General features: G+C 48.5%; 1 protein-coding gene across 1 annotated transcript; it reads right to left on the reverse strand.

Annotated features, from left to right (window-relative positions):
* Nucleotides 1–18,500: 18,500 nt before the first annotated feature.
* LOC137313326 (NACHT, LRR and PYD domains-containing protein 3-like) lies at nt 18,501–60,194 on the reverse strand. Its single transcript, XM_067979439.1, has 13 exons — nt 59,915–60,194; nt 48,625–48,720; nt 46,019–46,185; nt 45,531–45,702; nt 45,360–45,425; nt 38,901–40,638; nt 37,269–37,355; nt 36,942–37,112; nt 36,608–36,778; nt 36,281–36,451; nt 34,433–34,603; nt 34,125–34,289; nt 18,501–33,954 (listed from the first exon to the last, which is right to left on the reverse strand). The coding sequence occupies exons 1-13, from the start codon at nt 60,111–60,113 to the stop codon at nt 33,867–33,869; spliced, it is 3,462 nt and encodes a 1,153-aa protein (XP_067835540.1). The 5' UTR covers nt 60,114–60,194; the 3' UTR covers nt 18,501–33,866.
* Between the last annotated feature and the right edge of the window lie 11,895 nt (nt 60,195–72,089).

Genomic DNA, 72,089 nt, shown 5'->3' on the forward strand with positions numbered 1-72,089 from the left:
ATGAAGCTGAGTTCGGATCGGTCAATGCCCTGTGGGTGGCGGAGAGGGCCCCGGGGCTGAGTGGCCGGGTCCTGCTCCTACTTCTTGTGTTCTTTAGATTTGTGGTTGGGATCAGATCAGCCATGATCTTATTGAATGGCGGAGCAGGCTCGAGGGGCCGATTGGCCTACTCCTGCTCCTATTTTTTATGTTCTTATGTTCTTATGACCTGAGCTGTTCCAGTACAACTGCAACACTGTCATCTACCCGACTAAAAAGTGGAAAATTGTCCAGGTATGTCCTGTCCACAAAAAGCGGGACAAATCCAATCCGGCCAATTACCGTGCCATCAGCCTGCTCTCAATCATCGCCAAAATGATGGTCAGTTTGAGTTCACCAGGACCACTCGGCTCCAGACCTCATTACAGCCTTGTTCCAAACATGGAAAAGAGAACTGAATTCCAGAGGTGAGGTGAGAGTGACTGCCCTTGACATCAAGGCAGCATTTGTCCGAGTGTGGTATTAATGATCCCGTGTAAAACTGTCGTCAATTGGAATCAGGGGGTAAACTCTCCAGGGGCAGGAGCCATAGCTGGCGCAAAGGAATATCGTAGTGGTTGTTGGAGGCCAATCATCTCAGCCCCAGGACATCGCAGGGCAGTGAGCTAGCTCCAACTATCTTCAGCTGCTAAATTGGTGACCTTCCCTCCATGATAAGGTCACAAGTGATAACACGGTGTTTATTTCCTTCTGCAATTCCTCAGATAATGCCGCAGAATACATGGCCTCTGACCTGCGCTTGTCGCCACACCATTTATGTGGCTGTTCCATTTACGTTTCTGGTCAATGGTGACCCCCAGGATGTTGATGGTCGTGGACTCGGCGATGGTCATGCCGCTTGATGTCAAGGTGAGGTGGTTCGTGTTGGAGATGGTCATTGCCTGGCTCTTGTTTGGCACGAATGTTACTTGCTACATAACAGCCAAGCCTGGATATTGTCCAGGTTCTGCTGCATGCGGGCACGGACTGCTTCATTATTTTATTCTAAAGGCATGCTTACTGTTTTATGGTATATAATTTGACCATCAGTTGGGTGCTGGACACGTGACTGGAGCTCACAAGGACACATAAACATGATCAAAAGCTACAGCTTCCCCGTTAAATATCTGATCAGAGTCGAGATGTTCAGGATGTTGTGCAAATATTACATTGAATATAACCAGGCCATTTCTGATAGGTATCTCGTTCTCAACTCCTCAACTCAAGGAGCATGTGTTCAAATGTTTCACTTCTTAATTTCCTGGAATTTTACGTTCACTGGATTTTCACAGATCAACAGCAGTTCAGTTGAGATCCCGCTCCCCGATGGGAGGAGGGACTTGCTCCAAAATGGCAGGTGGAGCGGCTGAGTCCAGAAAGCTGCGACCTTTTTGAGGCATCATTCTTATTACCTGAGGTAAGGGTCCTGTAGTTTGAAAGCATTCTCTTCCAAACTGATCAAAACTGGAGGTGAAGAACTGTCAACAATAATGACCTCAAAAGAAGAACAGACTGCAGCGTTCACAAACCGTGCATATTACTGGGGGTTTAATCACCCAATGACCAGTCACTGTCATTGTCCTTCTCACGATATAGCCGCCCTGCTCCATTACATTTCATCGCTCTCCCTCACACATGCAAAGTGCTATCGCTTGGAAATTTTAACTTACCCAGCAGGATGGCAAGAATCCCCACGATCCCAGTGTCCGACCCCAATTCAATCAGCTTCTTCCCAGAAAAACTGATATTCTCTTTCTCAAAGAACCGGCAGAGAACGAGGCCCTGAAACAAAATATGGCATTAACGTTAGAATTCGTTCACATGCAACTTTCTGAATCCAAGTTCACGCTCCAAGGGAAGTTGCAAGGGAGGGTGCAAGGGAGGGAGCAAGGGAAAGTCCAAGGGAGGATGGAAGGAAGGGTGCAAGGGTCGGAGCAAGGGAGGGTGCAAGGATAGGTGCAAGGGAAGGTGCAAGGTAAGGAAAAAGGGAGGGTGCAAGGGAGGGAGCATGGGAGGGTGCAGGGATCAGTGCAAGGGATGGTGCAAGGTAGGGAGCGAGGGAGGGTGCAAGGGAGGGATCAAGCTTGGATGCAAGGGTGGGAGCATGGGAGGGTGCAGAGATCAGTGCAAGGGATGGTGCAAGGTAGGAACAAGGGAGGGTGCAAGGGAGGGTACAAGGGAGGGAGCAAGCTTTGATGCAAGGGTGGGCGCATGGGAGGGTGCAGGGATAAGTGCAAAGGAAGGTGCAAGGGAGGGAGCAAGGGAGGGTGCAAGCCTGTAAGTAATTTCAAGGAAGATATAAATCTAGTTCTTGGTTCCAAGGAAGATATGAAAATCTGAACATCGTGTTGTGATGGTTAGAACCCAATATATGGTGTCAATGATGGTGTATACACCGGGTATGGTGTCAAAGATGGTGGATACACCACGCATGGTGCTAATGATTGTGTATACTCAAGGGCAATTAGGGATGGGCTATAAATACTGACCTTGTCAGTGACGCCCACATCCCATGAACAAATAAAAAAAAACTCGCGCACGGTGCTAACAATGGTCGATATACCGCAGTAGGATATCAAGGATGGTGGATACCCAGTGTAGGGTATCAAGGATGGTGGATACCCAGTGTAGGATATCAAGGATGGTGGATACCCAGTGTAGGGGATCAAGGATGATGGTTACCCATTGTAGGGGATCAAGGATGGTGGATACCCACTGTAGGATATCAAGGATGGTGGATAGCCAGTGTAGGATATCAAGGATGGTGGATACCCAGTGTAGGGGATCAAGGATGGTGAATACCCAGTGTAGTGGATAAAGGATGGTGGATACCCAGTGTATGGTGTCAATGAGGGTATAAACATAATACATGGTGCTGGTGGAGTATTAACCCCATATTGATTCCAATGAGGATACATCAATCAGTACTTTGTGCCAGCTGGGGTATAAACCGAGTACATGGTGATAAGGATGGCATAAACCCAGGGTATGGTGACTTGGAGAGTATAAACCCAAGACATGATACAAGGAGTTAATAAACCCATTACATTGTGTCAGGGAGGAGGCAAACCCGGTAAATGTGGCCTGGAGCGTAAGAACAATTTTTGGTGCGATGGATGGTATGAAGACAGAACATGGATCCATGGATGGTATGAAGACAGAACATGGTGCCATGGATGGTATATATTAGGTGTAGAGTAGTTATGGAAAGAGACAGGGATCAATCAAAGGTGAAGGTGCTGAGGGGTAATTTCAGTGAGTTGGAAAGGGATCCGGCCCAGGTTGACTGCAAACAAAGACTGGCTGTTAAACAGTAAATAAGCAATGCGAGGCCTTCAAGGAGAAGCTAGTTCGGGCACAAACTAAACACATTCCAATGAGGGGGATAGGAAGGGCATCCAAAGCTGGAGCTCACTGGATAACTAAAAATATAGAGATTAAAACGAAACAGAGAAAGGAGGTTTATGACCAATGTCAGGACCATAATACATTCGAAAATGAAGCAGAATACATGAAGGGCAGAGGATAAATGAAAAAGGAAATAATAGGGGCGAAGAGAGTGTACGAGAAAATAATGGCAGATAACATAAAAGAGAACAGTAAAGTCTTTTCTAAACAGACAAATAGCAAAAGGATAGTCAAAGGAAGGATGGGGCCAATTAGCGACAAAAGAACGAACCGATTGTGGAGTCATGGCTGGGGTACTAAATGAATACTTTGCATCTATATTCACAAAAGAAGAGGATGCTGTCAATGTCCCAGTAAAGGAAGAGATAGTGGAGGATGTACTAAAAAGTTTGGCAGTACTCAAAGTAGAAAATCCACGCGGTCAAGGTTGGATGCATTCTGGGTTGTTGTGGGAAGTAAGGGTGGAAATATCAGAGGTTATAACCACAATCTTTCAATCCTCCTTGGATATGTGGATGGTGCCAGAGGACTGGCCAGTTGCAAATGTTAAACTCCTGTTCAAAAAAGGGGAGAAGCATAAAGCTGGTAACGACAGGCCAGTCAGCCTAACGTCGGTGGTGGGGAAACTTTTAGAGGCAGTAATCTGGGACAAAATTAATCGTCACTTGGAAAAACATGTTTTAATAAACGACAGTCAGCTCGGATTTCTTAAAGGCAAATCATGTTTGATAAACTTGATTGAGTTATTTGATGAAGTAATAAATAGGGTTGATGGTGTTCGTGCAGTTATGTTTGTTTACATGAATTTTCAAAGTACCACGTTATAGATGAGTTGGCAACATTGATGCCCTTGGGATTAACGGGACAGTGGCAGCGTGGATATGAAATTGGCTAAGAGACAGAAAGCAGAGAGTAGTTGTGAACGGTTATTTTTCAGGCTGGAGGGAATTATACAGTGGTGTTCCCCAGGGGTCTGTATTAGGACCATTGATCTTTTTGATATATATTAATGACCTGGACCTGGGCATAGGGGGTATAATTTCAAAATTTGCAGATGGCACAAAACTCGGAAATGTAGTAAACAATGTGGAGGATAAGAACAGATAAATACAAGATGAAATTTAACACAGAGAACTGTGAAATGATACATTTTGATAGGAAGAATAAGACGAGGAAATCTAAACAAAATGGTACCATTTTGGAGGGGGTGCAGGAACAGAGAGAACTCGGGGTGTACGTACACAAATCTTTGAAGGTGGCAAGGCAAGTTGAAAAGGCTGTTAAAAAAGCATACGGGACCCTTGATTTATCAAAATAGGCACAGAATACAAAAGGAAGGAAGTGACGCTAAACTTTTATAAATCACTGGTGAGGCCCCAGCTGGAGTATTGAGTCTAATCCTGGGCTGCACTTTAGGAAGAATGTCAAGGCTTTAGGGGCAGTGCAGTGTAGATTTACTAGAATGGTACCAGGGATACTTCAGTGAAGCGGGGAGACTGGAGAAGCTGGGGTTGTTCTGTTAGACCAGAGAAGGTTAAGATGAGATTTAAAAGATGTGTTCAAATTCACAAACGCTTATGATAGAGTAAAAGAGTAAAAAGGGGTTCATGGGGTTGGAGGTAATATATTAGCATGGTTAGAGTGTTGGTTCACGGACAGAAAACAGAGAGTCGTGATAAACGGGTCATATTCAGGTTGGCAGGTTGTAACTAGTGGGGTACTGCAAAGATCCCTGCTTGGGCCTCAGCTTTTTACAGTCCATATTAAAACTTAGATGAAGGAACCGAGTGTAATGTATCCAGGTTTGCTGACAATACAAAGTTAGGTGGGAAAATAAGATGTGAGGACGACACAAAGTGTCTGCTAAGGGATATAAACAGGTTAAATGAGTGAGCAAGTAGATGATTAATTGGAGACATGACATGTGTTGAGTGGAGAAGGCTTGGAAGGAACAGGTGACTTTAGACCTATGGTTACCAAAGCTCTCAACAACCAAGGGTTTTCCATGGCTCATGTCTGGGTCTGATGGAGACTAATTGATGGGGATTGATTGCTATTATTAGTCTAAAACTCTGTTCTTAACGTGTTATGTGACTACCAGGAAGGTAGACGGCGAGCAAGATGTACATTAATCTTTATTCTAGCAATTCCGATGTTCTTATTTATGTTCGTCTGCAGAACCAATGCCTCGAGTCGCGCTTGTCCAACATGGCGGGGTGGGGGTGGAGGGGTGGGGCGGTTGCTGTAGTGGAAGGAAGAGGCTCTGGGTTTGGTTTCCCTCTATCAGATCCAAGCATTTACACCAAACATTGGACTTAAAGCTTCCCAGATTGTTGCTGGTATCACAACTTTATTGCTGGAGTCCCCAGTGATTCTCAAAGTGTGCCCGCAAAACTGATAGCGACATTCTAGTTTGTTGCTGTCCTCCTTGGAGTCGGAGCTGCTGAAATGCTTCTTTTCCTGCTGTGTTTTCATTATCATCTCTCAGCTCACTCTGCACTGCTTTGATCCTGGTTACCCTCTGCAATCTCCAGGTCGGTTTAGTCCAGGGATCTGGATGTGAGCCTGTCTCAGTTTCAGCTTTAGGTGCGTGCAGTCCGCTTGTCCTACAGTGGATGAAACAATACAAACTCTGATCGGGAAACACCATAAACTTTAGTTAATTAGTCTCCCTTCTCTAACCTCTTCCCCAACACGTTTGGTAATGACACATTAACACAATATTCAAGATTTTTTGCAAAATCCTCATTACGAAAGTGAACAAATAAAGTCAGTTTGCAGACAGCCGAAACTGTGGGCGTTTATCTTAAGGCAGGGACGGTGTTTGCCTTGCACTGCGACTGTTTTTGTAAGATTACTCCCTTCGATCCAGAGCTGCTCAGCTTACAATCCTAGCAGAAGAACTTTTGCTGCGAACTTTGGTATCATCTAATCAACCTGGGCCGGGTCGGTGAGCAGCCTTTCTCTGCCGCCCACTCCTCACCTGTTTCATGTTCTTCACCTGTCTCACCAGCTGCACTGATCTGGAACTGCCTTTTCCCACTGTGCTCCATGCGGCTCACTGCCAGGGGGACTATGTAATAGGCCGCGGACTCTCGGCGATTTGTTGTGCAGTGTCTTTTTTCATTTCATATCTGACTCGAGTTACAACGAATCGGTGGGGAACAGTCCAGATTTCAAACACGTCTTCCCCACCAAATGATACCGGCAGGACCTGAGCGATCACTAATTACCGTCACTCGATCTGCTCAGGGCTCTGTTTAATTGCACGGCCCAAACGCTGCACTGTTTGAAGGTCAGCAACATTTCAAATTACCATCACAACAGAGCACCTAAAACGGATGCATTTGGCCCGGACAGTTTAATTTTTGTTTATCTAAAAAATAAAAATGGAAATCAACTTATTTGCCAACAAGCAACTGCAAATATTCAAATATCCGCCTTGGGTTACTTTCTACCAGCCGGAAAAATGTTTCTAAACGATGCCCGATCGGAGTGCTTGTAAATCCCTGATTCAACAAAGCACCACCTGGAGGATGGGGAAATGCTTCTTTGTGCTTCGGGAGCCAAGCTTTGGTCACCCTCATTTATGTAGTAAGAAGATCCCTAAATATGAGTTAATTCAGCAATTGAAAAAGATTCATTCTTGGATTGAGAAGTGTCAATGCACAGACTGAAGGAACAGAGTAACAAGAGTAGGTCGTTTAGCCCCTCGAGCCTGTTCTTCCATTCAATTATATCATGGCTGATCTGTGACCTAACTCCATATATCCGCCTTAGCCCCATATTCCTTAACACACATAGTTAACAAAAATCAATCAATCTTAGAATTAAAATTAACAATTGAGCTTCCATTTACTGCCTTTCCAGAAGTGTTCCAAACTTCGACAGCCCTTTGTGTGTAGAATTGTTTCTAACTTCACTCCTGAAAGTCCTGGCTCTAATTTTGGGACTAGCTTAGTGGTATAAACTGGGCGACATGGACATGTTGGGCCGAAGGGCCTGTTTCCATGTTGTAACTTCTATGATTCTATGATAGTAACCAACGCAGCAGAAATTGTTTCTCTATATCTACCCGATCAGTTCCCATTAATATCTTAAAAACTTCGATTACATCACCCCTTAATCTCCAGGGAATACAGCCCTAGCTTGTGTAATCTCTTCTCGTAATATAACACTTGGAATCCAGATATAATTCTCGTAAATCAAAAGGAAAATACTGCGAATGCTGGAAATCTGAAATTGAAACAGAGAATGCTAGAAATCCTCAGCAAGTCAGGCCGCATCTGTGGAGAAAGAAACAGAATTAACATTTCAATTCGAAGACCTTTCGTCAGAAATCATTCTAGCAAATCTGCATTGCACTCCCTTCAAGTCCAATGTATACTTCCTAAGGTGCGGTTCCCAGAAGTGAACACAGTACTCCATGTGTGGTCAAACCAAGGCTTTGTATAGCTATAGCATAATTTATATTCCCTTGTATTCTAGTCCTCTAGATATAAAGGCCAGCATTCCTTTAGACAGTTTAGTTATTTTCTGTACCTGCCCATGCAATTTAAATGATCTATGTACATGGAACCCTAAGACTCTTTGGACCTCCACTGTTTCGAGCTTTTCACCATTTGGAAAGTACACTGATCTACCCTGTTTATGTCCAAAGTGGATGACATCACACATGCCTACAGTGAAATCCATTTGCCATAGTTTTGCTCATTCACTTAGTCTAATACTATCTTTCTGGAATGTTATGCTTCCATCTACACTGCTTAAAATGCAGCCTATCTTTTTGTCATTGGCAAACTTGGATATATGGCTCTCTATCTGTTATCTAAGTCATCAATAAATGCAGTGAATAGTTGAGGCCCCAACACAGATCCCTGTGGGACACCACTTGTCACATCCTGCCAATTTGAGCCATGACCCCTTCTCTCTGTTTCGTGCCGCTTAGCCAATTTCCTAACCAGGACAATAATTTGCCTTCAATTCCATGAGCTTCAACTTTAGATAATGTATCTTATGAGCGACGTTATCGAGTGCCTTCTGGAAGACCATATAATCAACATCCATAGATATTCCCTGCCCTCTACTTAAGTCACCTCTTCAAAAATTTCAAACAGGTTCGTCAGGCATGACCTACCCTTTACAAATCCTGCTGGCTCTCTCTGATCAACTGTAAATTTTCAATGTGTTCAGCCACTCTATCGTTAATTATAGCCTCTAGTGATTTCCCGACAACAGATGTTAGGCTAACTGATCTATAACTCCCTGGTTTCCCTCTCACCTTACTTAAATAGCGGAGTGGCATGTACAATTTTCCAATCTGAGGAACAATTCCTGAATCTAGAGAATTTTGGGAGAGAATAGTTCGAGCTTCTGCAATGTTCTCACCTACTTTCTTTAAAACACTGGGGAAGGAACCATCTGATTCTGAGGAATTGTCACTCTTTAGTGCCATTATCATCTTCATTATTATTAATTTGCTTGCGTTAATTATGGTGAGTCCCGTCCCTGATTCAAAATTAGTTTCCTTAGAGCGTCCGGCATGTTACCCTCTTTCTGATGCAAAGTAATGATTCAACATGCCCACCATTTCCTTATTTTCAATTACTGTATCATTATTATCAGTTTTTAAGTGGCCCAAGTTGCTCTAGATCACCCTCTTTTTCCTCGTATAATTGTAAAAAAAATTGTGTTCATTTTGATATCTGTTGCAAGTTTCTTTTCATACTCCCTTTTTGTAGCTCTTTATTGCCTGTTTTGTCACCCTTTACTGTTCTTTCTATCTCTCTCCAGGATCGGTGCTCTATTTGCGTTTTTGTATGCTTTATCTTCTAGTTTTATGTTGTCCCTTACCTCTTTTGTCGTCGATGGCTTCTTATCTTTTTGGCAAGTAGAGCTCTCCCCCTTCGAGGTATAAACTGGTTCTGTCTCAAGTTCAGATCTTTTTTGAACACCTCCCACTGATCTTCTGTCGTTTTTCCCATTAATGGATTTTCCCAGTTTACTGTGGACACTCTCTGCCTCATCTCGGTGAAGTTGGCCTTACCTAAATTTACAATCTTAGTAGCTGTTACGGGTTTCTCCCTTTCAAGCACAAAGTTGAACTCGATCATATTATGATCGGTATTCGATAGATGTTCTCGCATTATTAGGCTGTTAACTAAACTTAGCTCATTACTCATTGATAAATCTAAAATGGCCTGCCCCATTGTTAGTTCTGGGACATATTGTTGCAGAAGCTGTCCCGAACACACTCAAGAAATTCGCTACCGGGAAGAAGCAGAGAGAGGGAGAGATAGAGGTGAGAGTAATAAAGGAGGGAGGCAACGTGAGAGACAACTGGAGGATAGGGGAGGAAAGAGGGAGAATGAAAGCTGAGAACCGGGGAATTAAGAAGCGAAAGAGATTGAGAGAAGAGAACCAGGAGGATGAGAGAGAGCGCGAGAATGAGAGAGGGGAATCGGGCATATAAAAGGAAGGTAGAGAATGAGAGAGGGAAACCAGTCGGATAAAGGGGAGAAAGGGAAAAACAGAAGAGAACTAGGTGGATAAAAGGGAGAGAGAGAATAGGAGAGGAGAACGGGAGGATAATGGGAAGAGAAGGAATGAGAGAGTGGAAACAGAGTGATATAGGGGAGAAGGGGAAGACGAGAGGGGAACTATGTGGATAAATGGGAGAGAGAATGAGAGAGAGAATGAGAGAGGGGAACTAGGCATCTAAAAGGGAGAATGGGAGAGGAGGCCGAGGAGGATAAAGGGGAGAGAGAATAAGAGGAGAATTGAGGGATAAAGGAGAAAGAGAATGATAGGAAAACCGAGGGATAAAGGGGAGTGAGAAAGAATAAGACGAGAACCGAGGGATAAAGGGGAGTGAGAATGATCGGAAAACCGAGGGATAAAGGGGAGAGAGAGAATGAGAGGAGAATCGAGGGATAAAGTAGACAGGTAGATAATAGGAGAGGAGACCCACGGTCATACAATCATAAAGAGGTAATGAAAATGAATTAACCTATAGTTTCCTCGGCGCTGCTCCCACTCCACCACCGTAACTTCAGCGTAAGTGTGGCGGAAACCCCATTTACCTGTGTAAATAATAGGTGCACTTTTGACAAAGTTATAGCGACGGAGCTGAAGCAGCTCTGAGGGTGTGGTTCAAACTCAGATTTGCCATTTGTAACATGCAGATTCTGTAACTGAACAAGAAATTGGTTTAAAATTAAACAGAACTTTGCCTTCAAATTCTGTATTGGAATACTTCATATTTCTAAAGAAAACTGCTTCATGACGAACAGAAAATTCAACCTCGGGCTTTACAGAGCCAATGTAGCAGCTCTAAGTCGAGCAATGCAGATAACGGAAGCAATAAAGGCGATTGCTGCCTACAAAGTTTACAAATGGAGTGAGAAAACTACTTTACACATTCTCAGTGCCCCTCAGTGATATGAAACACTTTTCATTAAAGATTACCTGAGACTGTCAACACATTCTCGCCAGTTGCTCCCACTGTGCATAGCCTCCCGTTTTAACTGGTCACAGTCTCGTCAGATTGCAACACTCTCACATGTTGCCCTCCTGTTGTGACAGTGGGATGAGATTTATCAGCTGGTCTTCCGGGTTAGGACGATTCCTTAGGGTGGTGACCTCCACTCACTTGGTATCTTGCACTGGGACATCCAATACTTCCTGTGACATATTGGGTTGAGAAGGCTCAGTGGTGGTGCTCTGTTCTATTGATAGTACCTTCCTGTATCTCTGCTCATTTCGGGGAGTTGTTATCAGCTCTGACCTCTGCTTATTATGTATAAAAAAAACCATCAGTGATCATCCCTGGTAATCCCATCTTTGCGACCCCTCTGTAGTCCATTAACATCCGTGTCTCCTTCATTACCTCACCACTTCACTCGAACTTTTCTTGAAGGAGATAGCCGGGTAATTTGAGTGGGAGTCTGTTTCATTCAGCCTTTGCTTTTCAGTAACAATCAGTTCAGCTCCTGTGTTCCTGCTCACCATAACTTAAAGTCCTAAACTCTGGAAACACCCTTGGAGTTCGCCTCAACCTTGCCCATTTCGTCATTGGAAATATCAGTGGCCAGAACTGGAGAGAATGTTCCAAATGCGTCGTCACTAGAGATCTATCTAAGGTTCGAATGACGTGCGTCAACGCATGTCCTTGAGATACACCCCGCACTTGAGTAACATTGTCTCTGGTGTAGCACTGCCTCAGTCAGGGGTCAGAGTGTCCTGTGGATGTATCGGCTGTTGCTCAACAGTAACTGGGCTTCCCAACCCTGTGTGCCAGAGGCAAATGCTGCAGGGAGCAGAAGGGAAAATGGGATCCTAAAGAGGATGCCTTCAGCTCAGGCTACCCAGGGACCGGGGCTACAGTGAAACTATACATGCACAGTGGCTACAGAGAACTGCATAGAGAGAGGGGTTGCAGTGGAACTACATAAGGAGAGGGGCCACAGTGGAACTATATAGGGAGAGAGGGTACATAAGAACTACATAGGGAGAGGGGCTACAGTGGAACTACACAGGGAGAGGGGCTGCAGTGGGAATACTTTTGGAGAGGGGTTAGGGTGGAACTGCATCTGAAGAGGGGCTAAATTGGGAATACATATGGCGAGCAGCCACAGTGGAACAACACAGAGAAAGGGGGTACAGTGGAACTACATATGAAGAGAGGCAATAGTGGAACGATATAAGGGGAGGGGCTACACCTGTTACTACATAGGGAGAGGGGTTAAAGTGGAAATACATAGCGAGAGGGGCAACAGTGAGACTTGTTTTATTCGTTCAAGGGATGTGGGCGTCGCTGGCTAGAGCAGAATTTATTGCCCACCCCTAAATGCCCTTGAGAAGTTGGTGGTGAGCCGCCTTCTTGAAGCGCTGCAGTCCGTGTGGTGGAGTTCCAGGATTTTGACCCAGCGACGATGAAGGAATGGCGATATATTTCCAAGTCGGAATGGTGCGTTACTCGGAGGAGAACCTGCAGTCGTGTTGTTCCCATGTGCCTGCTGCCCTTGTCCTTCTAGGTGGTAGAGGTCGCGGGTTTGGGAGGTGCTGTCGAAGAAGCCTTGGCGAGTTGCTGCAGTGCATCCTGAGGATGGTACACACTGCAGCCACTGTGCGCCGATGGTGAAGGGAGTGAATGTTTAGGGTGGTGGATGAGGTGCCAATCAAGCGGGCTGCTTTGTCCTGGATTGTGTCGAGCTTCTTGAGTGTTATTGGAGCTGCACTCATCCAGGCAAGTGGAGAGTATTCCATCACACTCCTGACTTGTGCCTTGGAGATGGTGGAAAAGCTTTGGGGAGTCAGGAGGTGAGGTATTCACCGCAGAATACCCAGCCTCTGACCTGCTCTTGTGGCCACAATATTTATGTGGCTGGTCCAGTTAAGTTTTTGATCAATGGTGACCGCCAGGATGTTGATGGTGGGGGATTCGGCGATGGTAATGCAGTTTAATGTCAATGGGATATGGTTAGATTCTCTCTTGTTGGAGATAGCCATTGCCTGGCACTTGTCTTGTTTCAATGTTACTTGCCACTTATGAGCCCAAGCCTGAATGTTGTCCAGGTCTTGCTGCATGCGGGCTCGGACTGCTTCATTATTTGAGGGGTTGCGAATGGAACTGAACACTCTGCAGTCATCAGCAAACATCTCCATTCCTGAACTTATGATGGAGGAAAGTTCATTGATGAAGCAGCTGAAGATGGTTGGGCCTAGGGCACTGCCCTGAGGAACTCCTGCAGCAATGTCCTGTGGCTGAGATGACTGGCCTCCAACAGCCACGACCATCTTCCTTTGTGTTCGGTATGACTCCAGCCATTGGGGAGTTTTCCCCCTGATACCCATTGACTTCAATTTTACTCGGGCTCCTTGGTGCCACACTCGGTCAAATGCTGCTTTATGTCAATGACAGTTACTCTCACCTCACCTCTGGAATTCAGTTCTTTTGTACGTGTTTGGACCAAGGCTGGAATGAGGTCTGGAGCCTAGTGCTCCTGGCGGAACCCAAACTGAGCATCGGTGAGCAGGCTATTGGTGAGTAAGTGCCGCTTGATAGCAATTTCGTCGACAACTTCCATCACTTAGCTGATGATTGAGAGTAGACTGATGGGGCGGTACTTGGCTGATTTGATTTGTCCTGCTTTTTGTGGACAGGACATACCTTGGCAACTTTCCACATTGTTGGGTAGATGCCAGTGTTGTAGCTATACTGGAAGAGTTTTGCTAGAGGCGCGGCTAATTCTGGAGCACAAGACTTCAGCACTCAGTCGGGATGTTGTCAGGGGCCATAGCCTTTTCTTTATCCAGTGCACTCAGCTGTTTCTTAATGTCACGTGGAGTGAATCGAACTGGCTGAAGACTGGCTTCTGTGATGGTGGTGATATCGGGAGGAGGACGAGATGGATCATCCACTCCGCACTTCTGGCTGAAGATGTTTGCAAACACCTCAGCATTGTCTGATGCACTCACGTGCTGGACTCTGCCATCATTGAGGATGGGGATGTTTACAGAAGCTTTGATGCCGTTAGTTGTTTAATTGTCCACCACCATTCACGACTGGATGTGGCAGGACTGCAGAGCTTTGATCTGAGCCGTTGGTTTTGGAATCGCTTAGCTCTGTCTGAAGCATGTTGCTTCCGGTGTTTAGCATGCATGTAGTCCTGTGTTTTAGCTTCACCAGATTGTTACCTCATTTTTAGGTACGCCTGGTGCTGCTCCTGGCATGCTATTCTCCACTCCTTATTGAACCAGGGTTGATTCCCTTGCTTGTTGGTAATGGTAGAGTGAGGAATACGCCGGGCCATGAGGTTACAGATTGTGCTGGAGTACAAATCTTCTGCGGCTGATGGCCCACAGCGCCTCATGGATGCCCAGTTTTGAGCTGCTAGATCTGTTCCGAATCTATCCCATTTAGCACGGCGATAGTGCCACACAACTCGTTGGATGTTGTCTTCAGTGTGAAGACGGGATTTCGTCTCCACGAGGACTCTGCGGTGGTCACTCCTACCAATACTGTCATGGACAGATGCATCTGCGACTGGTCGATTGGTGAGGACGAGGTCAAGTAAGTTTTTCCCTCGTGTTGGTTCGCTCACCACCTGCCGCAGGCCCAGTTTGGCAGCTATGTCCTTGAGGAGTCGGCCAGCTCAGTCAGTCGTGGTGCTACCGAGCCACTCTTGGTAATGGACATTGAAGTCCCCCACCCAGAGTACATTCTGTGCCCTTGCTACCCTCAGTGCTTCCTCCAAGTGGTGCTCAATATGGAGGAAGACTGATTCATCTGCTGAGGGAGGACGGTAGGTGCTAATTAGCAGGAGGTTTCTTTGCCCATATTTGACTTGATGCCATGAGATTTCATGGGGTCCAGAGTCAATGCTGAGGACCCCCAGGGCCACTCCCTCTTGACTGTATATCACTGTACCGCCACCTCTGGTGGGTCTGTCCTGCCGGTGGGACAGGACATACCCAGGGATGGTGATTGAAGAGGTCAGGGACGTTGGCTGAAAGGTATGATTCTGTGAGCATGGCTATGTCAGGCTGTTGCTTATCTCGTCTGTGGAACAGCTCTCCCAATTTTGGCACAAGTCCCCAGATGTTAGTAAGGAGGACTTTGCAGGGTCGACTGTGCTTGGTTTGCCTTTGTCCTGTCCGATGGCCTTGTGGTCTGATGCCGGGTGGTCCATCCGGTTTTATTCTTATTATGACCTTTTTTTTAGTGAGATTTTACAACTGAGTGGCTTGCTCGGCTATTTCCTTCTGGGATCCCTATGTTTACTCTGGGATCGCTCTGCGGTTGCTCGGTGCACTCGCAATCCCTGGGTGTACTCTGGGATCAGTCTAGCGTGACTGGGTGAATTCCGGGATCACTCTGATGTGACTGGGTTCACTCTGGGATGCTGCGAGCACTTTGGGATCGCGTTAGGGTGACTGGATGCACTCTGGGATCCCTGGGTGCACCCTGGATCATTCTGTGGTGACTAGGTGCACTCTTTGGTCACTGTCCGTTCACTGTGCCGTTCTGGGTTCACTGTCGTATCACTGTCGACGCTCTGCGTGGTAATTTCCACCATATTGTCCAAGATTGCCACTGTTCTTGCCACCATTTTTTCCAAGATGGCTGCCGTACTCAGCCATTTTGTCCAAGATGGCCGGCATATTGCGGCAATTTTGTCCAAAATGTTCGCCGTTCTTGTCACCATCATGTCCCAAAGGGCCGCCGTACTTGCAGCCACCCTGTGATCACTGTGTGGTGACTTGGTGCATTCTGGGATCCCTGGGTGCACTGTGAGATCAAACTGGGGTGACTGGGTGCAGTCAGGGATCGCTCTGGGATCACTCGGTGCAACTCTTGGTTCAGTCTGGGTTGACTGGGTGTACTTCGGGATTCCTCGGAGCACTCGGGTATCACTTTAGAGTGAATTCATGCATTCTGGGATCACAGGGTGCACTCTGGGATCACTCTGGTGAGACTGGTTGCACTCTTGGATACCTTGGTGCACTCTGGATCACTCTGGGATCAATGAGTGCGAATCTGGATTAAATGTGGGGTCACTTGGACGTTCTGGGGTCACTGTGGGATCCCTGGGGACAGTCTGCGTGGCATTTGCCGCCATTTTGTCCAAGATGGCCTCCGTACTTACGGCCATTTTGTCCACGATGGTCGCTGTACTTGATGCCATCTTTTCCAAGATGGCTGCCGTACTTGCCCACATGCCGGCCATGTGTAATATTCTGTGATCCCTGCGTGCACTCTGGGATCACTGTGGGTTGACTGGATTTAACCTGGGATCCCCGGACGCAATCTGGTATCAGTCTGAGATCCCTGGGTGCACTCTGGGATCCCTGGCTGCATTCTGGGATCACTGGGTGCGACTCTGGATTACCTCTGTGGTCACTGGGACATTGTGAGTTCACTGTGAGATCACTGAGGACAGTCTGCGCGGTACTTGACACCATTTCGAACAAGAAGGTTGCCGTATTTGCGGCACTTTTGGCCAAGATGGCATCCGTACTTGCAGATATTGTGTCCAAGATGGCAGCCCTATTAGCCCCATGTTGGCTGTGTGTCAATACTCTGGGAAATCTCTGAGCTGACTGGATGCACTCTGGGATCACAGGGTGCACTCCGGGATCACTCAGAAGTGATTGGGTGCACTCTGGGTTCATTGGGACATTATGGGTTCACTGGGGACACTCTGTGCAGTACTTTCCGCTATTTAGTCCAAGATGACTGCTGTACTTGCCGTCACTTTGCCCAAGATGGCCGACTATTTGCCGCCATTTTGTCCAAGATGGTGGCCGCACTTACCGCTATTTTGACAAGATGGTCGCCCTACTTGCTGCCATGCTGGCCCTTGCGTACCACACATATACATAATATATGTATTATATATATTATACATAATATATGTATTATATATATTACACATACAAGCTGTTGTTCTAGTGGTGGTCTAAACATAAAGACTGCCACTTGGGATCTCTCTGGGATGACTGGCTACACTTCTGGGCCATTGTGGGGTCACTGGGGACACTCTGCGTGGCATTTTCCGCCATTTTGTCGAAGATGGCCGCCATACTTGCCGCCATTTTCCCAACTGGCTGCCGTATTGCCGCCACATGCTGTCCGTTTGCAGATACACAAACACAAAAAAAAACAAGTTGTTGTTGTTGCAGTAGTATTTGTGATATTGGACTAAATATAAAGACTGCCACTCTGGGATCCGCGGGTGCACTCTGCGTTTATTCTGTGGTGACTGGGTGCACTGAGGGGTCACTGTGATGCCACTGAGACATTGCGCGTTCACTGTGTTATGACGGAACAATCCGCGCGGTATTTTCCGCTATTGTGTGCAAATACGCAAAAATATCTTGTATAAATTGAAGTTGATGTGTCATAGAAGATGTTGTGGCGGTTGTCTAAATATAAAGACTGTCACTCTGGGATCCTTCTGGGCTGCCCATTGCCTCCCCGAGAGGGGAACGGCCCGGGCCTCCTCCTCCAGAGCGATACCGTTGAAGCCTCCTCCAGAAGGGACCAATCGAGGCCTCCTCCACAGGCTGCACGCAAACAGGGTCCATGTGAGTTCGGTCTGTTTATTGCCCTGGGGTTTAATTTCCTCTCTGGGCCCTGGTTTGGGGCCTCGGTTTAACATGTTCCAGTTCGATTGTGACCGTTGCGATTTAACCAGGTTAAAGCCTGGGTTTAAAGTAGCACGGCCTGCAATGTTATACAAACACGTTAACCCAGTGTGAGACAAACAGGGGCCGAGAGGAGATTAACGTCTGAAACATGAACCCCTGTACGGGCTTCGAGGGTTTGTTATAATTTCAAAATGATGCTTGTGTTTCGGGGAGATGGGACAACTTTGAGGGGACAGAGCGGCCATTTGAAGGGTTTTGATGGAGTAAATAAGGAGAAACTCTTTCCAGTGGCAGGGGTCTCAGGAACCAGAGGACACAGATTTAAATAATTGTCAAAAGCATCAGAGGTGACATGAGGAAGGATTATTTTTATTATGCAGCGAGTTGTAATGATCTGCAATTCACTGCCTGAAAGGGAGGTGGAAGCAGATTCAATAGTAACTTTCAAAAGGGAATTAGATAATTACTAGAAAAGGAAAAATATGTTGGCCACGGGGAAAGATCAGGGCAATGGGACTATCTGGTTAGCTTTTCAAAAGAGCCGACACCGGCACGATGGGCCGAATGGCTTCCTTTTGTGATGGACCATTCTGTGATTTGTGAGGCGGTTTCACGTTGGCCATTGTGGGACAGGTGCATGGCGGCCATTTTGCGTTGCATGTCGGGAGGCCAGATTGTGGGGTCCCAGCTGAGCTCTTTTGCTCACAGTCTCTCACCGTTTTGTGTGAACTGAACTTCCAGCCGACCGGGTAAGACCCCTCCCCCCGACACACCCACACCCACACACACAGTTCACTGGATCAAACAGTCAGGTCTGCGATGCCGCTTGGAGGAAGAGGGATGTAATTTCAAGGATCCTTTATTCAATATTTTAAAACACTAACACCATTTAAAAAGAAATAACGAGACCAGGCCTGAGCTGAAGTAAGCGGTGGAGTTTTATTAACACAACACACAGACAACAACTTACATTTATATTGCACCTTTATAGTCGGGGCGCTTCACAGGAGCGAATCCTGTTACACCGAGCCACACAGGAGGAATTAGGACAAGTGACCAAAAGCTTGGGCAAAGAGGCAGGTTTTAAGGAGCGTCTTAAAGGAGGAGAGAGAGGCGGAGAGGTTTAAGAAGGGTATTCCAGAGCTAAGGGTCCAGGCAGAAAAAGACACGGCCACCAATGATGGAGCAATGGCAGTGGGGGTTGTGTGAGAGGAAAGAATTGGAGGAGGGAAGAGATTTTGGAGGGTTGTACGGATACTTGTCACAGAGTCTGATTCCTCACTGGGAGGGACACACACTGCACAGAGGGACATTTGTTATCCTGATTACTTCTTGTCAAAACAGTGAGCCAGTGTTCCACCGCAGCCCAGACTGAGCCCTACCCTGGGCCCTTCCTGTCTGCACATTGACCCAGTGTCCCACTGCAGCCCAGACTCAGCCCCACTCTGGGCCCTTCCTGTCTGTACATTGACCCAGTGTCCCACTGCAGCCCAGACTGAGCCCCACCCTGGGCCCTTCCTGTCTGTACATTGAACCAGTGTCCCACTGCAGCCCAGACTGAGACCCACCCTGGGTCCTTCCTGTCTGTACATTGAACCAGTGTCCCACTGCAGCCCAGACTGAGCCCCACCCTGGGCCCTTCCTGTCTGTACATTGACCCAGTGTCCCACTGCAGCCCAGACTGAGCCCCACCCTGGGCCCTTCCTGTCTGTACATTGACCCAGTGTCCAACTGCAGCCCAGACTGAGCCCCACCCTGGGCCCTTCCTGTCTGTGCATTGACCCAGTGTCTCACTGCAGCCCAGGCTGAGACCCACCTTGGGCCCTTCCTGTCTGTACATTGTCCCAATGTCACACTGCAGCCCAGACTGAGCCCCACCCTGGGCCCTTCCTGTCCGTGTATTGACCCAGTGTCCCACTGCAGCCCAGACTGAGCCCCACCCTGGGCCATTCCTGTCTGTACATTGATCCAGTGTCCCACTGCAGCCCAGACTGAGCCCCACCCTGGGCCCTTCCTGTCTGTACATTGACCCAGTTTCCCACTGCAGCCCAGACTGAGACCCACCCTGGGCCCTTCCTGTCTGTACCTTGACCCAGTGTCCCACTGCAGCCAAGACTGAGCCCCACCCTGGTCCTTTCCTGTCGGGTACATTGACCAAGTGTCCCACTGCAGCCCAGACTGAGCCCCACCCTTGGCCCTTCCTGTCTGTACATTGACCCAGTGTCCCACTGCAGCCCAGACTGAGCCCCACCCTTGGCCCTTCCTGTCTGTACATTCACACAGTGGCCCACTGCAGCCCAGACTGAGCCCCACCCTGGGCCCTTCCTGTCGGGTACATTGACCAAGTGTCTCAATTCAGCCAAAACTGAAGCCCACACTGGGCCCTTCCTGTCCGTACATTGACCCAGTGTCTCACTGCAGCCCTGACTGAGCCCCACCCTGGGCCCTTCCTGTATGTACATTCACCCATTCTCCCACGGCAGCCCAGACTGAGCCACACCCTGGGCCATTCCTGTCTGTACATTGATCCAGTGTCCCACTGCAGCACAGACTGAGCCCCACCCTGGGCCCTTCCTGTCTGCACATTGACCCAGTTTCCCACTGCAGCCCAGACTGAGACCCACTCTGGGCCCTTCCTGTCTGTACCTTGACCCAGTGTCCCACTGCAGCCCAGACTGAGCCCCACCCTGGTCCTTTCCTGTCGGGTACATTGACCAAGTGACTCACTGCAGCCCAGACTGAACCCCACCCTGGGCCCTTCCTGTCTGTTCATTGACTCAGTGTCCCACTGCAGCCCAGACTGAGGCCCACCCTTGGCCTTTCCTGTCTGTACATTGATCCAGTGTCCCACTGTAGCCCAGACTGAGCCCCAGCTTGGGCCCTTCCTGTCTGTACATTGACCCAGAGTCTCACTGCAGCCCAGACTGAGCCCCACCCTGGGCCCTTCCTGTCTGTACGTTGACCCAGTGTCCCACTGCAGCCCAGACTGAGCCCCACCCTGGGCCCTTCCTCTCTGTACATTGACCCAGTGTCCCACTGCAGCCCAGACTGAGCCCCACCCTGGGCCCTTCCTGTCTGTACATTGCACCAGTGTCCCACTGCATCCCAGACTGTGCCCCACGCTGGGCCCTTCCTGTCTGTACATTGACCCAGTGTCCCACTGCAGCCCAGACTGAGCCCCACCCTGGCCCCTTCCTGTCTGTACATTGACCCAGTGTCCCACTGCAGCCCAGACTGAGCCCCACCCTGGGCCCTTCCTGTCTGTACATTGACCCAGTGTCTCACTGCAGCCCAGGCTGAGACCCACCTTGGGCCCTTCCTGTCTGCACATTGTCCCAATGTCACACTGCAGCCCAGACTGAGCCCCACCCTGGGCCCTTCCTGTCTGTGTATTGACCCAGTGTCCCACTGAAGCCCAGACTGAGCCCCACCCTTGGCCCTTCCTGTCTGTACATTCAACCAGTGTCCCACTGCAGCCCAGACTGTGCCCCACACTGGGCCCTTCCTGTCCGTACATTGACCCAGTGTCTCACTGCAGCCCTGACTGAGCCCCACCCTGGGCCCTTCCTGTATGTACATTCACCCATTCTCCCAATGCAGCCCAGACTGAGACCCACCCTGGGCCATTCCTGTCTGCACATTTACCCAGTGTCTCACTGCAGCCCAGACTGAGCCCCACCCTGGGCCCTTCCTCTCCGTACATTGACCCAGTGTCCCACTGCAGCCCAGACTGAGCCCCACTCTGTGCCCTTCCTGTCTGTACATTGACCCAGTGTCCCACTGCAGCGCAGCCTGAGCCACACACTTGGCCCTTCCTGTCTGTACAGTGACCCAGTGTCCCACTGCAGCCCAGACTGAGCCCCACCCTGGGCCCTTCCTGTCTGCACATTGACCCAGTGTCCCACTGCAGCCCAGACTGAGCCCCACCTTGGCCCCTTCCTGTCTGTACATTGACCCAGTGTCCCACTGCAGCCCAGACTGAGCTCCACCCCGGGCCCTTCCTGTCTGTGCATTGACCCAGTGTCCCACTGCAGCCCAGACTGAGCCCCACCCTGGGCCCTTCCTGTCTGTACATTGACCCAGTGCCCCACTGCAGCCCAGACTGAGCCCCACCCTGGGCCCTTCCTGTCTGTGCATTGACCCAGTGCCCCACTGCAGCCCAGACTGAGCCCCACCCTGGGCCCTTCCTGTCTGTACATTGACCCAGTGTCCCACTGCAGCCCAGATTGAGCCCCACCCTGGGCCCTTCCTGTCTGTACATTGACCCAGTGTCCAACTGCAGCCCAGACTGAGCCCCACCCTGGGCCCTTCCTGTCTGTGCATTGACGCAGTATCTCACTGCAGCCCAGGCTGAGACCCACCTTGGGCCCTTCCTGTCTGTACATTTTCCCAATGTCACACTGCAGCCCAGACTGAGCCCCACCCTGGGCCCTTCCTGTCTGTGTATTGACCCAGTGTCCCACTGCAGCCCAGACTGAGCCCCACCCTGGGCCATTCCTGTCTGTACATTGATCCAGTGTCCCACTGCAGCCCAGACTGAGCCCCACCCTGGGCCCTTCCTGTCTGTACATTGACCCAGTGTCCCACTGCAGCCCAGACTGAGACCCACCCTTGGCCCTTCCTGTCTGTACCTTGACCCAGTGTCCCACTGCAGCCCAGACTGAGCCACACCCTGGTCCTTTCCTGTCGGGTACATTGACCAAGTGTCCCACTGCAGCCCAGACTGAGCCCCACCCTTGGCCCTTCCTGTCTGTACATTGACCCAGTGTCCCACTGCAGCCCAGACTGAGCCCCACCCTTGGTCCTTCCTGTCTGTACATTCACACAGTGGCCCACTGCAGCCCAGACTGAGCCCCACCCTGGGCCCTTCCTGTCGGGTACATTGACCAAGTGTCTCAATTCAGCCAAAACTGAAGCCCACACTGGGCCCTTCCTGTCCGTACATTGACCCAGTGTCTCACTGCAGCCCTGACTGAGCCCCACCCTGTGCCCTTCCTGTATGTACATTCACCCATTCTCCCACTGCAGCCCAGACTGAGCCACACCCTGGGCCATTCCTGTCTGTACATTGATCCAGTGTCCCACTGCAGCACAGACTGAGCCCCACCCCGGGCCCTTCTTGTCTACACATTGACCCAGTTTCCCACTGCAGCCCAGACTGAGACCCACTCTGGGCCCATCCTGTCTGTACCTTGACCCAGTGTCCCACTGCAGCCCAGACTGAGCCCCACCCTGGTCCTTTCCTGTCGGGTACATTGACCAAGTGACTCACTGCAGCCCAGACTGAACCCCACCCTGGGCCGTTCCTGTCTGTACATTGACTCAGTGTCCCACTGCAGCCCAGACTGAGCCCCACCCTTGGCCTTTCCTGTCTGTACATTGATCCAGTGTCCAACTGTAGCCCAGACTGAGCCCCAGCTTGGGCCCTTCCTGTCTGTACATTGACCCAGAGTCTCACTGCAGCCCAGACTGAGCCCCACCCTGGGCCCTTCCTGTCTGTACGTTGACCCAGTGTCCCACTGCAGCCCAGACTGAGCCCCACCCTGGGCCCTTCCTCTCTGTATATTGACCCAGTGTCCCACTGCAGCCCAGACTGAGCCCCACCCTGGGCCCTTCCTGTCTGTACATTGAACCAGTGTCCCACTGCATCCCAGACTGTGCCCCACGCTGGGCCCTTCCTGTCTGTACATTGACCCAGTGTCCCACTGCAGCCCAGACTGAGCCCCACCCTGGCCCCTTCCTGTCTGTACATTGACCCAGTGTCCCACTGCAGCCCAGACTGAGCCCCACCCTGGGCCCTTCCTGTCTGTACATTGACCCAGTGCCTCACTGCAGCCCAGGCTGAGACCCACCTTGGGCCCTTCCTGTCTGCACATTGTCCCAATGTCACACTGCAGCTCAGACTGAGCCCCACCCTTGGCCCTTCCTGTCTGTACATTCAACCAGTGTCCCACTGCAGCCCAGACTGTGCCCCACACTGGGCCCTTCCTGTCCGTACATTGACCCAGTGTCTCACTGCAGCCCTGACTGAGCCCCACCCTGGGCCCTTCCTGTATGTACATTCACCCATTCTCCCACTGCAGCCCAGACTGAGCCCCACCCTGGGCCCTTCCTGTCTGCACATTGACCCAGTTTCCCACTGCAGCCCAGACTGAGACCCACCCTGGGCCCTTCCCGTCTGTACATTGACCCAGTGTCTCACTGCAGCCCAGACTGAGCCCCACCCTGGGCCCTTCCTCTCCGTACATTGACCCAGTGTCCCACTGCAGCCCAGACTGAGCCCCACTCTGTGCCCTTCCTGTCTGTACATTGACCCAGTGTCCCACTGCAGCGCAGCCTGAGCCACACACTTGGCCCTTCCTGTCTGTACAGTGACCCAGTGTCCCACTGCAGCCCAGACTGAGCCCCACCCTGGGCACTTCCTGTCTGCACATTGACCCAGTGTCCCACTGCAGCCCAGACTGAGCCCCACCTTGGCCCCTTCCTGTCTGTACATTGACCCAGTGTCCCACTGCAGCCCAGAGTGAGCTCCACCCCGGGCCCTTCCTGTCTGTGCATTGACCCAGTGTCCCACTGCAGCCCAGACTGAGCCCCACCCTGGGCCCTTCCTGTCTGTGTATTGACCCAGTGTCCCACTGCAGCCCAGACTGAGACCCACCCTTGGCCCTTCCTGTCTGTACATTCAACCAGTGTCCCACTGCAGCACAGACTGTGCCCCACACTGGGCCCTTCCTGTCCGTACATTGACCCAGTGTCTCACTGCAGCCCTGACTGAGCCCCACCCTGGGCCCTTTCTGTATGTACATTCACCCATTCTCCCATTGCAGCCCAGACTGAGCCCCACCCTGGGCCCTTCCTGTCTGCACATTGACCCAGTTTCCCACTGCAGCCCAGACTGAGACCCACCCTTGGCCTTTCCTGTTTGTACATTGATCCAGTTTCCAACTGTAGCCCAGACTGAGCCCCAGCTTGGGCCCTTCCTGTCTGTACATTGACCCAGAGTCTCACTGCAGCCCAGACTGAGCCCCACCCTGGGCCCTTCCTGTCTGTACGTTGACCCAGTGTCCCACTGCAGCCCAGACTGAGCCCCACCCTGGTCCCTTCCTCTCTGTACATTGACCCAGTGTCCCACTGCAGCCCAGACTGAGCCCCACCCTGGGCCCTTCCTGTCTGTACATTGAACCAGTGTCCCACTGCATCCCAGACTGTGCCCCACGCTGGGCCCTTCCTGTCTGTACATTGACCCAGTGTCCCACTGCAGCCCAGACTGAGCCCCACCCTGGCCCCTTCCTGTCTGTACATTGACTCAGTGTCCCACTGCAGCCCAGACTGAGCCCCACCCTGGGCCCTTCCTGTCTGTACATTGACCCAGTGCCTCACTGCAGCCCAGGCTGAGACCCACCTTGGGCCCTTCCTGTCTGCACATTGTCCCAATGTCACACTGCAGCCCAGATTGAGCCCCACCCTTGGCCCTTCCTGTCTGTACATTCAACCAGTGTCCCACTGCAGCCCAGACTGTGCCCCACACTGGGCCCTTCCTGTCCGTACATTGACCCAGTGTCTCACTGCAGCCCTGACTGAGCCCCACCGTGGGCCCTTCCTGCATGTACATTCACCCATTCTCCCACTGCAGCCCAGACTGAGCCCCACCCTGGGCCCTTCCTGTCTGCACATTGACCCAGTTTCCCACTGCAGCCCAGACTGAGACCCACCCTGGGCCCTTCCCGTCTGTACATTGACCCAGTGTCTCACTGCAGCCCAGACTGAGCCCCACCCTGGGCCCTTCCTCTCCGTACATTGACCCAGTGTCCCACTGCAGCCCAGACTGAGCCCCACTCTGTGCCCTTCCTGTCTGTACATTGACCCAGTGTCCCACTGCAGCGCAGCCTGAGCCACACACTTGGCCCTTCCTGTATGTACAGTGACCCAGTGTCCCACTGCAGCCCAGACTGAGCCCCACCCTGGGGCCTTCCTGTCTGCACATTGACCCAGTGTCCCACTGCAGCCCAGACTGAGCCCCACCTTGGCCCCTTCCTGTCTGTACATTGACCCAGTGTCCCACTGCAGCCCAGACTGAGCTCCACCCCGGGCCCTTCCTGTCTGTGCATTGACCCAGTGTCCCACTGCAGCCCAGACTGAGCCCCACCCTGGGCCCTTCCTGTCTGTGTATTGACCCAGTGTCCCACTGCAGCCCAGACTGAGCCCCACCCTTGGCCCTTCCTGTCTATACATTCAACCAGTGTCCCACTGCAGCCCAGACTGTGCCCCACACTGGGCCCTTCCTGTCCGTACATTGACCCAGTGTCTCACTGCAGCCCTGACTGAGCCCCACCCTGGGCCCTTTCTCTATGTACATTCACCCATTCTCCCATTGCAGCCCAGACTGAGCCCCACCCTGGGCCCTTCCTGTCTGCACATTGACCCAGTTTCCCACTGCAGCCCAGACTGAGACCCACCCTGGGCCCTTCCTGTCTGTACATTGACCCAGTGTCTCACTGCAGCCCAGACTGAGCCCCACCCTGGGCCCTTCCTCTCCGTACATTGACCCAGTGTCCCACTGCAGCCCAGACTGAGCCCCACTCTGTGCCATTCCTGTCTGTACATTGACCCAGTGTCCCACTGCAGCGCAGCCTGAGCCACACACTTGGCCCTTCCTGTCTGTACAGTGACCCAGTGTCCCACTGCAGCCCAGACTGAGCCCCACCCTGGGCCCTTCCTGTCTGCACATTGACCCAGTGTCCCACTGCAGCCCAGACTGAGCCCCACCTTAGCCCCTTCCTGTCTGTACATTGACCCAGTGTCCCACTGCAGCCCAGACTGAGCCCCACCCTGGGCCCTTCCTCTCCGTACATTGACCCAGTGTCCCACTGCAGCCCAGACTGAGCCCCACTCTGTGCCATTCCTGTCTGTACATTGACCCACTGTCCCACTGCAGCCCAGACTGAGCCCCACCCTGGGCCCTTCCAGTCTGTACATTGACCCAGTGTCCCACTGCAGCCCAGACTGAGCCCCACCCTGGTCCCTTCCTGTCTGTACATTGACCCAGTGCCCCACTGCAGCCCAGACTGAGCCCCACCCTGGGCCCTTCCTGTCTGTGCATTGACCCAGTGCCCCACTGCAGCCCAGACTGAGCCCCACCCTGGGCCCTTCCTGTCTGTACATTGACCCAGTGTCCCACTGCAGCCCAGATTGAGCCCCACCCTGGGCCCTTCCTGTCTGTACATTGACCCAGTGTCCAACTGCAGCCCAGACTGAGCCCCACCCTGGGCCCTTCCTGTCTGTGCATTGACGCAGTGTCTCACTGCAGCCCAGGCTGAGACCCACCTTGGGCCCTTCCTGTATGTACATTGTCCCAATGTCACACTGCAGCCCAGACTGAGCCCCACCCTGGGCCCTTCCTGTCTGTGTATTGACCCAGTGTCCCACTGCAGCCCAGACTGAGCCCCACCCTGGGCCATTCCTGTCTGTACATTGATCCAGTGTCCCACTGCAGCCCAGACTGAGCCCCACCCTGGGCCCTTCCTGTCTGTACATTGACCCAGTTTCCCACTGCAGCCCAGACTGAGACCCACCCTGGGCCCTTCCTGTCTGTACCTTGACCCAGTGTCCCACTGCAGCCCAGACTGAGCCCCACCCTGGTCCTTTCCTGTCGGGTACATTGACCAAGTGTCCCACTGCAGCCCAGACTGAGCCCCACCCTTGGCCCTTCCTGTCTGTACATTGACCCAGTGTCCCACTGCAGCCCAGACTGAGCCCCACCCTTGGCCCTTCCTGTCTGTACATTCACACAGTGGCCCACTGCAGCCCAGACTGAGCCCCACCCTGGGCCCTTCCTGTCGGGTACATTGACCAAGTGTCTCAATTCAGCCAAAACTGAAGCCCACACTGGGCCCTTCCTGTCCGTACATTGACCCAGTGTCTCACTGCAGCCCTGACTGAGCACCACCCTGGGCCCTTCCTGTCTGCACATTGACCCAGTTTCCCACTGCAGCCCAGACTGAGACCCACTCTGGGCCCTTCCTGTCTGTACCTTGACCCAGTGTCCCACTGCAGCCCAGACTGAGCCCCACCCTGGTCCTTTCCTGTCGGGTACATTGACCAAGTGACTCACTGCAGCCCAGACTGAACCCCACCCTGGGCCGTTCCTGTCTGTACATTGACTCAGTGTCCCACTGCAGCCCAGACTGAGCCCCACCCTTGGCCTTTCCTGTCTGTACATTGATCCAGTGTCCAACTGTGGCCCAGACTGAGCCCCAGCTTGGGCCCTTCCTGTCTGTACATTGACCCAGAGTCTCACTGCAGCCCAGACTGAGCCCCACCCTGGGCCCTTCCTCTCTGTACATTGACCCAGTGTTCCACTGCAGCCCAGACTGAGCCCCACCCTGGGCCCTTCCTGTCTGTACATTGAACCAGTGTCCCACTGCATCCCAGACTGTGCCCCACGCTGGGCCCTTCCTGTCTGTACATTGAACCAGTGTCCCACTGCAGCCCAGACTGAGCCCCACCCTGGCCCCTTCCTATCTGTACATTGACCCAGTGTCCCACTGCAGCCCAGACTGAGCCCCACCCTGGGCCCTTCTGTCTGTACATTGACCCAGTGTCTCACTGCAGCCCAGGCTGAGACCCACCTTGGGCCCTTCCTGTCTGCACATTGTCCCAATGTCACACTGCAGCCCAGACTGAGCCCCACCCTGGGCCCTTCCTGTCTGTGTATTGTCCCAGTGTCCCACTGCAGCCCAGACTGAGCCCCACCCTTGGCCCTTCCTGTCTGTACATTCAACCAGTGTCCCACTGCAGCCCAGACTGTGCCCCACACTGGGCCCTTCCTGTCCGTACATTGACCCAGTGTCTCACTGCAGCCCTGACTGAGCCCCACCCTGGGCCCTTCCTGTATGTACATTCACCCATTCTCCCACTGCAGCCCAGACTGAGCCCCACCCTGGGCCCTTCCTGTCTGCACATTGACCCAGTTTCCCACTGCAGCCCAGACTGAGACCCACCCTGGGCCCTTCCCGTCTGTACATTGACCCAGTGTCTCACTGCAGCCCAGACTGAGCCCCACCCTTGGCCCTTCCTCTCCGTACATTGACCCAGTGTCCCACTGCAGCCCAGACTGAGCCCCACTCTGTGCCCTTCCTGTCTGCACATTGACCCAGTGTCCCACTGCAGCGCAGCCTGAGCCACACACTTGGCCCTTCCTGTCTGTACAGTGACCCAGTGTCCCACTGCAGCCCAGACTGAGCCCCACCCTGGGCCCTTCCTGTCTGCACATTGACCCAGTGTCCCACTGCAGCCCAGACTGAGCCCCACCTTGGCCCCTTCCTGTCTGTACATTGACCCAGTGTCCCACTGCAGCCCAGACTGAGCTCCACCCCGGGCCCTTCCTGTCTGTGCATTGACCCAGTGTCCCACTGCAGCCCAGACTGAGCCACACCCTGGGCCCTTCCTGTCTGTACATTGACCCAGTGTCCCACTGCATCCCAGACTGAGCCCCAGCTTGGGCCCTTCCTGTCTGTACATTGACCAAGTGACTCACTGCAGCCCAGACTGAACCCCACCCTGGGCCGTTCCTGTCTGTACATTGACTCAGTGTCCCACTGCAGCCCAGACTGAGCCCCACCCTTGGCCTTTCCTGTCTGTACATTGATCAAGTGTCCAACTGTAGCCCAGACTGAGCCCCAGCTTGGGCCCTTCCTGTCTGTACATTGACCCAGAGTCTCACTGCAGCCCAGACTGAGCCCCACCCTGGGCCCTTCCTGTCTGTACGTTGACCCAGTGTCCCACTGCAGCCCAGACTGAGCCCCAGCCTGGGCCCTTCCTCTCTGTACATTGACCAAGTGTCCCACTGCAGCCCAGACTGAGCCACACTCTGTGCCCTTCCTGTCTGTACATTGACCCAGTGTCCCACTGCAGCGCAGCCTGAGCCACACACTTGGCCCTTCCTGTCTGTACAGTGACCCAGTGTCCCACTGCAGCCCAGACTGAGCCCCACCCTGGGCCCTTCCTGTCTGCACATTGACCCAGTGTCCCACTGCAGCCCAGACTGAGCCCCACCCTGGGCCCTTCCTGTCTGCACATTGACCCAGTGTCCCACTGCAGCCCAGACTGAGCCCCACCTTGGCCCCTTCCTGTCTGTACATTGACCCAGTTTCCGACTGCAGCCCAGACTGAGACCCACTCTGGGCCCTTCCTGTCTGTACCTTGACCCAGTGTCCCACTGCAGCCCAGACTGAGCCCCACCCTGGTCCTTTCCTGTCGGGTACATTGACCAAGTGACTCACTGCAGCCCAGACTGAACCCCACCCTGGGCCGTTCCTATCTGTACATTGACTCAGTGTCCCACTGCAGCCCAGACTGAGCCCCACCCTTGGCCTTTCCTGTCTGTACATTGATCCAGTGTCCAACTGTAGCCCAGACTGAGCCCCAGCTTGGGCCCTTCCTGTCTGTACATTGACCCAGAGTCTCACTGCAGCCCAGACTGAGCACCACCCTGGGCCCTTCCTGTCTGTACGTTGACCCAGTGTCCCACTGCAGCCCAGACTGAGCCCCACCCTGGGACCTTCCTCTCTGTACATTGACCCAGTGTCCAACTGCAGCCCAGACTGAGCCCCACCCTGGGCCCTTCCTGTCTGTACATTGAACCAGTGTCCCACTGCACCCCAGACTGTGCCCCACGCTGGGCCCTTCCTGTCTGTACATTGACCCAGTGTCCCACTGCAGCCCAGACTGAGCCCCACCCTGGCCCCTTCCTGTCTGTACATTGACCCAGTGTCCCACTGCAGCCCAGACTGAGCCCCACCCTGGGCCCTTCCTGTCTGTACATTGACCCAGTGTCTCACTGCAGCCCAGGCTGAGACCCACCTTGGGCCCTTCCTGTCTGCACATTGTCCCAATGTCCCACTGCAGCCCAGACTGAGCCCCACCCTTGGCCCTTCCTGTCTGTACATTCAACCAGTGTCCCACTGCAGCCCAGACTGTGCCCCACACTGGGCTCTTCCTGTCCGTACATTGACCCAGTGTCTCACTGCAGCCCTGACTGAGCCCCACCCTGGGCCCTTCCTGTATGTACATTCACCCATTCTCCCACTGCAGCCCAGACTGAGCCCCACCCTGGGCCCTTCCTGTCTGTACATTGACCCAGTGTCTCACTGCAGCCCAGACTGAGCCCCACCCTGGGCCCTTCCTCTCCGTACATTGACCCAGTGTCCCACTGCAGCCCAGACTGAGCCCCACTCTGTGCCCTTCCTGTCTGTACATTGACCCAGTGTCCCACTGCAGCGCAGCCTGAGCCACACACTTGGCCCTTCCTGTCTGTACAGTGACCCAGTGTCCCACTGCAGCCCAGTCTGAGCCCCACCCTGGGCTCTTCCTGTCTGCACATTGACCCAGTGTCCCACTGCAGCCCAGACTGAGCCCCACCTTGGCCCCTTCCTGTCTGTACATTGACCCAGTGTCCCACTGCAGCCCAGACTGAGCTCCACCCCGGGTCCTTCCTGTCTGTGCATTGACCCAGTGTCCCACTGCAGCCCAGACTGAGCCCCACCCTGGGCCCTTCCTGTCTGTACATTGACCCAGTGTCCCACTGCAGCCCAGACTGTGCCCCAGCTTGGGCCCTTCCTGTCTGTACATTGACCCAGAGTCTCACTGCAGCCCAGACTGAGCCCCACCCTGGGCCCTTCCTGTCTGTACGTTGACCCAGTGTCCCACTGCAGCCCAGACTGAGCCCCACCCTGGGCCCTTCCTCTCTGTACATTGACCCAGTGTCCCACTGCAGCCCAGACTGAGCCCCACCCTGGGCCCTTCCTGTATGTACCTTGAACCAGTGTCCCACTGCATCCCAGACTGTGCCCCACGCTGGGCCCTTCCTGTCTGTACATTGACCCAGTGTCCCACTGCAGCCCAGACTGAGCCCCACCCTGGCCACTTCCTGTCTGTACATTGACCCAGTGTCCCACTGCAGCCCAAACTGAGCCCCACCCTGGGCCCTTCCTGTCTGTACCTTGACCCAGTGTCTCACTGCAGCCCAGGCTGAGACCCACCTTGGGCCCTTCCTGTCTGCACATTGTCCCAATGTCACACTGCAGCCCAGACTGAGCCCCACCCTGGGCCCTTCCTGTCTGTGTATTGACCCAGTGTCCCACTGCAGCCCAGACTGAGCCCCACCCTTGGCCCTTCCTGTCTGTACATTCAACCAGTGTCCCACTGCAGCCCAGACTGTGCCCCACACTGGGCCCTTCCTGTCCGTACATTGACCCAGTGTCTCACTGCAGCCCTGACTGAGCCCCACCCTGGGCCCTTCCTGTATGTACATTCACCCATTCTCCCACTGCAGCCCAGACTGAGCCCCACCCTGGGCCCTTCCTGTCTGCACATTGACCCAGTTTCCCACTGCAGCCCAGACTGAGACCCACCCTGGGCCCTTCCTGTCTGTACATTGACCCAGTGTCTCACTGCAGCCCAGACTGAGCCCCACCCTGGGCCCTTCCTCTCCGTACATTGACCCAGTGTCCCACTGCAGCCCAGACTGAGCCCCACTCTGTGCCCTTCCTGTCTGTACATTGACCCAGTGTCCCACTGCAGCGCAGCCTGAGCCACACACTTGGCCCTTCCTGTCTTTACAGTGACCCAGTGTCCCACTGCAGCCCAGACTGAGCCCCACCCTGGGCCCTTCCTGTCTGTACGTTGACCCAGTGTCCCACTGCAGCCCAGACTGAGCCCCACCCTGGGCCCTTCCTCTCTGTACATTGACCCAGTGTCCCACTGCAACCCAGACTGAGCCCCACCCTGGGCCCTTCCTGTCTGTACATTGAACCAGTGTCCCACTGCATCCCAGACTGTGCCCCACGCTGGGCCCTTCCTGTCTGTACATTGACCCAGTGTCCCACTGCAGCCCAGACTGAGCCCCACCCTGGCCCCTTCCTGTCTGTACATTGACCCAGTGTCCCACTGCAGCCCAGACTGAGCCCCACCCTGGGCCCTTCCTGTCTGTACATTGACCCAGTGTCTCACTGCAGCCCAGGCTGAGACCCACCTTGGGCCCTTCCTGTCTGCACATTGTCCCAATGTCACACTGCAGCCCAGACTGAGCCCCACCCTGGGCCCTTCCTGTCTGTGTATTGACCCAGTGTCCCACTGCAGCCCAGACTGAGCCCCACCCTTGGCCCTTCCTGTCTGTACATTCAACCAGTGTCCCACTGCAGCCCAGACTGTGCCCCACACTGGGCCCTTCCTGTCTGCACATTGACCCAGTTTCCCACTGCAGCCCAGACTGAGACCCACCCTGGGCCCTTCCTGTCTGTACATTGACCCAGTGTCTCACTGCAGCCCAGACTGAGCCCCACCCTGGGCCCTTCCTCTCCGTACATTGACCCAGTGTCCCACTGCAGCCCAGACTGAGCCCCACTCTGTGCCCTTCCTGTCTGTACATTGACCCAGTGTCCCACTGCAGCGCAGCCTGAGCCACACACTTGGCCCTTCCTGTCTGTACAGTGACCCAGTGTCCCACTGCAGCCCAGACTGAGCCCCAGCCTGGGCCCTTCCTGTCTGCACATTGACCCAGTGTCCCACTGCAGCCCAGACTGAGCCCCACCTTGGCCCCTTCCTGTCTGTACATTGACCCAGTGTCCCACTGCAGCCCAGACTGAGCTCCACCCCGGGCCCTTCCTGTCTGTGCATTGACCCAGTGTCCCACTGCAGCCCAGACTGAGCCCCACCCTGGGCCCTTCCTGTCTGTACATTGACCCAGTGTCCCACTGCAGCCCAGACTGAGCCCCACCCTGGGCCCTTACTCTCTGTACATTGACCCAGTGCCCCACTGCAGCCCAGACTGAGCCCCACCCTGGGCCCTTCCTGTCTGTGCATTGACCCAGTGCCCCACTGCATCCCAGACTGAGCCCCAACCTGGTCCCTTCCTGTCTGTACATTGACCCAGTGTCCCACTGCAGCCCAGACGAAGCCCCACCCTGGGCCCTTCCTGTCTGTACATTGACCCAGTGTCCCATTGGGGACCATCCAGCCCCGGATATCCGGCGGAATCAGCGCTGGGGGACCCGGTGACTGAGTCTCGTGACCCTGTCTCTGGGCCTCTGACGTCACAATGGGAGACGACGCTCGCTCAGCTCGAGCTGGAATCCGTTAAAGGGCCGTTAGGATTTAAACCTGGAGCGCGGCCGGTTAAAGGGGAGGGACAGAGAATCGGCCAAAAATATTCATATAATGAGACGAGCAATGGTTATAAATTGAAATGATCATATAATGAGACCAGGAATGGTTATAAATTGAAATGTTCACACTCCCACACTCAGTCCGGGTCTCGTTCCCTGCAGTGACTTCAGCTGATTCTTTCCGTTTGAACTGAACTGATTCCCCCCCAGCCTGAAACAGATTAAAGATTAAACAGGAAATAAACAGATTGAACAACAGTGTAAATAACAGGGAGACTGGGGTTAATATTTCAATAATAATTACACAGATATTACCCATAAAAGGGACTGAATCCCATTGATATTTTATTTATTGTATTAAACATGAACACAAACACTCACCCGATCCGCTCCAGACTCCTGCGGGTCAGTATGAGGGAGCGGAGAGTGGGGACAGATCGGTCTGTGAAGGAGTTTGATCCCAGAGACAGATCCGTCAGTGACTGGTTTTCATGGAGAGCGGAGACGAGATCGGTACAAGAATCTGTGAAACCGACATCAGTCAGACTGGGGATCAGAGAGAGAGAAATAACAGGAATCAGGGGAAATATCCAGTATTTATTTGTATTATTGTTACTTATACTGAGATTAATGTACCGTGTTAGACATCCAGTTATTATAAACACAATCTCACACAGTCTGATACTTACTCCAGTTCCTGTATTTTACAGTCCGGGTTCCTCAGAGCCGCAGACAGTAGTTTCACTCCTGAATCTCCCAGTTTATTTTGACTCAGGTTCAGAACCGTCAGTGACCGGTTTGTACTGAGAGCGGAGACGAGATCCTCGGTACAAGAATCTGTGAGATCGTTAGCGCATAACCTGGAGATCAGAGAGAGAGAGAGACGAGCAGAGAAATGAAATGTATCCCAGGACGTTATGGGAGGTTAGGGAGGAAATTGCGGGTCCCCGAGCAGAGATATTTGAATCATCGACAGCTACAGGTGAGGTGCCTGAAGATTGGAGGGCAGCAAATGTTGTGCCTTTGTTTAAGGGCGGCAGGGAAAAGCCTGGGAACTACAGACCGGTGAGCCTGACATCTGTCGTGGGTAAGTTGTTCGAGGGTATTCTGAGAGACAGGATCTACAGGCATTTGGAGAGGCAGGGACTGATTAGGAACAGTCAGCATGGTTTTGTGAGAGGAAAACCATGTCTCACGAATTTGATTGAGTTTTTTGAAGGGGTAACCAAGAAGATCGATGAGGGCTGTGCAGTAGACGTGGTCTACATGGACTTCAGCAAAGCCTTTGACAAGGCACCGCATGGTAGGTTGTTACATAAGGTTAAATCTCATGGGATCAAAGGTGAGGTAGCCAATTGGATACAAAATTGGCTTGACGACAGAAGACAGAGTGTGGCTGTAGAGGGTTGTTTATTCAAAGTGGAGGCCTGTGTCCAGCGGTGTGCCTCAGGGATCGGTGCTGGGTCCGCTGTTATTTGTTATTTATATTAATGATTTGGTTGAGAATTTAGGAGGCATAGTTAGTAAGTTTGCAGATGACACCAAGATTGGTGGCATTGTGGACAGTGAAGAAGGTTATCTTGGATTGCAACGGGATGTTGATAAATTGGGCCAGTGGGCCGATGAATGGCAGATGGAGTTTAATTTTGATAAATGTGAGGTGATGCATTTTGGTCGATCGAATCGGGCCAGTACCTACTCCGTTAATGGTAGGGCGTTGGGGAGAGTTATAGAACAAAGAGATCTCCGAGTACAGGTTCATAGCTCCTTGAAAGTGGAGTCACAGGTGGATAGGGTGGTGAAGAAGGCATTCGGCATGCTTGGTTTCATTGGTCAGAACATTGAATACAGGAGTTGGGATGTCTTGTTGAAGTTGTACAGGACATTAGTAAGACCACACTTGGAATACTGTGTACAGTTCTGGTCACCCTATTATAGAAAGGATATTATTAAACTAGAAAGAGTGCAGAAAAGATTTCCTTGGATGCTACCGGGACTTGATGGTTTGACTAAAAGGGAGAGGTTAGATAGACTGGGACTTTTTTCCCTGGAGAGTAGGAGGTTAAGGTGTGATCTTATAGAAGTCTATAAAATAATGAGGGGCATAGATAAGGTAGATAGTCAAAATCTTTTCCCAAAGGTAGGGGAGTCTATAACGAGGGGGCATAGATTTAAGGTGAGAGGGGAGATATACAAAGGGTGGTGAGTGTCTGGAACGAGCTGCCAGAGGCAGTAGTAGAGGCGGGTACAATTTTGTCTTTTAAAAAGCATTTGGACAGTTACATGGGTAAGATGGGTATAGAGGGATATGGGCCAAGTGCAGGCAATTGGGAATAGCTTAGTGGTATAAACTGGGCGACATGGACATGTTGGGCCGAAGGGCCTGTTTCCATGTTGTAACTTCTATGATTCTATGATAACAGGAATCAGAGTAAAATCTCAGTATTTAATGAATTATTGTTACTTATTCTGACATTAATGTATCGTGTTCAGCATCCAGTTATTATAAACACAATCTTACACAGTCTGATACTTACTCCAGTTTCTGTATTTTACAGTCCGGATTCCGCAGAGCCTCAGACAGTAGTTTCACTCCTGAATCTCCCAGTTTATTATAACTCAGGTTCAGAACCGTCAGTGACCGGTTTGTACTGAGAGCGGAGGAGAGATCATCGGTACAAGAATCTGTGAGATCGTTCGCGCATAACCTGGAGATCAGAGAGAGAGAGAGAGAGATGAGCAGAGATAACAGGAATCAGATTAAATTCTCAGTATTTACTGAATTATTGTTACTTATTCTGACATTAATGTATCGTGTTCAGCATCCAGTTATTATCAACACAATCTCACAGTCTGATACTTACTCCAGTTTCTGTATTTTACAGTCCGGGTTCCTCAGAGCCGCAGACAGTAGTTTCACTCCTGAATCTCCCAGTTTATTATTACTCAGGTCCAGACCCATCAGTGACCGGTTTGCACTGAGAGCGGAGGAGAGATCCTCGGTACAAGAATCTGTGAGATCGTTATCCCTTAACCTGGAGATCAGAGATATGGAGCGAGAGAGAGACGAGCAGAGATAACAGGAATCAAAGTAAATTCCCAGTATTTATTTGCATTATTATTACAGATACCAGTCATAATGTTGAGTGTTAAACATTCAATTGTTGTAAACACAATCTCACACAGTCTGATACTTACTGCAGTTCCTGTATTTTACAGTCCGGGTTCCTCAGAGCCGCAGACAGTAGTTTCACTCCTGAATCTCCCAGATGATTTCTCCCCAGGTTCAGATCCGTCAGTGACCGGTTTGTACTGAGAGCGGAGACGAGATCCTCGATACAAGAAGCTGTGAGATCGTTATCACATAAACTGGAGATCAGAGTGAGGAGAGAGACGAGCAGAGATAACAGGAATCAGATTGAATTCCCAGTATTTATTTGTATTATTATTACTTATGCTGACATTAATGTACCGTGTTAGACATCCAGTTATTATAAACACAATCTCACACAGTCTGATACTTACTCCAGTTCCTGTATTTTGCAGTCCGGGTTCCTCAGAGCCGCAGACAGTAGTTTCACTCCTGAATCTCCCAGTTTATTTCTCACCAGTCTAAACACAAACAGACAGAGAGTGAGAAACAAACTGAATCCAATCCCCGATGTGATACAATTTCTCTCTGATATTACACAAAACACTGAAAAATCTTCAGGAAATTAATAACCAGATTTCCCTGTCACTGACAATGAATCTCACTCTGTCCAACACCCCATATATTCAGGGACTGTCAGTATATGTATTTATTAAATAAAGTGCTGTCTGTGTGAAGCCTTTTAATGACCCTCAGTCCGGTCTCATTCCCTGATGATCAGAATTATCCTCCTTGAGGTCAGTGACCGGTCCCGTCATGTTTGGGGAAACTTGTCTCATTTCTGCTGCTCCTCAAATCCCAGATTTTATGGGAATGGGGCGATTTTCCCTGAATTAAATGATAAAGCGGTGATTACGTGTACTTTATGCAGTATTATATTAATCTGTATAATATCTCGGGGTGAGTTATACTGTGAAACGACGCTAACGGCTGCTGTAAAATCTGTCCCACAGGATTTCATGTGATAAGGAGAGGTTATTCCGTCCTGTTACAAGTTTTAAATGTTTCTTTAGTCCTAGTTTCTTGGGGAGGGGAGTCTCTCACATTGTTCCCCATTAAACCGGCTCTACATTTATTTCAGGTGTAACGGGCCCGACAGTTTTTGGGGAATTTTCTGAAGTTCCATCCCAGAGCAGGTCCTCACACAGGGAGCAGATTATGGGAAATTCCCAGATTCATTGCCCCTGGTTAACCCCAGGAGCCTCCCGGTGTGTGTGAGACCCCACCGCTGGCCGGTGTGTGTCTGTACACCCACAACCCGTTAGATTGGAACCTTTTACCGGCAGATTTTAGTTCCCTAATCCCACTGAATTGTCGGCCTGGATTAATGAGCGAGGGGCCTGACTCCACGACCTGCTGACTCAGAGGCATGAGTGCTGCCAGCTGGGTGAAGAGATGGTGGATGTATTGGAGAGTGTGAAGGGCTGTGTCATTGATGAGTTAAGATAACGTACCGCCGTCCTGCGGGGAAAGCTCAGCCCGCCCACTGACGGTTGACTGCCCGAAAGCTGTGTTTTGCTCTTTGTTACTGAATGTTTGGTGTTTCTGCTTCCCTCTCCAACACACGTTGACAGTCCGGTGACCGTCACTTGCCCCCACACCTCGGTAAGAGGGTGGGATGCTCCGACACACAGACTGCTGCAGTTAGTGTCGGTCGACGTGTCAGTAACAGTGAGAAGGAGCCTCTTCAATGGACATATCTCAGGAAGTGAGAAAAACATCAATAAATACGATGAATTGCAATTAAATTATCAGACTCTTTCAGTGACCTGTATTTACTGATCCGATAAAGACTGTAAAATCCCGACTTGTTCACAAGGATCCATTTTAGATTCTTCAGTCCTGAGGGAATTACTAACCGATGCTCTTATCATTTGTCATCTTTGTGTTCAAACTGCTTCTCTCTGGTTTAACTGAACTGTTTGTTTCCCTTCATTACGGAGCAACAATACAATCCGTGACTGTTCGACAATTGGCCGAACAATAAGAGACAAATAAACAGTTACCTCAACACCTGGCATTTGTGCAGTGCGGGTCCCAGCCGCTGGAGTCCTTCACACTGAATGGAGCAGCTCCGGAGATTGAGGTGTTTTATTGTATCACACAGTCCAATGACATGAGACAGAACGGCACAGTCAATCGGGGTCAGTCGCAATTCATTAAATGTAAGTCTTTCCACAGATCCCACTGTGGCCCGAGCCAGTGTTGTATTCTGAGACTCAAACAGGTAGTGGAATGTGTTCAGGAGGTCTCGTTTCCCAGTTTCATTCCATAAGTTTCCAATCTCTCCAACAACCTTCTCCTTCACCCAGTCAATCACTCCACAGATTGTTTGATGAAGAAATGGACCCAGAAACTCCTCCAGGGGCCGAGCTGACCGTGAGGAGGAGAGACCAACAACAAAACGGAGAAATATCTCAAATCGTCCATCTTTCTTGCTGTGGGCTTCACTGAGGAGTTTCCGGATGTGCCCTGGATCTGGAGTCAGGAATTGTGCGAGTGCGGCTACAAACTCTTGGATGGTGAGGTGCGGGAATGTGTAAACCACACTATGGGCAGAATCATCTCTCTCCAAAAGTTCCATCATGAACCCAGACAGGAACTGGGAAGGTTGCAGATTGTACTTGATCAAATCTCCATTTCTAAACACAATCTTCTTCTCGGAGACTCCTGTGAAGGCCATCTCACCGACCTTCAGTAACACATCACGGGGGGATTCAATCTCTCGTCCGTGGTTTTTCAGAATGTTATAAATATAGTAGGAATATAGTTGGGTGATGGTCTTGGGAACTCGCTGCTGTTTCCTGTCTCTTTGTGTGAAGAAGGGACCCAGTGACAGACCGAGGATCCAGCAGTAGGAAGGGTTGTAACACATGGTGTACAGGATCTCGTTCTCCTCCACATGTTTGAAAACAGCTGCTGCCACCGCCTGATCTTCAAAAAACTTGTTGAAATATTCCTTCCGTTCTTCACCAACAAATCCCAGGATTTCAGCCCAGACACTGATCTCAGCCTTTTCCAATAAATGTAATGCAGTGGGGCGGCTGGTCACGAGCACTGAACATCCTGGGAGCAGCTTGTGCTGTATTAAACTGTACACAATGTCGGACACTTCACACTGGTCTTCAGGATCTGTGCACATGTAATCAGCCTCTGTATTTATCCGATTGTTATCAAAATCGATACTGTCCTTGAATTCATCTAAACCATCGAATATAAACAGTAATCCCTTTGGGTTCTTCCAGAGCTCTCCCAGAATATTCCTCAAGTAAGGATAGAAAATTAGTATCAAGTTCCACAAGTTTATACGACAGTTCAGAGCATTTAACTCACGGAATTTAAAACTGAAAACAAATTGAAAGTGTGGGTATATTTTCCCAGTGGCCCAGTCATAAACAATCTTTTGTACCATTGTTGTTTTTCCAATCCCCGCGACTCCGCTCACTGCTGCTGAACTCCCAGATTTGGATTTTCTCTGGGAAAAACTGCTCTGGAACAATTGATCAGTTCGGATTTTTTCCAGTTCTCTGCGGAGATGTTTCTTTCTCCACTCTTCATGGTCTCGTCCTCTTGCCAGCAGTTCATGTTCTACTAGTGTCCGATCTCGAACAGTAGAAATGACCGTTAGCTCAGTGTATAGATTGACCAGCTGGAAAATCTTAACCTTCTCCTTTATTAGGATCGTGTTCACTCTCAGTGTTTCAGTTTGGACCCGGAGTGTTTCCTTGTGTTTCTGTTGAACATCTTCAATTAGAACAGACAGAAAGTGGTTCTCAATGTTAGTTGCATTGACATAAAAACAAATTCTCAATCTCACTTTACTATTCAGTAAAATGTTGCGAGATTGAATTCACAGCTTCAATAGAGGTGCGAGCAGGAAATTAAACTCAGTTCCTGTAAAGCTCGTTTGAAAGTGAATCACGGCGGAGAAAAGTTTCAAATCCTCACTTGATTCTAATATTTACTGAACATGGAGATTTCGATGAAGGTGATATTTTCCCTCTGATGATTAATACTATCAGTCCTGCCCTGTACTATGGACATCACAATACAAATCCAAACGTGATTCTGGTATACGAAACTTGAAGTTCCAGTGGAATAATTTATGAAACTGTCAGTGTTGCTGACCCTCTGCGGAAATGGGAAATAGGTTATAGTGTGCATTGGGAGAGGGACAGACTGTGAATGGGCATAAGTTCCACTGTTATAGTATCAGACCTCAGGCAGTTTATCTGGGATATTTTATGTACTGGGAGAGGGACAGACTGTGAATGGACAGAAGTCCCACTGTTATTCTATCAGACCTCGGGCAGGTTATTCTGGGATATTGTGGGCACTGGGAGAGGGACAGACTGTGAATGGACAGAAGTTCCACTGTTATTCTATCAGACCTCGGGCAGGTTATCTGGGATATTGTGGGCATTGGGAGAGGGACAGTTTGTGAATAGTCAGAAGTTCCACTGTTAGTGTATCAGGTCCTGGACAGGTTACCTGGGGTATTGTGGGAACTGGGAGAGGGACAGTTTGTGAATAGACAGAAGTTCCACTGTTAGTGTATCAGGTCCTGGAAAGGTTACCTGGGGTATTGTGGGCACTTGTAGTCACTGGAGGAATATTATTGCAAGTGTGAAGCCACGGAGAGGAATAAGACGATGACAGAAGTTAAACTGCTATTGTTTCAGGACTGGTGCAGGTTATCTGGGGTGTTGTGTGTATTGGGAGAAGGTTAGATTGAATAGGCAGGAGTTAAGTTGCTGTTGATTCAGGACTGGTGCAGGTTATCTGGGGTGTTGTGTGTATTGGGAGAAGATTAGATTGAATAGGCAGGAGTTAAGTTGCTGTTGATTCAGGACTGGTGCAGGTTATCTGGGGTGTTGTGTGTATTGGGAGAAGGTTAGATTGAATAGGCAGGAGTTAAGTTGCTGTTGATTCAGGACTGGTGCAGGTTATCTGGGGTGTTGTGTGTATTGGGAGAAGGTTAGATTGAATAGGCAGGAGTTAAGTTGCTATTGATTCAGGACTCGGGCAGGTTATCTGGGGTGTTGTGTGTATTGGGAGAAGGTTAGATTGAATAGGCAGGAGTTAAGTTGCTATTGATTCAGGACTCGGGCAGGTTATCTGGGGTGTTGTGTGTATTGGGAGAAGGTTAGATTGAATAGGCAGGAGTTAAGTTGCTGTTGATTCAGGACTGGTGCAGGTTATCTGGGGTGTTGTGTGTATTGGGAGAAGGTTAGATTGAATAGGCAGGAGTTAAGTTGCTATTGATTCAGGACTGGTGCAGGTTATCTGGGGTGTTGTGTGTATTGGGAGAAGATTAGATTGAATAGGCAGGAGTTAAGATGCTGTTGATTCAGGACAGGTGCAGGTTATCTGGGGTGTTGTGTGTATTGGGAGAAGGTTAGATTGAATAGACAGGAGTTAAGTTGCTGTTGATTCAGGACTGGTGCAGGTTATCTGGGGTGTTGTGTGTATTGGGAGAAGGTTAGATTGAATAGGCAGGAGTTAAGTTGCTGTTGATTCAGGACTGGTGCAGGTTATCTGGGGTGTTGTGTGTATTGGGAGAAGATTAGATTGAATAGGCAGGAGTTAAGATGCTGTTGATTCAGGACTGGTGCAGGTTATCTGGGGTGTTGTGTGTATTGGGAGAAGGTTAGATTGAATAGGCAGGAGTTAAGTTGCTGTTGATTCAGGACTGGTGCAGGTTATCTGGGGTGTTGTGTGTATTGGGAGAAGATTAGAATGAATAGGCAGGAGTTAAGTTGCTGTTGATTCAGGACTGGTGCAGGTTATCTGGGGTGTTGTGTGTATTGGGAGAAGGTTAGATTGAATAGGCAGGAGTTAAGTTGCTGTTGATTCAGGACTCGGGCAGGTTATCTGGGGTGTTGTGTGTATTGGGAGAAGATTAGATTGAATAGACAGGAGTTAAGTTGCTGTTGATTCAGGACTCGGGCAGGTTATCTGGGGTATTACGTACATTTCTACAATCACTTTTTCACAGGTAATGATTATTGCCATTCTGTAGGTACAGAGGGGAATCAGAATGATGATGGAAGGTACTCGGACTTTAGGTTGAGGGAGTGGTGAGAGGGTTTCGTGTATTTTGTTTGTGCAAGCGAATTCAGGATTGAAATATTTCAATGGAATTCCCAACATTAGTAAGAACATAAGAAATAGAAGCAGGTGTAGGCCATACGGCCCCTCGAGCCTCCGCCGCCATTCATTAAGGTCATGGTTGATCTACCTTAAATCCACTTGCCTACCCTGTCCACATATACATTGATTCCCTTAGTGTCCAAAAATCTATCGATCTCAGTCTTGAATATACTCAACAGAAACAGGAAACAGGCTCACAATCAACAAAATTAATAACGGGGAAGGGAAATCAGGGTAATTTTCTCACCCAAGGGTCCAGAGAGCCTGGCAAGGACATTAAAGGGGCAGTGTAAGTGGGGTCAAGAGGCAATTGAACGTGTTTCTGTGGGTACACTGAGAGGAGGGGTAGGTCGGGTCATCTCTCGAACAGGGACAAGCATCTTTGGGCCAAATGGCCTTTTCCTGTCTCTAATCATTCTCCTGTTATATTGTGTTTCAGAAATTGCGAACATTTTTTCAGCCGTTTTACACCAACAACAAATGTGCTTTTATAACAGTCCTGTCATATCACCGATTAGAATTAAAAATACTACTGCCCACATCACTCAGTTTAATGTTAGAGCAGAAAAGATTCACAGTTCATTTCAACTGTTTTCCCAGTAATTATACTCCGTTGTTTCATTTTGGTCTGAATTTCATACAATGCAGGTTTGGGAAATTACATTGGATCTAAACACCTCTGAGTTAAAGGGCTATTTTTTGAGCAGAATAAGGTTCTCTCTTTCACTGCCATTAGGAGGCTAGCCCATAACTTCCGAATTACCCTGAACATTGTCTTTCCCTCACATTTCTCCACGGATTAATGATCTATTGTGTGAACATCTGTACATCTTCTCAGATCAGATCGAACACTTTGACGTCTGTGAAATGATAACATTTTTAACATTTTGCATTTCTCACCTCTTTCCCCACAGGTGATTGTGAGCAGATTTCTAGTGGCGCAGATAAACCGTGACGTCTGGCTCAAAGCACTGCTCATTAATTGTGAGCCCAAAGCATCTGTGGGGCACATTGGAGTTGTGTGTGGGGATTCATAGTATATCAGGATCCTACCAGGTGTGTGTGGGTATTCACAGTGTATCAGGATCCTGCCAGGTGTGTGTGGGTATTCACAGTGTATCAGGATCCTGCCAGGTGTGTGTGGGTATTCACAGTGTATCGGGATCCTGCCAGGTGTGCATGGGGATTCACAGTGAATCAGGATCTTGTCTGGTGGTGTCTGGGGTATCACAGTGTATTAGGATCCCTCGAGATGTGTATGGGGATTCACAGTTCATCAGGATCCTGCCAGGTGTGTATGGGGATTCACAGTGTATCGGGATCCTGCGAGGTGTGTATGGGGATTGTGGTGTCATTGGTGTCAGAGCATGGTACATTGGCGAGACCATGCAGACGCTGCGACAACGGATGAACGGACACCGCGCAACAATCGCCAAACAGGAGGGTTCCCTCCCAGTCGGGGAACACTTCAGCAGTCAAGGACATTCATCCACCGACCTTCGGGTAAGCGTACTCCAAGGCGGCCTTCGAGACACACGACAACGCAAAATCGTCGAACAGAAATTGATAGCCAAGTTCCGCACCCATGAGGACGGCCTCAACCGGGATCTTGGGTTCATGTCACGCTACACGTTACCCCACCAGCGAACAAATGTTATCTGTTTTTAATATAACGGGTCAGTTGCTGTCTTTTCTATGTTTCTACCTCTCTATCTCTGTTTTTTTTTTTTTTGTTGTTTTTTTTTGGTGATTTGTATATTCTGAGACCTGGCAGGTAACACCTGTCTGTCTGCACACTGATTGCCTTGGCAACGGGCAGTTGAAAAAACTGTCTGTAATCACCAAGCATTGTTCTGTGAATTATAAATGCGATTTCATTTCGAGGATTTCATTTCGTTCACCTGAGGAAGGAGGAAGCCTCCGAAAGCTTGTGAATTTAAAATAAAATTGCTGGACTATAACTTGGAGTTGTAAAATTGTTTACAATTGTATGGGGATTCACAGTGTATCGGGATCCTGCCAGGAGTGTATGGGGATTTAACAAGTGATAGCGATCAGCAGCCTGATAAAGTGAAAAAATGCAAACTCCGCATATTTACAGGATGTGTCAAAAATCTTGTCAATTGTAACTTGAATCTACGCAGAATAGTTGAGTATTGATGTCGAATCCAAACGAGGTTAATTTCTGTTCCCTCCACCTTTTGAACTTCTGATTCCCAGATTGTGACAATCTCTAAACAAAAGTCTACAGTCAAACATTCCGATTCTCAGAAGTGAAATAAATGGTTTGAAATCTCCACTTCATCACTTACCTTTCAGGTGACTGGGTATTTCAGATAAACCTCGTCCGATGTTCATATAATCAAATGGATCAGGACCTGTTTAAATCAATTAGATTTCATGAAATCAGATCTGTGTAATATAACAGTAAATTCTGCAATGTTTCAGTCTGAAATTGAATTCAGTGTGTGATTTTACCGTACCAAGTTCCTGCATCTCTTTCAGTATTTTGTCCAACTTTGGTACCGCATGGTGCATTTTCACAAAGGATTCCCACATCACCCTTCGGGCCCGAGAGCCTTTCTCCATCACCAGATTTAGGAGAAGTTTGGAACTGTCCGCCCTGTTTCCCTTCTCCACGATATCAACGACTTTCTGCGAAGAATAATAATAAATATATTGGTACCTCCTTTTCGCATTTCCACAGAAACTGTTTCCCTTTTGTTTTCAGTCCACACAAGAGTTATACCCGAACCGTTCCCCTGTCCTTTGTACAGACACCGACCGATCCACTGGGTATTTTCAACTCTTCGTATCATTGTATCAGATTCACTGTATTTTCAGTTTGACCCATTTCTTTCTTACTTGGCCTGTTTCTGTTCTTTAAAATTCTGTGTTTCCACGATCTGATATCCTGTTAATTCTGTGATGTTTAAATAATCCAAACTCATTCTGTGTCCCTCCCACTTACCCGATGTTCCTGTCCACTGAAATGCCCCTCGTATGTTAACAACGAGCTGACTCCGTCCACCCCTTCTTCAATCGCCTGTTCCAGTCTGTCCCGGTAGAATTTCGTCAACTGGAACAGCTGGTAATCGTCGCACTTTGTCAGGAACTCAGTGATTGCAGTGTTCGGATCTGTGAACAAAAATGGAGAAAACTAAACACATTATCGACTTTCTATCCGGGCGGCTACATTTCCTCTTATAACAAACAGCTGAAGCCTCCTGTGTGGCACATTATCAAACACCTTCTGAAAACCCATATACACCGCATGTGCTACATTCCATCGATCTATAGAGTCAACTCTCGACAAAGCTGTATTAAATTTGTCAAATACGACTTGTCTGCAGCGAATCAGTTCCAGCCTCCCCTGATCATCCCCTGTATCTCTAAATGTTCACTAATTCGACCTGGAATTGCAGAGTCGAGGAGTTTGCCCACTGCTGACGGAGACTAATTGGTCTCCAGTTACCCGTTGACCCTCTCTCCCTATTTTATCAGAGACATTACTTGTGACTCCTTCAGTCCACCTGGATATTTTTAATAACACATGAGGATTGAGAAATTGTGACCAGAGCCCCTCCTATCCCCTCTTTGAATTCCTTTAACAGCCTCGGGTGTGTTATCTCTGGGCCCAGTGATTTATCCACCTCGGCGATGTTTCTCTGATTCAAATCCTGTCTACAGTTATCTCTAACTCTGGGCCCACATCCTCCTCTCGTACACCAACATTTTCACTTCCATTTTTAGAAACTATAGGAAATATTTTTTATCTCCCCTAAACTTCATCCACAACCAGTTTCCCCCAGTTCCCCCTCTATCTCACCTCCACTGCTTGTTGGCCTGCAAAACCCACTGAAAATTGTGCTATTTCCCTTCCTATTGCTTAACTGCGTTCATACGGATTCTCTCTCAACATAACTCCATGGAACATCCTAAAGTTCGAAACCTCTCCTTCTCTCTCTTCTCCTTTAACACGCTCCTTAAAACCTACCTCTTTGCCCAAGCTTTTGGTCACCCGTCCTAATATCTCCTTATTTGACTCGGTGTCAAATTTTGTTTGATAATCGCACCTTTGACGCACCCTGTATCGTTTTACTACATTGAAGGCGCTATATAAATACAAGTTGTTTTTGTTCTCATTCTGTCTTAGAACCTTTTATTAATACTGGTGTCCAGAGCTATTTTTCTCTCCCCTCAAAATGTTTTAATCAGAAAAATTTCGCTCTGAGTCCTGTGAAAACTCAGGCCCTGTCTCACAGATACTCGATCACATCTCTTATACTTCTGACTTTCCGAATATGTTTGGAACGATTTGTATATTCCCAGACATAACACACAATCCCAACTCTCGATTTTTTGGAATGTTGACCAGTTTGCGTTTATTTGCTTTTCTTTTTAATACCAAGTGACTTTATCTCTCTATTTCAAAACCACCTTCATTTTTTCCTGCTAATAACTTTTCAATATTTCATACATCTTCTGTTCTGCTCCAACAGTTTTATTAATTCCACTCTCTAGTCTCAGAACATGAGTTTTCCCACCCTCCAGTCATATGAGCTGAAACCCTCCCACTGTTCCATTCACCCAGTCTGTAAAACCATTGTAGGTCAGTTCAGACCGTGAACGTCCCTTCCCTTCTCCCTGAACTGACTCTAGTCCCCAAGACCATGAACCCTTCCCTCCTGCTCCATTCACCCAGTCTGTAAAACCATTGTTGGTCGGTTCAGACCGTGACCGTCACTTCCCTTCTCCCTGAACTCACTCTCGTCCCCAAGACCGTGAACTCTTCCCTCCTGCTCCATTCACTCAGTCTACAAAACCATTGTTGGTCGGTTCAGATTGTGACCGTCCCTTCCCTTCTGCCTGAACTCACTCTAGTCCCCAAGACCGTGAACACTTCCCTCCTGCTCCAGCCCTGCAGCCACACATTGATCTGCTTCATATTTCACCCCATAAGCGGCCCAGTGGAAAACAATCCGGAGATCACCAACTCTAAGCCTTGTTTTTTTAGTCCAGTGCTAAGTCTCAATATGCCCTCTATAAACGTATTTCTATCCGTGTTATTAGTTCCGACCATGGCTATTCTCTGCTCTCCTTCCCTTCCCAGAGATGGTCCCACCCGTTCCAGGATGTTCTTCCCTTTGACACCAGGGAGATAACTTACTATTCGGGACCTCCTCAGGGCTACAGAAGAGTCTGTCTATTCCCCTCACTATAGAATCTCCCACAACTATCACTCTCCTATTCCTGTGTCCCACCTGCCTCTCACCCCCTGCCCAACTCGGGGTTCCCTGTTCCCTGGTCTCTCACTGTTGCTCAGGAAGACCATCCTCTGAATCACTGTCTCTATCCACCTTACAGTCCCCAACACCAGGTATCAATTGGACATTTCCAGTACTCAGGAGATCCCTCCACCTGTGACTGCACTGTCCCTCTAGATGGTCACTCACATCCCTCTCGGTACTCAGTATCTGTGCTGTTCCCTCTTCCTGTGTGAGCTGAGGTTCCTGCTCGTGATCTGGACCCTTTGACAGGACAGAAATTATATTTTGATGAATTTTCTGAACCTACCTGAGCCCATTCTCATTCTTTTTGATGATGTTGGATCTTCTCCCCTGTTTGAACCTTCAGCCATGGTGGTGACAGACGTTCCCAGATTCTGATGCTCTGTAATAAATATAATATTAATAAAGGGTTAAACAGAAATATAAAAATCAGCAGGAGAACGTTGCCTTGTTAAACATGATACCAAGTCCGTGCTCTCCCATCAGTACAACAGCTGTTAAGCTCTGGGATCGAGCATTTCCCGAGTGTTATGACCAACGCTCCACGTCAGGTGTGATACACACAGCTGCTCAGTGAAATTCAGTGACTCCCGCTGATCTCCACAACCCACTTCCAGTCGGGCTCCCGTCGGCCGAGACTCTGCACTGGGAGCAGCCATTGGTAACATTTACTCACACAGTGCAGGCCAGCACGAGCCTTATTCCTGAGGTAATGAATATTCTGGAAGGAAATATGGAGAGGGTGAACGTTGATGAATTAAATGATCCTTCACTCAGTTTTACATTGTGACGGTATTGTATCATTTTATTCACAGATGTGTTTAATATTTTTGATTTGCTGAGTTTTGTTTATAAATCCTGGTACTTTATGAATATGATATCGATCCACCAACATAATATAGAGCTGGGTGTGAAACCACTGGTCTCCATGGGCAGTGACATTGTCTGTGTGTTCATGGAAATGTGTCCTGGTTGGTGCTTGTAATAGAATAATTTTACCATTTCTCTGATAGTATCAGCACCTGACTAATGAGCACTGCAGAAGGAGAGGATAGTTACCACTGTTCTAATATTAACACTAATGAGCACTGCAGGAGGTGAGGAGATTTACCACTGTTCTAATATTAACACTTATGAGCACTGTAGGAGGTGAGGAGATTTACCACTGTTCTAATATTAACACGAATGAGCACTGTAGGAGGTGAGATTTATCACTGTTCTAATATTAACACGAATGAGCACCATAGGATGTGAGGAGATTTAGCACTGTTCTAATATTAACACCAATGAGCACTGCAGTAGGTGAGGAGATTTACCACTGTTTGAATATTAACAATAATGAGCACTGTCGGAGGTGAGGAGATTTACCAATATTCTAATATTAACACGACTGAGCACTATAGGAGGTGCGGAGATTTACCACTGTTCTAATATTAACACTAATGAGCACTGTCAGAGGTGCGGAGATTTACCACTGTTCGAATATTAACACTAATGAGCACTGTCAGAGGTGAGATTTATCACTGTTCTAATATTAACACTAATGAGCACCATAGGAGGTGAGGAGATTTACCAATATTCTAATATTAACACTAATGAGCACTGTAGGAGGTGAGGAGATTTACCACTGTTCTAATATTAACACTAATGAGCACTGTAGGAGGTGAGGAGATTTATCAATATTCTAATATTAACACTAATGAGCACTGGCGGAGGTGAGGAGATTTACCACTGTTCGAATATTAACACCAATGAGCACTGTAGGAGGTGAGGAGATTTACCACTGTTCTAACATTTACACTAATGAGCACTGTAGGAGGTGAGGAGATTTATCACTGTTCTAATATTAACACGAATGAGCTCTGTCGGAGGTGAGGAGATTTACCAATATTCTAATATTAACACTAATGAGAACTGTTGGAGGTGAGGAGATTCACCACTCTTCTAGTATTAACACTAATGAGCACTGCAGGAGGTGAGGAGATTTACCAATATTCTAATATTAACACAAAAGAGCACCGTCGGAGGTGAGGAGATTTACAAATATTCTAATATTAACATAAAATGAGCACTGTCGGAGGTGAGGAGATTTACCACTGTTCTAATATTAACACTAATGAGCACTGTCGGAGGTGAGGAGATTTACCACTGTTCGAATATTATCACTAATGAGCACTGTCGGAGGTGAGGAGATTTCCCACTGTTCTAATATTAACAATAATGATCACTGCAGGAGTTGATGAGATTTACCACTGTTCGAATATTAACACTAATGAGCACTGCAGGAGGTGATGGATTTACCACTGTTCGAATATTAACACGAATGAGCACTGTTGGAGGTGAGGAGATTTACCACTGTTCTAATATTAACACTTATGAGCACTGCAGGAGGTGATGGATTTACCACTGTTCGAATATTAACACGAATGAGCACTGTCGGAAGTGAAGAGATTTACCACTGTTCTAATATTAACAACAATGAGCACTGCAGGAGGTGAGGAGATTTACCACTGTTCTAATTTTTACACTAATGAGCACTGCAGGAGGTGAGGAGATTTACCACTGTTCTAATATTAACACTAATGAGCACTGTCGGAGGTGAGGAGATTTACCACTGTTCTAATATTAACGCTAATGAGCACTGTCGGAGGAGAGAAGATTTACCACTGTTCTAATATTAACAAGAATGAGCACTGTAGGAGGTGAGGAGATTTACCACTGTTCTAAGATTAACACTAATGAGCACTGGAGGAGGTGAGGAGATTTACCACTGTTCTAATATTAACACTAATGAGCACTGTAGGAGGTGAGGAGATTTATCACTGTTCTAACATTTACACTGATGAGCACTATAGGAGGTGAGGAGATTTACCACTGTTGTAATATTAACACTAATAAGCAGTGCAGGAGGTGAGGAGAATTACCACTGTTCTAATATTAACACGAATGAGCACTGTCGGAGATGAGGAGATTTACCACTGTTCCAAAATTAACACGAATGTGCACTGAAGGAGTGAGGAGATTTACCACTGTTCCAATATTAACACTGATGAGCACTGTCGGAGGTGAGGAGATTTACCAATATTCTAATATTAACACTGATGAGCACTGTTGGAGGTGAGATTTATCACTGTTCTAATATTAACACTAATGAGCACTGCAGGAGGTGAGGAGATTTACCACTGTTCTAATATTAACACTAATGAGCACTGTAGGAGGTGAAGAGATTTACCACTGTTCTAATATTAACACCAATGAGCACTGTAGGAGGTGAGGAGATTTACCACTGTTCTAACATTTACACTAATGAGCAGTGTAGGAGGTGAGGAGATTTACCACTGTTCTAATATTAACACGAATGAGCACTGTCGGAGATGAGGAGATTTACCACTGTTCTGATATTAACACTAATGAGCACTGTAGGAGGTCAGGAGATTTACCACTTTTCTAATATTAAAAACGAATGAGCACTGTCGGAGGTGAGGAGATTTACCACTGTTCTAATATTAACACTAATGAGCACTGTAGGAGGTGAGGAGATTTACCACTGTTCTAATATTAACACGAATGATCACTGTAGGAGGTGAGATTTATCACTGTTCTAATATTAACACTAATGAGCACCATAGGAGGTGAGGAGATTTAGCAGTGTTCTAATTATAACACTAATGAGCACTGCAGGATGTGAGAAGATTTACCACTGTTCTAATATTAACACTGATGAGCACTGTCGGAGGTGAGGAGATTTACCAATATTCTAATATTAACACTGATGAGCACTGTTGGAGGTGAGATTTATCACTGTTCTAATATTAACACTAATGAGCACTGCAGGAGGTGAGGAGATTTACCACTGTTCTAATATTAACACTAATGAGCACTGTCGGAGGTGAAGAGATTTACCACTGTTCTAATATTAACACTAATGAGCACTGTAGGAGGTGAGGAGATTTACCACTGTTCTAACATTTACACTAATGAGCAGTGTAGGAGGTGAGGAGATTTACCACTGTTCTAATATTAACACGAATGAGCACTGTCGGAGATGAGGAGATTTACCACTGTTCTAATATTAACACTAATGAGCACTGTAGGAGGTGAGGAGATTTACCACTGCTCTAATATTAACACGAATGATCACTGTAGGAGTTGAGATTTATCACTGTTCTAATATTAACACTAATGAGCACCATAGGAGGTGAGGAGATTTAGCAGTGTTCTAATTATAACACCAATGAGCACTGCAGGAGGTGAGAAGATTTACCACTGTTCTAATTTTTACACTAATGAACACTGTAGGAGGTGAGGAGATTTACCACTGTTCCAATATTAACACTAATGAGCACGGTAGGAGGTGAGGAGATTTACCACTGTTCTAATATTAACACTAATAAGCACTGTAGGAGGTGAGGAGATGTACCAATGTTCTAATATTGACGCCACTGAGCACTGTAGGAGGTGAGGAGATTTACCACTGTTCTAATATTAACACAAAAGAGCACCGTCGGAGGTGAGGAGATTTACAAATATTCTAATATTAACACTAATGAGCACTGTCGGAGGTGAGGAGATTTACCACTGTTCCAATATTAACACTAATGAGCACTGTAGGAGGTGAGGAGATTTACCACTGTTCTAATATTAACAGGAATGAGCACTGCAGGAGGTGAGGAGATTTACCACTGTTCTAACATTTACACCAATGAGCACTGTAGGAGGTGAGGAGATTTACCACTGTTCTATTATTAACACTAATGAGCACTGTCGGAGGTGAGGAGATTTACCATTGTTCTAATATTAACACGACTGAGCTCTGTAGGAGGTCAGGAGATTTACCACTGTTCTAATATTAACGCTAATGAACACTGTAGGAGGTGAGGAGATTTACCAATATTCTAATGTTAACACTTATGAGCACTGTCGGAGGTGAGGGGATTTACCACTGTTTGAATATTCACACTAATGAGCACTGTAGGAGGTGAGGATATTTACCACTGTTCCATTATTACCACTAATGAGCACTGTAGGAGTTGAGTAGATTTACCACTGTTCTAATATTAACACTAATGAGCACTGTAGGAGGTGAGGAGATTTACCACTGTTCTAATATTTACACTAATGAGCACTGTAGGAGGTGAGGAGATTTACCACTGTTCTAATATTTACACTAATGAGCACTGTAGGAGGTGAGGAGATTTACCAATGTTCTAATATTTACACTAATGAGCACTGTAGGAGGTGAGGAGATTTACCACTGATCTAATTATAACACTAATGAGCCCTGCAGGACGTGAGGAGATTTACCACTGTTCCAATATTAACACTAATGAACACGGTAGGAGGTGACGAGAATTACCACTGTTCTAATATTAACACGAATGAGCACTGTAGGAGGTGAGGAGATTTACCACTGTTCCAATATTAACACTAATGAGCACTGTAGGAGGTGAGGAGATTTACCACTGTTCTAATATTAACACTAATGAGCACTGTAGGAGGTGAGATTTATCACTGTTCTAATATTAACACTAATGAGCACCTTCGGAGGTGAGGAGATTTACCACTGTTCTAAGATTAACACTTATGAGCACTGTAGGAGGTGAGGAGATTTACAAATATTCTAATATTAACACTAATGAGAACTATAGGAGGTGAGGAGATTTACCACTGTTTGAATATTAACACTAATGAGCACTGTCGGAGGTGAGGAGATTTACCAATATTCTAATATTAACACTAATGAGCACTGTAGGAGGTGAGGAGATTTACCACTGTTACAATATTAACACTAATGAGCACTGTCGGATGTGAGGAGATTTACCACTGTTCTAATATTAACACTAATGAGCACTGTAGGTGGTGAGGAGATTTACCAATATTCTAATATTAACACTGTTGAGCACTGTCGGAGGTGAGGAGATGTAGCACTGTTCTCATATTAACACCAATGAGCACTGTAGGAGGTGAGGAGATTTACCACTGTTCTAATATTAACACGAATGAGCACTGCAGGAGGTGAGGAGATTTACCACTGTTCTAATATTAACGCTAATGATCACTGTAGGAGGTGAGGAGATTTACCAATATTCTAATATTAGCACTGATGAGCACTGTAGGAGGTGAGGGGATTTACCACTGTTTGAATATTAACACTAATGAGCACTGTCGGAGGTGAGGAGATTTACCACTGTTCCAATATTAACACTAATGAGCACTGTAGGAGGTGAGGAGATTTACCACTGTTCCAATATTAACACTAATGAGCACTGTAGGAGGTGAGGAGATTTACCATATTCTAAGATTAACACTAATGAGCACAGCAGGAGGTGAGGAGATTTATCACTGTTCTAATATTAACATGATGTGGAGATGCCGGTGATGGACTGGGGTTGACAATTGTAAACAATTTTACAACACCAAGTTATAGTCCAGCATTTTTATTTGAAATTCACAAGCTTTCGGAGGCTTCCTCCTTCCTCAGGTGAACGTGGAAATGAAATCCTCGCATTTATAAATCACAGAACAATGCTTGGTGATTACAGACAGTGTTTTCAACTGCCCGTTGCCAAGGCAATCAGTCTGCAAACAGACAGACAGGTGTTATCTGCAGATCCCCCGAATATACAAACCACTAAAAAAAAAGAGAGGCAGAAACATCGAAAATACAGCAAATGACCCGTTGTATTAAAAACAGATAACATTTGTTCGCTGGTGGGTTAACGTGTTGCGTGACATGAACCCAAGATCCCGGTTGAGGCCGTCCTCATGGGTGCGGAACTTGGCTATCAATTTCTGCTCGACGATTTTGCGTTGTCGTGTGTGTCGAAGGCCGCCTTGGAGTACGCTTACCCGAAGGTAGGTGGATGAATGTCCTTGACTGCTGAAGTGTTCCCCGACTGGGAGGGAACCCTCCTGTTTGGCGATTGTTGCGCGGTGTCTGTTCATCCGTTGTCGCAGTGTCTGCATGGTCTCGCCAATGTACCATGCTCTGGGGCATCCTTTCCTGCAACGTATGAGGTGGACAACGTTGGCCGAGTCACAGGAGTATGAACCATGTACCTGGTGGGTGATGTCCTCTCGTGTGATGGTGGTATCTGTGTCGATGATCTGGCATGTCTTGCAGAGGTTACCGTGGCAGGGTTGTGTGGTGTCATGGACGCTGTTCTCCTGAAAGCTAGGTAATTTGCTGCGAACGATGGTCTGTTTGAGGTTGGGTGGCTGTTTAAAGGCGAGTAGTGGAGGTGTGGGGATGGCCATAGCGAGGTGTTCGTCGTCATTGACGACATGTTGAAGGCTGCGGAGAACATGGCATAGTTTCTCCGCTCCAGGGAAGTACTGGACGACAAAGGGTACTCTGTTAGTTGCGTCCCGTGTTGGTCTCCTGAGGAGGTCGATGCGATTTTTCGCTGTAGCCCGTCGGAACTGTCGATCGTTCAGTCGAGCGTCATATCCCGTTCTTACGAGGGCGTCTTTCAGCGTCTGTAGGTGTCTATCGCGTTCCTCCTCGTCTGAGCAGACCCTGTGTATTCGCAGGGCCTATCCATAGGGGATGACCTCTTTGACGTGGTTAGGGTGGAAGCTGGAAAAGTGGAGCTTCGTGAGGTTGTCTGTGGGCTTGCGGTAGAGTGAGGTGCTGAGGTGCCCGTCTTTGATGGAGATTCATGTGTCCAAGAAAGAAACTGATTCTGAGGAGTAGTCCATGGTGAGCTTGATCATGGGATGGAACTTGTTGATGTTATCATCTAGTCTCTTTAGTGATTCCTTGCAGTGGGTCCATAGAAAGAAAATGTCGTCGATGTATCTGGTGTATAGTGTTGGTTGGAGGTCCTGTGCAGTGAAGAAGTCCTGCTCGAACTTGTGCATTAAAATGTTGGCATATTGGGGTGCGAATTTGGTCCCCATGGCTGTTCCGTGTGTTTGGGTAAAGAACTGGTTATCGAAGGTGAAGACATTGTGATCCAGGATGAAGCGGATGAGTTGTAGGATGGCTTCCGGAGATTGGCTGTTGTTGGTGTTGAGTATTGATGCTGTCGCAGCGATGCCGTCATCGTGGGGGATACTGGTGTAGAGTGCCGAGACGTCCATCGTGGTGAGAAGTGTTCCTGGTTCAACTGGTCCGTGGGTACTGAGTTTTTGTAGGAAGTCTGTAGTGTCGCGACAGAAGCTGGGAGGTCCCTGTACGATGGGTTTCAGGATGCTCTCGATGTATCCAGAGATGTTCTCACACAGGCTTCCGTTGCCTGATACGATAGGACGTCCGGGTGTGTTCGCTTTGTGTATCTTTGGGAGGCAGTAGAAGTCTCCCACGCGGGGAGTACGTGGGATGAGTGTGCGTAGGATGCTTTGAAGGTCTGGATCGAAGGTCTTGATCAGTTTGTTGAGCTGGTGGGTGTGTTCTTTGGTTGGATCTGCGGGTAACCGTCTGTAGTGTTCCTGGTTGTCCAGTTGTCGGTATGCTTCTTTGCAATAGTCCGTTCTGTTCTGTATGACGATGGCTCCTCCTTTGTCCGCTGGTTTGATGACGATGTTGCGGTTGGTCTTGAGAGCGTTGATGGCGTTGCGTTGTGCTCGGGTGACATTCTGGACTGTCTTCTGAGTGCGGCTGATGAAGGAGGAAGCCTCCGAAAGCTTGTGAATTTCAAATAAAATTGCTGGACTATAACTTGGTGTTGTAAAATTGTTTACAACTAATATTAACACTAATGGTTACTTTAGGAAGTGAGGAGATTTACCACTGTTCTCATATTAACAATAATGAGCACTGCAGGAGGTGAGGAGATTTACCACTGTTCTGATATTAACACTAATGAGCACTGTAGGAGGTGAGGAGATTTACCACTGTTCTAATATTTACACTAATGAGCAGTGTAGGAGGTGAGGAGATTTACCACTGTTCTAATATTAACACTAATGAGCACTGTAGGAGGTGAGGAGATTTACCACTGTTCTAATATTAACACTAATGAACACTGTAGGAGGTGAGGAGATTTACCAATATTCTAATATTAACACTAATTAGCACTGTCGGAGTTGAGGAGATTTACCACCGTTCGAATATTAACACTAATGAGCACTGTAGGAGGTGAGGAGATTTACCACTGTTCCAATATTAACACTGATGAGCACTGCAGGAGGTTAGGAGATTTACCACTGCTCTAATATTAACACTAATGAGCAGTGCAGGAGGTGAGGAGATTTACCACTGTTCTAATATTAACACTAATGAGCACTGTAGGAGGTGAGGAGATTTACCACTGTTCTAATATTAACACTAATGGTTACTTTAGGAAGTGAGGAGATTTACCACTGTTCTGATATTAACACTAATGAGCACTGTAGGAGGTGAGGAGATTTACCACTGTTCTAATATTAACACTAATGAGCACCGTAGGAGGTGAGGAGATTTACCACTGTTCTAATATTAACACTATTGTATAATATTATGAATCATGTAACTTTAAACATTTAGGTCATGCACAGTATTTATTTTCAGAATGTCTCCAGGGATCTTACAATCTCATAAATGTTCAAGTGGTAGATTTGACTGTTTTTATCTAATCATCTGTGTGTGTGACTCGCTGTTGTGTATGTGTCTCATGAATGTGCGTCCAATCAAACTATCAGTCAGTGTACTTTCCTTTCCCCACTGTGGAAATGTAAAAGTGAATAGGTTTCGGATCAGTGATTTACCATCACCGAATCCCCCACCGTCAACATCCTGGGGGTCACCATTTACCAGAAACTTAACTGGACCAGCCATATAAATACTGCAGCTGCAAGTGCAGGTCAGAAGCTGGGTATTCTGCGGCGAGTGACTCACCTCCTGACTGCACAAAGCCTTTCCATCATACTATTAGTACTCCTCCGCTCCATTCCGGACAGTATTAATAATCTCGAGCTTCATTACTCACACTATTAATGCTCCTCCGCTCCATTCCTGACAATATTTATAATCCCGGGCTTCATTACTCATACCATTAGCACTCCTCCGCTCTATTCCTGACAGTATTAATAATCCCGAGCTTCATTGCTCACACTATTAATGCTCCTCCGCTCCATTCCTGACAGTATTAATAATCCCGGGCTTCATTACTCATACCATTAGCACTCCTCCGCTCCATTCCTGACAGTATTAATAATCCCGAGCTTCATTACTCATACTATTAATGCTCCTCCGCTCCATTCCTGACAGTATTAATAATCCAGAGCTTCATTACTCATACTATTAATGCTCCTCCGCTCCATTCCTGACAGTATTAATAATCCCGAGATTCATTACTCATACTATTAATGCTCCCCCGCTCCATTCCAGACAGTATTAATAATCGCGGGCTTCATTACTCATACTAATAATGCTCCTCCGCTCCATTCCTGACAGTATTAATAATCGCAGCCTTCATTACCCACTATTAATGCTCCTCCGCTCCATTCCTGACAGTATTAATAATCCCAGGTTTCATTACTCACTACTAATGCTCCTCCGCTCCATTCCTGACAGTATTAATATTCCCGGGCTTCATTACTCACATTATTACGACTCCTCCGCTCCATTCCTGACAGTATTAATATTCCCGGGCGTCATTACTCACATTATTACTACCCCTCCGCTCCATTCCTGACAGTATTAATATTCCCGGGCTTCATTACTCACATTATTACTACTCCTCCGCTCCATTCCTGACAGTATTAATATTCCCGGGCTTCATTACTCACGTTATTACTACTCCTCCGCTCCATTCCTGACAGTATTAATAATCCAGAGCTTCATTACTCATACTATTAATGCTCCTCCGCTCCATTCCTGACAGTATTAATAATCCCGAGATTCATTACTCACACTATTAATGCTCCCCCGCTCCATTCCAGACAGTATTAATAATCGCGGGCTTCATTACTCATACTATTAATGCTCCTCCGCTCCATTCCTGACAGTATTAATAATCGCAGGCTTCATTACCCACTATTAATGCTCCTCCGCTCCATTCCTGACAGTATTAATAATCCCAGGTTTCATTACTCACTACTAATGCTCCTCCGCTCCATTCCTGACAGTATTAATATTCCCGGGCTTCATTACTCACATTATTACGACTCCTCCGCTCCATTCCTGACAGTATTAATATTCCCGGGCGTCATTACTCACATTATTACTACCCCTCCGCTCCATTCCTGACAGTATTAATATTCCCGGGCTTCATTACTCACATTATTACTACTCCTCCGCTCCATTCCTGACAGTATTAATATTCCCGGGCTTCATTACTCACGTTATTACTACTCCTCCGCTCCATTCCTGACAGTATTAATATTCCTGGGCTTCATTACTCACATTATTACTACTCCTCCGCTCCATTCCTGACAGTATTAATAATCCCGGGCTTCATTATTCACATTATTACTACTCCTCCGCTCCATTCCTGACAGTATTAATATTCCCGGGCTTCTTTATTCACATTATTACTGCTCCTCCGCTCCATTCCTGACAGTATTAATATTCCCGGGCTTCTTTGCTCACATTATTACTACTCCTCCGCTCCATTCCTGCCAGTATTATTACTCCCTGTTCCCACACCCACCTTCTGCTGGGTCCGCGGCCAGCGCCGAAGGCGGACTCTCAGTCCGCCCGTCCCGCTCCTCCTCCTCCTCTCCTTCCACCATCACCCCCGGGCCCTTCAACCGCCGCTCCTGATCCTGATCCTCGCCGCCCTCCACGGCCGCCGCCTGCCGCTCATCCTTCTTCTTCTTCTTCCTCTTCCTCAACCTCCACCGCCACATTACCGACTCTCGGGCGGACGCGCTCTCCCAACAAGTGCCCCCCACCGTGCGTCTGCAAAAGCGTCAGTGCGCCTGCGTCAAACGCAGCCCCGCCCCGCCCGTCGCCCCTGACAACCAGGCGGTGAGTGACAGCGCCGCCCCGCCCACTCCAACACCACGGCAGCTGATTGGTTGGTTGACTGACTGACAGGAAGGCGGTGACCCCGCCCTCGTCTCCCCGGCAGCCGCTCGGTGAGTGACAGCGAGGCCCAGGCCCGTCCCCTGTTACCCTGACAACCAGAGTGATTGACGGAGAGGGCGCTTCCAGGGACTGGAAATCATGGGTCAGAGAATCATTGTATTGTAAGGGGGGTGGAGTACAGGTGTGAGGAAGTCTGACTGTAATTGTACAGGGACTTGGTGAGAGCTCACCTGGAGTACAGGGGTGAGGAAGTCTGACTGTAATTGTACAGGGACTTGGTGAGAGCTCACCTGGAGTACAGGGGTGAGGAAGTCTGACTGTAATTGTACAGGGACTTGGTGAGAGCTCACCTGGAGTACAGGGGTGAGGAAGTCTGACTGTAATTGTACAGGGACTTGGTGAGAGCTCACCTGGAGTACAGGGGTGAGGAAGTCTGACAGTAATTGTACAGGGACTTGGTGAGAACTCACCTGGAGTACAGGAGTGAGGAAGTCTGACTGTAATTGTACAGGGACTTGGTGAGAGCTCACCTGGAGTACAGGGGTGAGAAAGTCTGACTGTAATTGTACAGGGACTTGGTGAGAGCTCACCTGGAGTACAGGGGTGAGGAAGTCTGACTGTAATTGTACAGGGACTTGGTGAGAGCTCACCTGGAGTACAGGGGTGAGGAAGTCTGGCTGTAATTGTACAGGGACTTGGTGAGAGCTCACCTGGAGTACAGGGGTGAGGAAGTCTGACAGTAATTGTATTGGGACTTGGTGAGACCTCACCTGGAGTACAGGAGTGAGGAAGTCTGACTGTAATTGTACAGGGACTTGGTGAGAGCTCACCTGGAGTACAGGGGTGAGAAAGTCTGACTGTAATTGTACAGGGACTTGGTGAGAGCTCACCTGGAGTACAGGGGTGAGGAAGTCTGACTGTAATTGTACAGGGACTTGGTGAGAGCTCACCTGGAGTACAGGGGTGAGGAAGTCTGACAGTAATTGTACAGGGACTTGGTGAGACCTCACCTGGAGTACAGGGGTGAGGAAGTCTGACTGTAATTGTACAGGGACTTGGTGAGAGCTCACCTGGAGTACAGGGGTGAGAAAGTCTGACTGTAATTGTACAGGGACTTGGTGAGAGCTCACCTGGAGTACAGGGGTGACGAAGTCTGACTGTAATTGTACAGGGACTTGGTGAGACCTCACCTGGAGTACAGGGGTGAGGAAGTCTGGCTGTAATTGTACAGGGACTTGGTGAGAGCTCACCTGGAGTACAGGGGTGAGGAAGTCTGACTGTAATTGTACAGGGACTTTGTGAGAGCTCACCTGGAGTACAGGGGTGAGGAAGTCTGACTGTAATTGTACAGGGACTTTGTGAGAGCTCACCTGGAGTACAGGGGTGACGAAGTCTGACTGTAATTGTACAGGGACTTGGTGAGAGCTCACCTGGAGTACAGGGGTGAGGAAGTCTGACTGTAATTGTGCAGGGACTTGGTAAGAGCTCGCCTGGAGTACAGGGGTGAGCAAGTCTGACTGTAATTGTACAGGTACTTGGTGAGAGCTCACCTGGAGCACTGGGGACAGTTCTGGTTTCCTTATATAAGGAAAGATATACTCGCCTTACTGTCAGTGCAACAAAGGTTCACTGGATTAATCCCTGGGATGAGGGGGTTGTCCTATGAGGAGAGGTTGAGTAGAATGGGCCGATACTCTCTGGAGTTTAAAATAATGAGAGGAGATCTCATTCAATCATATAAGATTCTGAGGTGTTTTGACAGGGTAGATGCTGAGAGGCTGTTTCCCCTGGCTGGATAGTCCAGAACAAGGGGGCATAGTCTCAGGATAAGGGGTCGGACATTTAGGACTGAGATAAGGAGGAATTTCTTCACTCAGAGGGTTGTGATCCTTTGGAATCATCTACCCCAGAGGGCTGTGGATGCTCAGTCATTGACTATATTCAAGGCTGAGATCGATAGATTTTTGGACTCTAGCGGAATTGAGGGATATGGGGATCCGGCGGGAAAGCGGAGTTGAGGTCGAAGATCAGCCATGATCTGATTGAATGGCTGTGCAGGCTTGAGTGGCCGTGAGGCCGACTCCTGCTACTATTTCTTATGTCCTAATAGATCATAGAATCATATATCACAGAATGATGGATAACAGAGTCACATATCAGAATCATATATCATAGGATGATAGGTGATAGAATCACATATCATAGGATCACATATCATAGGATCATAGATCATAGGATCATAGATCATAGAATCATATATCATAGGATGATAGGTGATAGAATCACATATCATAGAATCACATAACATAGAATCATATATCATAGGATGACATATCATAGAATCATATATCATAGGATGACATATCATAGAATCATATATCATAGGATGACATATCATAGGATGACCTAACATAGAATCATATATCATAGGATGACCTATCAGAATCATATATCATAGGATGACATATCATGTAATCATATATCATAGGATGACATATAGAATCATATATCATAGGATGACATATCATAGGATGACATATCATAGAATCATATATCATAGGATGACATATCAGAATCATATTTCATAGGATGACATATCATAGAATCACATATCATAGAATCTTAGAAATTTACAGCACAGAAGGATGCCATTTGGCCCATCGTGCCTGCGCTGGCCGAACATGAGCTATCCAGCTATGCAGCCTGATCCACTCCATCACTGAGAGAGTTCATTTTCTGCCACTCCATCACTGAGACTGTCAATACTCCCCGCTCCATTACTGACAGTATCAATACTGCCCCGCTTATCTCCTGACAGAATTAATGCACCCCCGTCCAATTCCTGACAGAATTAATACACCCCCGTCCCATTCCCGACAGAATTAATACGCCTCCGCTCAATTTCTGACAATATTAATGCTCCCTCGCTCCATTCCTGACAGTATCAATACTCCGGGTTCCATCACTGACAGATTTAGTACTCCAACGCTCCATTCCTGACGGTATTAATACTATCCCACTCTATTACTGACGGTATTAATAATCTCATGCTCCTTTACCGAGGGTATTAATACTCCACCGCTCTAATACTGATGGTATTAATACTTCACCGCTCGATTCCTGACAGTATAATACTCCCCAATCCATTGCTGACAGTATCAATACTCCCTCGCTCCATTCCTAACAGTATCAATACTTGCTGTTCCATCACTGACAGTATTATTATTCCAACGCTCCATTCCTGACAGTATTAATGCTCCCTCACTCGATTTCTGACAGTATTAATTCCACCCGCTCCATTCCGGAGAGTTATAATACTACCCCGCTCTATTACAGAGAGCATTAATACTCTCCCTGTCCATCACTGTATGTATTAATAGAACTACATATCAGAGAATCAAATATCATAGATCTTAAAATCATAGAATCACATATCACAGAATCACATATCATGGAATCATATATCATAGAATCATATAGAATCTTAGAATCATAGAAATTTATGACACAGAAGGATACCATTCTGTCCATCGTGCCTGCGCTGGCTGAAAATGAGCCATCCAGACTAATCCCACTATCCAGCACTTGGTCCATAGCCTTGCGGCTTACGGAACTTCAAGTGCATATCCAAGCACTTTATAAATGCGATGAGAGTTTCTGCCTCTACCACACTTACAGGCAGTGAATCCCAAACCTCTACCACCCACTGGGTGAAAAAAAATTCTACTCAGCTCCCTTCTAATCCATCTATCAATTACATTAAATCTATTCCCCCTGGGTATTGACCCCTCCACGAAGAGAAATAGGTCCTCCCTATCCGCTCTATCTCGTCCCCTCATAATTTTATATCTCTCAATTAATCTCCCCTCAGCCTCCTCTGTTCCAATGAAACATCCCCAGCCTATCCAATCTTTCCTCAATGCAAAAATTCCCCAGTCCTGGCAGCATCCTCGTAAATCACCTCTGTACTCTCAAGTGCATTCACATCTTTCCTGTAATGTGGTGACCAGAACTGTACGCAGTACTCAAGCTGTGGCCTAACTAGTGTTTCATAAAGTTGAAGCATAACCTCCCTGCTCTTATATTCTATGCATCGGCTATATCCCATTTGCCTTCTTAACGACATTCTCTACCTGTCCTGCTACCTTCAGGGATCTGTGCACATGCACTCCAAGGTCCCTCTGTTCCTCTATACCTCTCAGTATCCTCCCATTTATTGTGTATTCCCTTGCCTTATTTACCCTCGCCAAATGCATTTCCTCACAATTATCTGGGATTGAATTCCATTTGCCACTTTTCTGCCCACCTGACAAGTCCATTGATATATTCGTGCGGTCTACAGTTTTCCTCCTCACTATCAACCACACGGCCAATTTATGTATCCCCTGCCAACTTCTTAATCATGCCCCCTACATTTCAGTCTAAATCATTACTATATACCGCAAAAAGCAATGGACCTAGTACTGAGCCCTGCGGAACCCCACTGGAAACAGCCTTCTAGTCACAAATACATCCGTCGGCCATTACCCTTTTCTTCCTGCCAATGAGCAGTTTTGGATCCAACTTGCCTCTTTCCCTTGGTTCCCCTGGCCGTTTACTTTTCTGACCAGTCTGCCAAAATCCATGTAGATTACAATCAAACGCGCTACCCTAATCGACCCTCCATGATACCTCCTCAAAAAATTCAATCAAGTTAGTCAGACACGACCTTCACTCAACAAATGCATATATCATAGAATCATATGTCATGGAATGATAGATCGTGGAATCCTAAATCATAGAATCACATATCATAGAATCATAAATTATAGAATCATGTTTCATAGAACCACATACAATAGGGTCACATATCATAGAAAGATAGAATCTTACAGCACATGTGTAGACCATTCGGCCCATTGTACCTGTGCCAGCTCTTTGAAAGAAAGAAAGACTTGCATTTGTATAAAAGCAGAATATGCTGGAAATACTCAATAAGTCAGGCAGCATTTGTCGAGAAAGATTGTTAACTTTTCACGTCGATGACCCTTCGTCAGAACTGGAAGAAATTGAAGATGAAACAGATTTTGAACAGGGAAAGGAGGGTGGGGGGGGGGCGCGGGTGAAGGAGAAGAGGAAAGAACGAAAGGGAAGGACTGTGATAGAGTGGAGGGCAGGAGTGATTAAATGACGAAAGCGATGATGGTGCAAGGTAAGGAGGGTGCTAACGGGACAAGTAAAGAAACAAAAGTTGCGTCCAGAGGAGCTGTAAATGGCAATAACAGAACCACAATCAGCACCTGCTCGTCCGGAAAAATGGGAGCACTGGTGGTGACCTGAAGTTTTTGAGATCAGCAAAAAAGGACCAAGAGATTGATTGAGAGGAAAAATAGTGTATGAGAGTAAAGGTGGAAGGAAGATAAAAGCGGACTGGAAAAGATTCTCCAAGGATGGAAATAGAACAAGATTAGTGAAGACAAGTGTGGGTCGGTGAGGGTGAGAAAGGGGAGAATTTCTAATGGGGAACAAGGACTGACTGGGTTTCACTGGGCAGCTGTCAGTGTCCCACCTGATGGGGAGCGTTGATCATCACACTGAGAAATGTTCAATCCCAGAGCAAACCGATGGTGTATTGGTGTAAAGGGGCATCCTCGCTCACACTCACCGATATACAGGGACATCCTCATCACACTCACCGATATACAGGGGCATCCTCGCTCACACTCACTGATATACAGTGGCATCCTCGCTCACACTCACCGATAAAGAGGGGCATCCTCGCTCACATTCACCGATATACAGGGGCATCCTCGCTCACACTCACCGATATACAGGGGCATCCTCGCTCACACTCACTGATAATAAGGGCCATCCTCGCTCATACTCATTGATATAAAGGGGCATACTCGCTCTCTCACGCACACTCAGAGTCACTCAGATATACAAAGGCATCCTCGCTCATATACTCACTCAGAGTCACTCACTGATATACAGGGCCATCCTCTCTCTCACACACTCACTCAGAGTCACTCACTGATATACAGAGGCATCTTCTTTATCTCACACACACTCACCCAGAGTCACTCACTGAAATACAGAGGCATCCTCTCACATTCATCCAGAGTCACTCACTGATATACAGAAGCATCCTCTCTCATTCACGCATCCGGACCATGCGGGGAGTGTCCGGGACTGTGGGAAGGAGGGAGGAGGATCAGGATCAGACCATGCGGGGAGTGTCTGGGACTGGGGGAGGGAGGGAGGGAGGGAGGGGGATCAGGACAAGACCGTGCAGGGAGTGTCTGGGACTGGGGGAGGGAGGGGGTTCAGGATCAGACCGTGCGCGGAGTGTCTGGGACTGTGGGATGGAGTGAGGGAGGGTGATCAGGATCAGTCCGCGAGGGGAGTGTCTGGGACTGGGCGAGGGAGGGAGGGGTTCAGGATCAGACCGTGCGGGAGTGTCTGGGACTCGGGGATGGAGCGAGGGAGGGGGATCAGGATCAGAACGTGCGGGGATTGTCTGGGACTGGGGGAGGGAGGGAGGGGGATCAGGATCTGACCGTGCGGGGAGTGTCTGGGACTGGGGGATGGAGGGAGGGGGATCAGGATCTGACCGTGCGGGGAGTGTCTGGGACAGGGGGAGGGAGGGAGGTGGATTAGGATCAGACCGTGCGGGGAGTGTCTTGGACTGGGGGAGGGAGGGAGGGAGGGGGATCAGGATCACACCGTGCGGGGAGTGTCTGGGACTGTGAGAGGGAGGGAGGAGGATCAGGATCAGACCGTGCGGGGAGTGTCTGGGACTGGGAGAGGGAGGGAGGGGGATCAGGATCAGACCGTGCGGGGAGTGTCTGGGACTGAGAGAGGGAGGGAGTGGGATCAGGATCAGATCGTGCGGGGTGTGTCTGGGACTGAGGGAGGGAGGGAGGGGGATCAGGATCAGACCGTGCGGGGAGTGTCTGGGACTGGGAGAGGGAGGGAGGGGGATCAGGATCAGACCGTGCGGGGAGTGTCTGGGACTGGGAGAGGGAGGGAGGGGGATCAGGATCAGACCGTGCGTGGAGTGTCTGGGACTGGGAGAGGGAGGGAGGGGGATCAGGATCAGACCGTGCGTGGAGTGTCTGGGACTGGGAAAGGGAGGGAGTGGGATCAGGATCAGATCGTGCGGGGTGTGTCTGGGACTGAGGGAGGGAGGGAGGGGGATCAGGATCAGACCGTGCGGGGAGTGTCTGGGATTGGGGGAGGGTGGGCGGCGGATCAGGATCAGACCGTGCGGGGAGTGTCTGGGACTGGGGGAGGGAGGGAGGGGGATCAGGATCAGACCGTGCGGGGAGTGTCTAGCAGGGGGGGAGGGAGGGCGGGGGATCAGGATCCGACCGTGCGGGGAGTATCTGGGACTGGAGGAGGGAGGGAGGGGGATCAGGAACTGACCGTGCAGGGAGTGTTTGTGACTGGGGGAGGGAGGGAGGGGGATCAGGATCAGACCGTGCGGGGTGTGTCTGGAACTGGGGGAGGGTGGGCGGGGGATCAGGATCAGACCGTGCGGGGAGTGTCTGGGACTGGGGGAGTGAGGGAGGGGGATCAGGATAAGACCGTGCGGGGAGTGTCTGTGACTGGGGGAGGGAGGGAGAGGGATCAGGATCAGACCTGGTGTGGAGTGTCTGGGACTGAGGGAGGGAGGGAGGGGGATCAGGATCAGACCGTGCGGGGAGTGTCCGGGAATGGAGGAGGGAGGAAGGGGGATCAGGATCAGACCGTGCGGGGAGTGTCTGGGACTGGGGGAGGGAGTCAGGGGGATCAGGATCAGACCGTGCGGGGAGTGTCTGGGACTGGGAGAGGGAGGGAGGGGGATCAGAATCAGAACGTGCGGGGAGTGTCTGGGACAGGGAGAGGGAGGGAGGGGGATCAGAATCAGACCGTGCGGGGTGTGTGCGGGACTGGGGGCCGCTCGGAGTGGGGGGGCTCAGGATCCAGGGGCAAATGTGATCCTAAAACCAGAGGCGGGACATCGAGAAGGAATTGCCTCAAACTGGGGCTGGAGAATGAAACGATCACATGTTGTGGTCGGGGTGGTGAAGAGACATGGAATGTGGAACAGAGTTCCTCAAACAGTGTGTTAAATTTAATAATAGAGGAAAAGTGTTGATTAGATTCTCCTTCACACCGTCAGTATTGGTCTCATTTTCTGCCCTGCCATCATTAGATCTCCCGGTGAATGATGGAGTGATTGAGAAAAGCCCACAGCTGGAAGTAAACTGGGATTGTAGACTGAGGAACAACAGCAGGTGAATCAGCACAGGATTGTGAGAGCAGCAACCAGAGAGAACCCTTCCGATTCAAAGAGCTTCCATAGATCGACTGGGGAGAAAGGTAAGAGAAAGTCCCATTTCCTCAGATAAACACTGGTCCTGTCGACAGTCCACAAAGGTTACAAGGTAATGGGGGAAATGGTGAGAATGAGACTGGGAGAATCTGATCACCGAGTACAATTATCCAGCATGAGGCCGTGCAATGAAATGTGAAGTAAGATCAGTTTCTGTCTCAAAACACACAGGCACAAATGGATCTTGTGTGTGTTTTAGAGCAAAGGGGTTTGATCTAAGAGGTGACTCCAGTCTGAGGCAGAGCCCAGCAGATATACAGTGTCTCCCAGCCCCCAGCACCAACTCGGAAACAACCCACCTTTATAGCCCCCATAATATCGATATGTTGTATGTTAATATTTTACCAGACAGTGTTACCGAATTCAAATATATTTCATATCCATCAAAATCAATCATCTTACAATTCTGAACTGGATACTGGGTTTTACTTAATGTTATTTCCCATCAGTAAATCTATTTCTGGATTTCACAATTGTAGTTGGATTAAATTATAATTTAAATATAAACTGGTGAAAAAATGGTACGTAAATCGGATTCTAATATTGATTTGTAAAATTTCTTCCAATTGATTATGTTGTGTTTTGTATCAGAATAATGTTCTAGGTGATCACATAATCCAGCTCCCGGCCTCGGCCGAGGGTTCCTTTTATTAAACTGAGAGCGATCTTTTTCCCCATACAATCCAGATTCATTTCCATGCTCTTTCAACACAATCACCTGATTATTGCAAGAGCGTTGGAGTACAAGAATAAGAAAGCCTTGCTGCAATTGTACAAGGCTTTGGTGAGACCACACCTGGAGTACTGTGTACAGTTTTGGTCTCCTTATCTAAGGAAGAATATGCTTGCCTTAGCTGGGGTGCAATAAAGTTTCATTAGATTGATTCCTGGGATGACAGGGCTGTCCTATGAGGCGAGATTGAGTCGAATGGGCCAATACTCTCTGGAGTTTAGAAGAATGAGAGGTGATCTCATTGAAACATATGATTCTGAGGGGGCTTGACAGGGTAGATGCCGAGAGGCTGCTTCCCCTGGCCGGAGAATCTGGAACGAGGGAGTGCAGTCTCAGGATATGGGATCGGCCATTTAGGACTGAAATGAGGAGGAATTTCTTCACTCAGAGGGTTGTGAATCTTTGGAATTCACTAGCCCAGAGGGCTGTGGATGCTGAGTCATTGAATATATTCAAGGCTGAGTTCGATAGATTTTTGGACTCGAGGGGAATCAAGGGAAATGGGAATCGGGCGGGAAAGTGGAGATGAGATTGAAGATCAGCCATGACTTTACTGAATGGTGGAGCAGGCTCGAGGGGCCGTATGGCCTACTCCTGCTGCGATTTCTTATATTCTTGTTATGGGAACCTGCTTTTAGCAGAAAATATAAACACCGTCTTTCAGCCCTTTAAACACTAACTGGAGTTTGCAGAAATGTGGTTTATACAAGTTTTGTACTATTCCAGATGTACAAAGAATGTGACGACCAGATGTTTCGCCATCGAATTCAGTGTTGTGGCAGTAATTTAAATGGTCACTGCTAACAGTTACAGATTTAGGTGGTTTAAGACGTTCAGATTTTCAGAGCAGACGCGGTCTGTTTTTAATAATGTGACTATTTTATCGATGTCCTTCTGTGGATGCGGTGCTGCTTAATGTTCTGCAGAGCTCAAACTGATGGTGAATTTACTAAATCCCCAGTATCAGCTCTTGTGGTGTAAAAAATCCGTTATTGGAATCGCAGCTTCATGGTTCGAAAAAGTGTCTGAATGTTCAGGGTTAATCTTCATCTGAACTAAACTCTCAACACGATGGTGGTTTTTGTTATTTCCATTTCAGTTATTTTCGTTGAGTGATTTCCTGTATTGCCAGGGTAACAATCTGTCAGATCTCAGTACAAGAGGCGTTGGTTCCAAATTATATCCGAAAGACCATGAAACATTCAGTGTAAACTCCTATCTATATATCCAGACCGTGAAACATTCAGTGTAAACTCCTATCGATATATTCAGACCATGAAACATTCAGTGTAAACTCCTATCTATATATTCAGACCATGAAACATTCAGTGTAAACTCCTATCGATATATTCAGACCATGAAACATTCAGTGTTATCTCCTATCGATATATTCAGACCATGAAACATTCAGTGTAAACTCCTATCGATATATTCAGACCATGAAACATTCAGTGTAAACTCCGATCGATATATTCAGACCATTAAATGAGGATGCCCAAATCTCTCTGAACACCAACATTCAATATTTTCTCATCATTTAAAAAATATTCAGTTTTTCTAATCTTCCTACCAAAGTGAATCACCTCATATTTCCCCACAGACTCTTTGTGTCCTCTTCACAGCTTACTTTCCCACCTACCTTTGTATCATCAGCAAACTTGGAGACATTACACTCGGTCCCTTCATCTAATTCATAAAATCATAGAATGGTTACAACACAGAAGGAGGCCATTCGGCCTGTCGACTCTGCGCCGGCTCTATGCAATAGCAATCCAGCTAGTCCCACTCCCCCGCCCTATCCCCGTAGGCCGACATTTTTTTCCCTTCAAGCGTTTATCCAATTCCCTTTTGAAGGCCATGATTGAATCTGCTTCCACCACCCCCTCGGGCAGTGCATTCCAGATCATAACCACTCACTGTATAAAAAAAAGGTTTTTCCTCATGTCGCTTTTGGTTCTTTTGCCAATCATCTTAAATCTTTGTCCTCTGATTCTTGATCCTTCCACCAATGGAAACAGATTCTCTCTATCCACTCTGTATGTTCCCTTCATGATTTTGAATACCTCTATCAGATCTCCTCTAAACCGTCTCTGTTCCAAGGAGAACAACCCCAGCTTCTCCAGTCGATCCACATTACACTAACATAGATTGTTAATAGCTGAGGCCCAAGCACCGATCCCTGCAGCACCCCACTAGTTACAGCCTGCCAACCTGAAATTGGCCCATTTATCCCTACTCTCTGTTTTCTGTTCATTAACCAACCCTCTATCCATGCCAATATATTACCCCCAACCACCTTAACTTATGTAATAACCTTTTATGTGACACCTTATCGAATGACTTTTGGAAATCCAAGTATTCTACATCCACTGGTTCCCCTTTCTCGACCCTGCTAGTTACATCTTCAAAGAACTCTTAGGAAAATCGTGTTTAACAAATTTACTTTCATAAAACCATGTTTACTCTGCCTAATCATATTATGATTTTCTAAGTGCCCTGTTACCACTGCCTTAATGGATTCCAGCATTTTCCTGATGACTGATGTCAGGCTAACTGGCCTGTCGTTCCCTGTTTTTTCTCTCCCTCCTTTCTTGAATAGCGGGGTTACATTTGCTACCTTCCAATCCGCTGGGCCCGCTCAAGAATCGAGGGCATTTTGGAAGATCATAACCAATGCATCCACTCTCTCTGCAGCCACCTCTT

Source organism: Heptranchias perlo, unplaced genomic scaffold (assembly GCF_035084215.1).
Source record: "Heptranchias perlo isolate sHepPer1 unplaced genomic scaffold, sHepPer1.hap1 HAP1_SCAFFOLD_47, whole genome shotgun sequence".
Classification (NCBI taxonomy): domain Eukaryota; kingdom Metazoa; phylum Chordata; class Chondrichthyes; order Hexanchiformes; family Hexanchidae; genus Heptranchias; species Heptranchias perlo.

What these genes read in the sequence shown, in the direction of transcription:
- LOC137313326 (XM_067979439.1), bottom strand. Translation starts at nt 60,113, where the DNA reads ATGTGGCGGTGGAGGTTGAGGAAGAGGAAGAAGAAGAAGAAGGATGAG. An exon ending in TCAGTGGACAGGAACATCGG is followed by an intron (nt 45,703 to 46,018) that starts GTAAGTGGGAGG and finishes TATTCTTCGCAG; the next exon opens with AAAGTCGTTGATATCGTGGA. An exon ending in GAAAGAGATGCAGGAACTTG is followed by an intron (nt 45,426 to 45,530) that starts GTACGGTAAAAT and finishes TGATTTAAACAG; the next exon opens with GTCCTGATCCATTTGATTAT.